Below are 72,089 nucleotides of genomic sequence, written 5' to 3' on the forward strand. Positions count from 1 at the left end.
AATAAAACAAATCATAATATAAGACATTTAATAATATAATCAAACATACATAAACTTCCCTATACTGTGCCATTTTTCATTAGTTACATTTCAAAGCATAATTATCAATTTTTTGTGCAACCAAATAGTAATATTGAAGTACATAACAGATTATAAGACTTAGCTTAAGGAACAAAAGTCGTCAGTCTAACCCCAAGGGATTGGCTGACATTTAAAAAGATTTATTTCTTCCTTTTGTTACTAGGTTCAAACTTTGTGATCACCTATCATAATAATTATGATTTACTTCGTCCTTTGGTTTGTAAGGTGTTTAATGAAACTCGGGGATTAGTTAAGGTGCATGCAAGCTTGTCTCGACACCCTGGTTACTAAAAAAGAAAAAGAAAAGTCGTTAGTTTAATAATTTCTGTGGTCCAGGTCCAGACTTGGGAGTGGTTGTGACTTATCACAGTAAGTTTTAATTATATTAGTCGATTGTCAACTTTCATGGTTAGATTTTATAGAACGAGAAGAAAAAGAATTATTCTAACTTGATGCTCTGTATCGTTCCATATGAACAAATATAATATTTAAATTTCCAGTGGCAACAACTGCACAATTATAATCAGATTGGTTTGTTTTCACCTATGAACCTCTAACAACTTTGTCATTCTTTCAATGAAGGAATACTTTAACAGAATAATTTCCACTAAACTATTGTAATAGCCCACTTGAGGTACGTATTTAAGATTTGCTGTATAGTTAAAAGTTTACTGTTTCAGTTTCAACTGAGTTTGTATGTGAGTTGGTTGAATGGTTGCCTTGATTGGTTGAATTTTGGTGAAGTTGGAAATCCAATCTTCGCCGGGGTGAAGAAGAATCTTCGCCGGCGAGGAGGAGCTGCGCACCACGGGTAGGTTCTGCCCTGTTTCGCCGGAGCGACGGAAAGTTCTTCGCCGCGGCGACGAGCCTAATACAAAGTTTCTTGAGTTTTCTAGAGAATTCTTCTTTTGGGGCACAATGACCATTCTACCCCTAATTAGTAGGAAAAGTGGGGAGTAAAATTGAAAGGAAATTTAGTAGAGATTGTGTTTGGATGGGGTGTCTTTGTAAAGAATCAAAGGATATAGATGGAATTTCTAAGGAAGGGCAAGGGCAAAATGGGAAATGATGCTTATAATATGAGCTAAAAAGGGTTAGTGTAGAGAAACCCTTTAGTCCATCATTCCATCGCCTCTTCCATTTGCCTAAGTTCTCTCATTTTCTCCACCAATCTTCCAAGATTCTAAGGGAATTAAGAGGGGTTTTGAGTAGAGATTTCATCTAAAGCATCCTAAGGTAGGATTCATGCTTTAGATGTGAGTTTTCTTATAATTATAGTGAAGTCTTATTGGTTGGTTTGTTCTTTTTGTGGTTTTGAGTTGTAGAGAGGAGGCAAGACACAAAGGAAAGGAAAAGTGCTAAAGAAGTCATCTTTGACAAGGTAAGTAAATCCAACCCAAGTTAGGGTTCACGCAATCAAATGCATATGTATGCTTAGTTTATGAACTTGAGATGATTGTTGAGAATGATATTATTGATGAGTTGATGGCTTTTGATGAGAAGATTTGAACCATGAGAAGTAGAAATGAAGTTGTGGTAACCAAGTGAAGTTGGTTACATTAGAAAGAATTTAAGTAGAATATTTGAAGTGTTTCTTTGGCCATGTTTAGATTATTGTGGAGTAGTTTTGCTCCATTAATGGATGGTTAAAGAAAGAAGTAAAGAGGTATCAAAATTAGAATGTAAAGTATGCATGCATTATGTTTGATGAAATGCCTAAGTGAAATCTATCCTGTCACTGCCGTGACTTTCTAAGTGAATTTTGGGAATCTTAAGAATTGAACTGGGCTGAGACCAAAACATAGAAGTTATAGCCCTGTTTCAAAGCTTTGAAACGAGACCAAAAATGTAGCAATCCGAGGTGTATAACGCAAGTTATGGTCTTTTTAGTGTGACCTATGCAGAATGACTGTTTTGAGAAAATCTTGTAGTTGGCATTTCATTAGCGCATTAGGGAGCATGAGCTAGCTCTACACCTTTGTTTATACACTTGAGAAGTAGCTTGAGATTTAGTAAAGAATGTGAGTATAAGTTCTTTAAGAGTTAAGAGAAAGAGAATAGAGTAGGTTGTGCGATGGGGAACCCGTGAATAATGGGTAGAGTATTCCCGCATGTATGCCGCATTGAGAGAGCGGCATGAGTATCAGATAGAGAAGTGGTGTAGCCCGTGAGAGGGCATGCGGATGAGGGCTATACCCGAGTACCCGAGAGAGAGATTATATACTCACATGGCCAAGGGTTCCGAATCCATGCATAACCGAGTCCGATCGGCTAGAATGAGTAGAGGTCACGTAGAGTGGGCGCGAGTCCCGGCCTTGCCCCCGGTAAGATGGGGTCGTGACTTACTAAAGAGAGGTAATAGAAAAGAGTTCTAAGAGAAAGAGAAATAGAGAGAAGTACCAAAGAGAAATTGAATGAGAAGTTGTAAGGAAAGAATTAGAGAGAGAGAGTTACGGGGATAGATGAGTAGAGGATTTACTTACTGAGCATTATTTTAGTGCTCACCCCGTTGTTTTCCTATGTTTTGCAGGATCCAGGTGAGGACACAGTCGGATGGACGTCGACACGCGAGGGGAAGCGGTTACATTGTTCACCATGTTTTAATATCTTTTGTACACATTATAAGTTTGTGTAAAAATGTATATGTTTGTAAAGAATATATATATATATATTTAATAAAAAGAAAAATTTTGGGCCCAATTTCTTTATATTATTTTATATGTATTTCATTATGAGTATTTGAGTAGTAGTGGCTATTACAACTATATTTTAATTAAAGGTATTATGTTTATGTTAATGTCAATTTTTGAGATATGCATATCTCTCTATGGACAAACGTTCCCATTTATGAATATTTTCCAAGGTTTTCCTGCTTGACGGCTATTATTTTTTTATAAGTTTTGTTCAAGCATGATTAATATTGGTATATAATTTGAGGTCAGGGTGAGGAGTTGGGCATGGCAAAGAGGTAAAAAATTAAGGGTGAGGAGTTGGGCATGGCAAAGAGGTAAAAAATTAAGGGTTCGTTCGTTACCACCCACTACAATTCACTCTGAAGTGTGGATGCTCACCTCAAATAGATCGCTTGAATTACAATCCAACAGACTACAAACTGAGAAAGAGAAGAAATTTTTTTCGAGGTAATTATTAGTAGATACAAAGATTTGAAAAATGGGTTAGGTATGGAAATTAAAAGGCAGGCACATAAAATAAACCCTGAAAGCCACCAATATCAAAGTTTTATGAGATTTGAAAAATCATGGGTGCGTTTGGTTTATTATTTTGGATAGGATTTTGAGAATAATATTAGGTAGTTGAATAGGGGAGTATCACGAGGTAAAATTTAAAAATTTCTAAAAAACCCCCTAGGTTTGCTAATTTTATTAAACACCCCAATATATAAAAATTGTGTAAAATGACAAAAACACCCCCACCACCCGCAGTGCCAGATTCCGGCTACCACCGCCAAAATCTGACCGAAAATTGTGTTATGACACAGACCGGTCGGATCTGTGTCGTAACGCGTCGATATGACATTTTCTGGCCAGATCTACGGCTAGATACGACTGTCGATTGCCGCAAAGGTCCATCTTTGGCCGTCAGCTTTGACCGTCAACGACGACCATTTCTTTGGCCTTTTCCGGCCAGATCCACCAACGGCTTACACCACGACCGAAAATGGCTGGTTATTCACCGATCTGACCTTTTTCAGCCATATCCACTGTGGATCTGGCCGGAAAAGGCCAGATCGGTGAATAACCAGCCATTTCCGGTCGTGGTGTAAGCCGTTGTTGTAAATTCCGGCTACCACCGATAGTGGTTCCCGGAATCTGGTAAGTATGGGTGGGTGGGGGTGTTTTTCCTAATTTTTAAACTTTTTTCTGGGGGTATTTAATGAAATTAATAAACTTAAGGGGTCTAAAAATAATGAAAAAATACACTAATATCTCTCAAATAATGTCCCAAGCAATATTTGGGGAATAAGATTTTGAATCGATCCTTTGATTAGGTCAAACTAACAGTCTTTTATTCAAGGCACTAAATCTATCCTACCAGAGATAATTAACAAATATTAAACATAATTACTTGTACATTATGCACATTAGGGATTAAGCATGACCTCAGCAGTATGTTAATGATGATAAAAAACCTCAGGCTAGGTTAGGAGAGTATCTTGATCCATGAAAGTAACGAAAAGTTGTGTGCCGAAAGAAAAGTGAAAGTTTAAATATTTTAATTTTTTTTGGGGACCCGAATACCCCCTTGCGCATATCTCAACTAATTCTCGAGACCCTAAAGTGAACAATCAGATAAATATTCTCAATTACCACCCCTATTAGTGTCTGTGAGGACTTGAACTCAAGAACTTATGGTGGACCTTTTTGTCTTTTTGCCACTAAGCTACCCAGTAGTGGTTAATTATTTAAAAAAAAAATGATATAGTTAATAATTATCAGGATGAAATGAAGGGTAGATGAATCTCCAATCTATCCTGAAAAAAGTGCAGATATGTTTATCTCTTACATCCGATAGTTTTTCATTTAAAAAAATATCTAATTGAATAACATTATATATGTGTTTGTGAATATCAATCTCTTAGCATTTTCCATTTTTTTTTTTTTTTAATACCAATCAGAAAATAAGAATAGATATGTCTCAGCAGATGTTAAATAACCAACAAATAGACACAATGAAGTGTCTAGAATTTCTGTCGACAAATGAAATAAAACGTACTGTAATGTAAACTTCAGTCACTATTTCTAGATCATGTATTTGGTGAAATTCAGTCAATAAAATTTTAAGAAAATAAGAATAGGATTAGCAGCCAAGTGAAGTGAGATATGATTTTTCAAAGAGGACCAGTTCCAAACATTAAAAAATGTTTCTGATTTATGCAAAACGAAGAAAAAGTTATTACTTTAATTAACCCACTCATTTAATAATTGTATTAGGTTCAGGGCCGGCCCAAGGGGTTGGGCCCCCCCAAAAAATGCCCCAAAAATTGACCAAAAATTATTTTAAGATTTTTTTTTTAAATAGATTTACAAAAATATCATTGGTTCTAAAAAAGTTTATAATTTTTTATCCAAATCGGTCCAAAGGGTCCCAAAAAAGCCGAAACTGCTCAAATTCATTATAATTTTTTTACATAAATTTACAAAAAAACCATGTTCCATATTTTCCATTCATACCCATAAATTAATTAAACTAGTTATTTAAATGTCTAAAATTTCAAAACACCCATTCAATCCCTAAAATGATGAAAACATTACATTTCCACCCTTCTACACTGCCCCAAAGTAACTCTTGTCTACGGTCACACAAATGTTCTTATATGATTATGTTGTTAAAGAATGACTCAAGAAGTAGACATTAGAATCACTAACCAATAAATACTCGGCAAGTCTTCACAAGTAGGGAAACAATCGAAGACCCGTTCAACCGGATTTCATCTATAATTAGAGTAGATTCCCATGCAGCATTTCTCATCCCCCACCAAGCAATAATATTTGAAGAATATAGAGAAAGATAGAGTCCAATCATCAAAATGAAAGGTTTCCTTCAAGCTTTTGTTTTCTTAGCTTTGGCTTCTTCATTTGCCTCTGCTTTTGACCCCAGTCCACTTCAGGACTTCTGTGTTGCCGTCGATGATCCCTTGAGCGGTGGTATGCACTCAATGCTAGCTCTTTCTATACATTCCTTTAAGATTCTTTCAAAATTTTACTTTTGTTTTCATGAATGCTCATTGGTATAACTTACAACCAACATTAATTAATTTGATTGTTCGATGCAGTGTTTGTGAATGGGAAGTTTTGCAAGGACCCCAAGCTCGCCAAAGCAGAGGATTTCTCCTTTTCAGTTATAAAGCCTGGAGACACAAACAATGCAGTTGGTTCAAATGTCACCACTGTAAATGTAGATCAAATTCCAGGATTTAACACTCTTGGCATTTCAGCAGTCCGTATTGACTATGCACCTTATGGCCAAAACGCACCTCACACTCACCCTCGTGCCACTGAGATTCTTGTTGTCCTAGAGGGTACTCTACTTGTTGGTTTCGTCACTTCCAATCCAAATAGCACACTTATCAGCAAAGTTCTTAACAAGGGTGACATTTTTGTGTTTCCCATTGGTCTCATTCATTTCCAATTCAATATCGGAAAAACAAATGCTCTTGCCTTTGCTGGTTTGAGCAGCCAGAACCCTGGTGTCATTACTATTGCCAACGCGGTATTTGGATCAAATCCTCCCATTGAACCAAATTTTCTGGCTAAGGCCTTCATGTTGGACGTGAACGTGGTGAAAGATCTTCAGAAAAAGTTCTAGGTTGCCAATTTGAAATAGCTTTCCCAATGCAGTGAAACAATTGAAGTTAATTTGAATAATTAATATTAGCCTATCCGATTTTTATACGTGTACTGTCTGAAATGCTTCATGTAATAAATTGAGGTTGCATATTTTCATGTATGTACCTCCAGCACCATGTCTGTTTCTATTTATGGATATAATATAGCAGTTTGCTTTCTATATTTCTCTTCTCTCTCACGGACATTTATAAAACAAAAATATTTTTCATTTGCAAAATTTTCAACGTTGAAAATTTTCTAACATAAAAGTAAATATGATTGATTAATTAATTAACCTCAGAATCTGCTTATTTTTGTTTGAAACTTTTCTGAAACTGTATCGATCCAGATATTGTCAATGCATGTTATTTATCATCAACATGAGTGCAATTATATATACCATTTTATACAATCTCTATGTAGCCAATATATTAAACTCTTTTATTATCACGTGCTTCTTATTTATTAAGTTGATTATTAATTTTAGTTTCACTCTTTAATTTGTTAATTTTTTTGGACATGTAAATTTATATATCAAACTTTGCAAATACTTCATAATATTATATCAATAATGTTACATATGCATGTCTGAATGTGTTGCTATCATTGGTTGCTTCTTTATTATTTATTAATTAACATATATACAATAGTTAGTTTATGGTTTATTAATTAATTTCACCTAAAATGAGGGCAAAAGGAATAAACAATCTCTCTCTATATGTTTGATATATATGTATAGACAATTAACATTAGATATATACTTAGAGTGGATCAACCACGTTATTAATTTAAGGACTTCTTCAACAAACAATTGTTCTGAATTGAAAGGAATTTTGCTAAAATTATTTAAGGACTTCTTGATTACTTTTAATAAGTTTCCAGTTTGTTTTGTTGATGTGGCATTAAGTTTCGATAACATATTGTTAAATATTGAAGTCTGCGACGTCGTTTAAGCCAAGTAAAAACGCTATCGCTTTTGCCTATTAGTCCAAGTTAAATCACAGCCATAAAATTAAAGAGGATCCAACGGCTCCAACTCAATCAGTGGTCAATGGTATAAAAGGGAACCTTTTTCACGCATTTGGAACAGTTCGCGTATTAGGTTTTTCCTCATTTTCTCTGTAAATGCGATTGTAACCTAGGTTAGGTTTGATATTCATTCTGGTTCTTCTCTATGTGAATCTGTCTAGAGTCTTATTTTGAGGGCTGGGTGTTCCTTAAAGGGTATAGGGTACTCTAGTGGTTGTTGAGATTTGTCGGATAAAGAGAAGTGGATGAGTGTGTGATTGTGTAGTTGACAGAGAGGGAGAGTTGTTTGTAATCTGTATTTTTGGAAGTGATTAATCATAGTGCAGCGAGCTCCATATTCTGGAGCTCAATGTGGATGTAACTTGTTCTATATTGAACAAGTGAACCACGGTAGATTGTGTGTTGTGTGATTTCTTGTTCTTGCTTGATTTGATCTCTGATTGATGTGTTGATTTGAGTAGTTAGGATCAGTTTACAACAGTGGTATCAGAGCCTTCACTTTAGGGTTTAGAAATTCTTGAAATCGAGTCAATTGGGCAAAGTCACAAAATTAGGGTTTTGTCAAAATTGGGGGTTTTTGATTTAGGGAATTTCTTGATCTATAGGGTCATAAATCTTGAATCCTTAGGCGAGAATCTTGAACATCAGAAGTCGTTTCTTGTCTCAAAAGGTCAAACCAAGAAAGCTAGTCAAGATAAAGGAATAGAACATTAGGGTTTGTTGCTGGACAAAATGATGAACACTACCACGCGTGTAGAAATATCCCAGTAAGATGGGAAGATGGATTTTAATACGTGGAAGAAGAAGATGAAGGCCCTGTTATCCCACAATAAGGTGGGAATAGCACTAGAGAAAGATGCAACCAAATGGTCTGAGGAAAAGGTGAAATAGAAAGCAGAGATAGACGAAGAAGCATACAATTTGATTATCATGAATTTATCAGATAGTGTACTACGAAAGGTGGATGGTCTGAACACACCGATAGAGCTCTGGGTAAACTCGAAACTTTATATGCTTTATAGTCTGCTCCTAATTCAGCATTTTTGAAAGGTGCTATGTTTTCTTACAAAATGGATGTCTCTAGGTCATTAGAAGAAAACCTAGATGAATTTCTTAAAATGACACTATTGTTAAAAGGAACTGATCAGAAATTAGGGGATTCGAGTCTTGCAATGATTTTATTAAATTCGTTACCTGATGAATACTTAGTAGTGAAAAATGCATTGCAGTATACTAGAACAGTCCCTAGTGTTGATCTGATAATAGCTGGTTTAAAATCCAGAGAACTTGAGTTGAAGATACAAAAAAGAAATGGGAATAATCTTTTTGTAAAAGGCAAACAAGAAACTAGACACTTCGGTAAAGAGACTGGAAAAACTGTTCAACAAAACTTAGGGCCAAACAATAGGAAGAAAGGGAAAGCCTACAATAATAAACCTAGATCAGAGACAAGAAAGTGCTTTCGCTACAGCAAACCTGGACACATAAAAAAGAATTGTTATGATTGGATTAGAAAGCAAAAATAGACCAGTATTGAAAGCAACATAGCATCCTCTAGTAATAGCATTGAAATTATTAAAGCCCTTACTGTGTCTAGTTCTGAAATTGCTAATGAATGGGTACTAGACTTAGGGTGTTCTTTCCATATGAGTCCTAACAAAACCTGGTTTCAGAATCTAACAAATGGTGAACCTAAAACTGTGTTTATGGGCAACAATCACTCATGTAGGGTCCAAGGTGTTGGTAATATCACCATTAGACTTAAAAGTGGCAAACTCATAATGTTAACCAAAGTAAGGTATATACCAGAGCTTAAGCATAACCTGATATCATTAGGCACAGTAGATGAAGCTGGTTGTAGCTATAGGGCTCAAAATGGCTGCATTACTATCTACAAAAATAATCAAATTCTATTTGAAGTTGTTAAAAGGAATGGTTTGTACATATTGTGTGGGCAATATCATCAATTGAATGTTAACTCTGCTTTTATATCTACTAACATTTCAACTGTAGAAAAATGGCACCTGAGGATGGGCCATATAGGCCAAACTAGTATGAGCTATCTCAAACAGCAGGGGTCTTTGGTAATGACAATGTGTCAAACTTAGGTTTTTGTGAAACTTGTGTCATAGGCAAACAACACAGGCTGAGTTTCCCAAAAGGAACTCACCTGTTTGTGGGTTGTTTGGAATACCTTCATGCTGGCCTTTGGGGTCCTGAAAGAAACAAAACACATGGGGGGAATAGTTATTTTCTAGCTATAGTGGATGATTTCAGTAGGAAGGTGTGGATTTACCTACTTAGATCCAAGGATGAGGCACTAAGTAAGTTTAAGGGTTGGAAGACTTTAGTAGAAAACCAACTGGAGAAAAACGTGAAAGCACTCATAACTGACAATGGGTTGGAGTTCCGTAACACTGAGTTTGATACATACTATAGAGACCAGGGAATTGTGAGACATAGGACAGTTAGGAGGACACCTCAGCAAAGTGGAATTACTGAGAGGATGAATAGGATAATGTTAGAGAAGGTCAAGTGCCTTCTATTCACTGCTGGGCTACCTAAGTCCTTTTGGGGGTAGGCTTTAACCACTGCTACCTATTTAGTAAATAGGACTCCCTCTAGTGCAACTGGTTTCATATGTCCTGAAGAAAGATGGTCAGAAAGAAAACCACCTATTAACCATTTAAGAGTATTTGGATGTGCTGCTTATGCACATACCACAGATGGGAATTAGAACCAAGGTCCCTAAGATGTGTATTTTTAGGATATCAAGAAGGGACAAAGGGATATAGGCTGTGGGAGAGAGAGGCTTCAAGGATTAAGGTCATTATCAGTAGAGATGTTGTATTTAATGAGTGTGTGTTTCATTGTAGGGTTACTAACACTAATGCAGGTACCTCAAGCCACCAAGTGGAGAATCCATGGCAGATCGAAAGTACTCAATTTGAGGTGTAGTCAACCAACCAACAGGAACCTGAAATCAACACTGATGGACCAGAATTTGAACCAGTGCATACTACCATTGACACTAAACATGATGGTAAAGATGAGAATGAGGAGAACAATGAGAATGCCCAACAAGAGGACCTGGCCCAATACCAACTTGCTAGGGATAGAACAAGGAGGGAGATAAGACCGCCTCTAAGGTTCAGCTATGCTGACCTTATCTACACAACACTACTTGCTGGTGTAGAGATACAAAGGACAGAGCCTGAGTCCTATGAAGATGCCATAAAATCAAAGGATAGTAAAAAATGGCTCACTGCCATGAATGAGACTCTCTAAGGCAGAACAAGACTTGGACTCTGGTTCCAAAACCCAAAGACACAAAGCCAGTGGAATGCAAGTGGTTATACAAGCTGAAGGAGGGCATCAACAAAACTAACCCACCAAGGTATAAGGCCAGATTAGTGGCCAAAGGCTACACTCAGAGGGCAGGTATAGACTTCACTGAATTTTTCCCCCTGTTGTTAAATTCAAAACTATAAGGTTGATGTTATCTCTAGTAGCTCATCATGATTTAGAGTTAGAGAAGTTAGATGTAAAAACTGCATTTTTGCATGGGGAATTAGAAGAACAGAAATATATGCGTCAGCCCATGGGATTTAAGGATAAACAGTTCCCTAATCATGCATGTCTACTGCATAAATCATTGTATTGACTCAAACAATCACCTAGGCAATGGTACAAGAGGTTTGACTCATTCATAGGAGGGATAGGCTTTACTAGAAGTGAGCATGATAACTGTTTTTATTTTGCGCTTGTGGATACAAATCCTGTATATCTGTTACTATACGTTGATGACATGCTTTTAATTAGTAAGTTCAAGGCACATATTGATGAGTTGAAGGGAAAATTACATGCTGAATTTGAAATAAAGGATTTAGGCTGTGCAAAGAAAATATTAGGAATGCTAATAGAAAGAAACTGAAAAACTTGCAGTCTAAAACTCCACCAGATGTCCTATCTGCAGAAACTAGTGTTTAGATTTGGAATGAATAACTCTAAATATGCCTCAATGCCACTAGCTAGCCATTTCATCCTTAGTAAAGCCCAAAAACAGAATCTGAAAGATTAAAAATGGAATCCATACCCTATGCAAATGCTATTGGCTCTATTATGTATTCCATGATTAGTACAAGACCTGATTTATCATACTCAATATCACTATTAAGTAGGTTTATGTCAAATCCTGGATGTGAACATTGGAATGCTTTAAAATGGCTTCTTAGATACATTAAAAGCACTGTGCATGTTGGTTTAAATTTCTGTAAAAGAAACTCCTCGCTTGATCTAGTTGGGTATGTAGACTCGGATTTTGCAGGTGATAGAGACTCTCGGAAGTCTACAACAACATACCATTTTACCTTAGGAGGTAATTGTTCCCAATTACAGCCACTGGTAGCACTGTCTACAACTGAAGCAGAATATGTGGCTATAACCGATGCATTCAAAGAAGTAATATGGCTTCAAGGGTTCCTGAAAGAGGCCAAGCTACTGGATGGAACTGTGACTGTCTATTCAGGCAGTCAGAGTGCTATTCATTTAGTAAAGAATCCCGTGTACCATGAGAGGACCAAACATGTAGATGTTCGGTATCATTTTGTGAGGGATATGATCTCAAAAGGAGGGGTGAAATTGATGAAAATCCCAACTGAAAACAACCCTGCAGACATGGGAACCAAGGTTGTAACACTTGCAAAGTTCAAGCATTGCTTGAACTTATTGCATGTGGAATAACTAAATTAGAGCCAAGAAGGAATATGGAAATGCTTGCTGCACAACAAGAGAACATTGCTGGAAAGACATCCACAGACTTCAAGGTGGAGATTGTTAAATATTGAAGTCTACGATGTCATTTAAGCCAAGTAAAAACGTTATTGTTTTTGCCTATTAGTCCAATTTAAATCACAGCCATCAAATTAAAGAGGATCCAACAGCTCCAGCTCAATCAGTGGTCAACGGTATAAAAGGGAACCTTTTCACGCATTTGGGAACAGTTCACGTATTAGGTTTTTCATACTTTTCTCTATAAATGCGATTGTAACCTGGGTTAGGGTTTGATATTCATTCTGGTTCTTCTCTGTGTGAATCTATCTAGAGTCTTATTTTGAGGGCTGGGTGTTCCTTAAAGGGTATAGGGTACTCTAGTGGTTGTTGAGATTTGTGGGATAAAGAGAAGTGGATGAGTGTGTGATTGTGTAGTTGACAGAGAGGGAGAGTTGTTTGTAATCTGTATGTTTGGAAGTGATTAATCATAGTGCAGCGAGCTCCATATTCTGGAGCTTAACGTGGATGTAACTTTTTATATATTGAACAAGCGAACCACAGTAGATTGTGTGTTGTGTGATTTCTTATTCTTGCTTGATTTGATGTATGATTGATGTGTTGATTTGAGTAGTTAGGATCAGTTTACAACACATATTTTAAGCATGCTTGATTTAAATGTTGAATTACCTTAAATAAGAGCAAGATTAAGTAGAATTATCTTAAAAGGCTTGTTAAGTGAATCTAAACCCACGTTGCTTTTTTATTTTTATTTTTTTTTGGTTATGTAATAACTTGATCAACGAAATTTTTTTTTTTTTGTTGCTTTTTTGTATTAGAGAAAAATTTCTCAGTAAAATCAAATATATGGCATGTGATATTATGCTAAAACTCTCAGTAGTCCTTAATTTTAGTGTTATTACATATTTAGGAGAAAGGAGAAGAACACACTCCAAAAAGCGACAAAAATTAGGTAAAATTTTTATCTTAATTTATTTATTGAGAGAAATTAACTATATAGGATGACCAGAAATGACCGTCGACTAAAATTTAATCTTGATTAAACGTACTAACCCCTTTTCTTAAATATATATATCTAAGGATATCTCAGTTGACTAGGACTTTGAATTTTATTGGAAATTTGTGAACAATGACATCAATTCATTCGTTAAATTTTAACTAAATTAAATGATGATAACCATGTTTCAACAAAATTTCTATAAATCTCTCTCAATTAACAAATATTCAGGAAATTTTTTTTTTTGTTTTTTTGTTTTTTGGCATTTACACATTGTGGGTTAGTTCACTCAAAGATTACTAAATTAAAAGTGATCACTTCAGTTGCGGAAGAGGGACTCAGGCGGCATGAGATGGTGGGGGTTGTAAGGGCAGGGGAGAAAGTACTCATTTTGGGACTTTGAAGGGGGAAAATTGGAATTTTGAAGGGCTTGGTGAGAGAGAGAGATGAGGGTTTTGAGAGGGGAGAGCGTTGTTGAGAGATCAGGTGGGTTTGAAATTGGGGTTAAATTAGGGATAGGCTCAGGGTTTAATGGAGGTGTTGAAGAAGGGTTCATGAGTTTTCTGTGTTTCAGGCACTAGAGTGACAGTAGCTCTGTCTCAGTTGTTGAAAGTAGCATTGTAAGAGAAGGCAAAGAAAATCGTTTTTCTAGGATAGGCGAATTACTTTTAAACCCAAGGCATCACAAAAATTACAATTTACCCCTCATTTTCGGAAACATTCAACATCACCCCATTTTCAAACTTGGTAGTTAGCTGATATCAAACTTTGCTAAAATAAGGTTAAGGAGGAAATGGGAAATTATATTTCTCTGAATTAAAGTACCCCACAAGAATTTATAAATAGTCAACTAACACCCTAGCTTCTGATGCAAGAAAATACATTACTGCATCACCACCTTGCGGAGAAGTGCATTGTGGGTGGCAGTTGATCAGCTGGGTTGCGAGGGCTGTAGGTAGCAAGTGAGGTGGCGTTAGGTGGATTTTTTTTTTTAAACTTTTAATTTTTAATTTTTGTACGACTTCAATGGTTCTATATTCAATAACAAATTAGGGATAAAATAGTCTTTTACACTGATTTAGTACATATTGTTAACTCTAGGTTTGATGGTGTTAGGGTAGGAGGTGTTTGAATACTTTTTGAAACTTATGGGGGTAACGAAAATGATATAGTTTGGGGTGGTTAATGAATTTTTCCCTTTAACAAGCATGTTGATGACCGCTAACTTTTGAATATTCTGAATTCCTGAGTAGAATAGACAAAATTTTTTTTTTTCTTTAAATGACGATGTTCATACTAGTTTATGTAAGATTTAATTAATTCTTCAAGATCCTAAAACTATTGGTTGAGTAAGAGTTTCAATAACCATCCCTATTAACACCACAAGATTGGTATAGATTCTAAATTAAAAACAATAAACAAATACATCTTTTAAGCTAAAAGAAACTATAATTAAAAAAATAAACATCAGGTTAATTAAACCTGAAGGATCAATTTCTTAATTAGACTCATCTGAAGGATCAATTTCTTAATTACTTAAGTTATGTACTGCGTCTACATGCAGTGATTTTCACTTTCGTAAAGAAAATAAACAAAAATAAATAAATAAATTCTTTGCAATTGTAAATGTTAAATTTTTTAAGCTTATCTAAATCTTTGTTTGTTAATGTCAATTGTGATAAGCATCAGGCCACAATGTTTCAATTCATCCTATTAATCATTAATTAGTAGAATTCCACATCAAGAACAACAATGCATTAATTATTCAACCAATTAATTTAAAAGATGTGTTTAATTATAGTATTAATCCAATTTGTTGATATTTTTGTCAAACTTATGTTATGGTGACACATTTTGCCAAGTGGCATTTTCTCTTTGTTGTCTTGTCTATCAAGCTTATTTTGATTCATGATATTCTCGTGTTACCTACCTTTACATGTGTCACAATTTCCTTAAGTGGTCTTAAAATGTTGTAACACTTTGTTTGTGGTCCTGTAAGAAAGAGAAAAGATATGTTTGTATTCCAACAAAAAATTGGAATTCTTTTTGTCCTCCACGTGTTCAGCTATGTCAGGCTTATGCCTTTTACATTTTCATTTTATGTATGTTCAAAGTGGCTGTGTGCTTGCACACTTATGTTAGTTATATGCATGTTTCATTTCGCATTTTACATTGTTGTTCGCATGTCTGGCTCATTTTTTATAAGTTGCGTTTTTATCCTTAACAGCTAAGATATTTTCTTTTGCATCTTTTGTGCTATCATTTGGACCACTTACAGGTGTCTCAATATCCTTTACTGGTCTAGGGAAAATCAGCCTTTTTCCTCTTTTGGTTGTGGTCCTAAACTAAAGCTGAAAACATTTATATTTTTGGACCAACACATGTCAGCCTTTGTCTGCTGACTTGGCCAGAATTGGAGTGCATGAATTTGGGTTTATCTTCTCCATTCTTTGACTTTGTTTGGCTAACCTTTATGTTTGTTTTAGCTTTGTGCTCTGAAACTTTCAGAAAGTTTATTCCTTAAAGATTCCCCATATGTTATTGTGCCCAACACTTATCATCCTTCATCTTTGTTGAGCTAAAAGGAAGTTCATCTTCTTCCTTGTTTGTTTTTCTTTTTGAACCTGAATATCTATTTCATTGGTGCTCTGAACTTTTCAAAGAGTTGTTCTTGGTTAGGTTCTTGTATATGGGTTTGTGCCAAAAGCTTTCTTGTTTACCCTCATTATTGAATGGCAGTTGGAACGTGGTTCCTTTGCTGATGCTAGAGCGTGTCTTCAGCAGCTGAAGCCTAGGTGGAGCTGAAGCATTTTCCAGGAGTGAACCTGGTGTGAAGAGATCCGTGGTGCAACAAGACATTAAAGATTCAAAGGGTGGTGTTAAGTGTAACTAGAACAGGGAGTTCTCTTTGCTATAGCTAAAATCAACTTTGAACTATATCTTGTAATGTTTATTGATTAGTGGATTTTTTTCGATCTGGAAGAGGTCCCATGGATATAGGCTAAAAATGGATGTAGGCTAAATGTGGATTTAGCCGAATCATGTATATGCTGGTGTGCTTTACATTTACAACTTGATTATTATTGATTTGTTGTAAACCTAACTGCGTTAACACAACTTGGTAAATCATCCTGCTGCATCTTTAAAAATAGGTACCTAAATGTTAAATAGAGTTCACCAACTCTAACACAATTTCTTGCTTTCTATTCTTAAGATGAACCTCGATTATTTGAGTCAAATTATAAATCAACTTGTGGTGTTTTAGTGTATTTTTAGACAATGTTTTTTTTTTTTTTTTTTTTTAAAGACCGAGGATGTCCTGGCCAGGTTGCGCACACCTCAACTAATTCCTCGAGACCCTGGAACCTTGAAACTATTGACCGGGTAAGAAGCTTCAAAGGCCACCCCTATATTAGAGGCCATGGGACTTGAACTTCTAATCCTCCAAGAACCTAGAACTACCGACCGGATAAAAACTTTAGTGGCAACCCCTATATCAGGGGTCATAGAGACTCGAACTCGGTAGATCATGTTAGATTCTCCTCTTACTCTTTTATCATTAAGGAGACTCAAACTTGGGAGATTATGTTAGACTCTGATTTACTCTTTTTATCATCAGACCATCTAGTGAAGCTTTCAATATATATATCTTAAAAATAAACATAATTTGGCTTATTCATATTCAAAGGTTTAGTAATTAAAATGATGCGTGAATATTATTTAATTAATGATAATTTAAATTCATTCCTAGTACAACATTTATTTATTAAGTACATTGATCATGTTGTTATCCAGATATATATCGAGAACAAAAACCAGTGTGAACTCGTTTAAGAATTATAGATCATATTGATGATTTAGTCAAATTTAAGGTAAACACACGATAGCTGCCTAAGGAAATATTGAGAAGACCATGTCCGTACAGTAAAAAATGAGTTGATGTAAGCAATGAAGACAAAATTTTACATCAATTGAAAATGTAAAATATATCAAGAACAATTCAAAAGATTTCTTCTATAAATACAGTAGCTTGTCTTGCAGCATTTCTCACTTCTTACCAAGCATAATATTTACTTAGAGCTTGAATCAAAATGAAAGGTTTTCTTCAAGCTTTCGTTATCTTAGCTTTGGCTTCCTCATTTGCCTTTGCTTTTGACCCCAGCCCTCTTTAGGACTTCTGTGTAGCCATCGGTGAGCAAAGAACGCTAGTATTTACTCCCTTCTTTTTCTGTATATTAAGTTAAGCTAGGGAATAACTCTTGTCCTGTATGTAGCTGTTGATGAAAAGGGATGAGAATGCAAAGAAGCTGAGTAGCAGGAGCAAACTGAATTTTGACAAAAATGATGTCGATTTGTCAAAGTTCAGACACCTTTATTTCATCTTCACAAAAGTGAAATTGTTTGTGTAGTTTTCGTTTATCTGAAAACTGTATAAAAGGGAAAGTTTTCCCTTTTTGTAATTACTTCAAAAGAATTGAATAGAAGCAAAACTTAATCTCTCTTGTTTTTGTTTCGTGTTCTTTGAACCCTTACCATTGTTTAACATGGTATCAGAGCCAATGACTCACGTTGGTGGTTACAAATCCTAGCTTCTCCCAATCTCAAATAATTAGTAGTAGAAATGGCGACAGAGTTCCAAACTCATACAACTTCAATTCTAGCTTCCAGCTTGCAAGTCATTAACCTTAAGTTGACAAGGAACAACTACAGATTTTGGAGTTCATAGGTGCTATTTACAGTCAGCTCACACGAGCTAGAAGATCATCTACTAGGTAGGATTCCTTGTCCTTCACCAATTATTCTGTGTGATTCTGAAATTGAAACTGATCCAAGTAAAATTAGCACTGAAATGAAAGCTAATAATGACAATATAAGTGAAAAGTTGAATCCAGCGTATGTAATTTGGAAAAGGACAGATAAATCCTTAGTGAGCTGGTTGTTAGCTTCGATTTCTGAAGAAATGTTTAGCTATGTATCCAAATGTCGTTTTTCCACTGAAATTTGGCTAGAACTAGAAAATGAGTTCTTAACAGACTCTAAAGCTAGGGCTCTCCATCTTAAGAATCTTCTTCAAACTACTCATAAAGGAAATATGAATATTGGTGATTATGTCAAAAAGAAGAAAGAGATTGCATAAAGTTTGTCTGCTAGTGGGATAGTTGTGTCTGATGGAGATTTGTTATAGTATGTACTTGATGGTTTAGGGCCTGAGTATGCTCCTTGATAATTCTATTTTACCCTATGATTTTGCATTGAATTTTGATAGGATTTAGGATACTTTTCATACAATTTGGGCCATAATTGCTACCTAATTCTATTAATTTTTCTTTGCAGGCCTAAACGATGATTTTGAGCATAAATGACAGTTTTTAGCGTAAATTGCATAACTTGGGCTTGGAAACTCAGAATGATCTGAATTTAGAAGCTTTGGAAATCTAAGAAGCAGAGCTACAACTTTCATCTTTTGGGTTTTTCCTAGTTCTGACTGGACAAGGGTGAAAACTTGGCCTGAAATCGTGAATAGTACGTTAGAAACTGAAGAAAAATGTCTTTGGACGTGCTTCAGTATTTCTGCCATAACTTGAGTTGTAAACCTCGGATTGTGCTGATTCTTGAACGAGTAGAAAGATAATTTAAAGGAATGAAATTCATATGTTTAACATTGTTCCAGATTCAGACTATTACATGCTCAAATTTGGCCTGAAAAATTCTTACTGTGGCAAGGAAAAAGCTTTGCCACGGTGAAACTGCGTCAGATGTGAAAAATAAAACGGCACATTTTGGCTTGCTAAGACTTGATCCTTAAGTGAAAGAGATATAAATTAGCATGAAAAGGAAAGAAAAAGGGTCTTGGTTCGTCATTTGGAAGGCAGCTCTTGGAAGGAGAAGATTATTGAAGATTTGAGCTTCATATTAGAGAAGATTTATCCATCTTTTGCTTGTTTTTCAATGATGAATCTTGATTCAGTTTGTTTTTGAGTGTGAATTGAGTTGTTTAGTTAGGCTTGATGTAAACTTGATACAATGATTCAAATTTATATGAATTGATTTACTTTGAGTTTTAATTTCATGATTGAGTGTTTATCTCTTTGCTTAATGACTTTTGGATGCTTGATCACCATTCAAATGTGTGTTGTTCACAATGAGACTGAGAAGTGATTTGTGATTGTGCCTCTTGGGATAAATACCGTAGATTAAGCAAACGCTAGAGATAGGTTTAGCGATCTATGAAATCTAGATAGAATTCCATAAAGCTTAAAAGACTTTGAACTATTAATCTTCATTTTGTTGGGTACAGAAGCTTAATAGGGATAAGTAGGAAAATATAGCCTGAGAAGGTATATTTTACAACTTAGGGAATTCGATTTTCAATCAAGGAATTAGAACTTGGGTAATAGATTCTATGATTTGGGTTAGCGTATCTAGGTGAAATCAACACCCTAGCATTATTTTTTTAGCATTGTTTAATTAGCTAAGTTGTTGGGTTTTGCTTTAATTTCATTATCATTCATTTATATTTTGTTAATTTATATTTAGCTTGTTAATTTTCCATCAATCCAATTTATTGTTGCTTCAATTAGGACTTAAACTAGAGAAATCGGTAATTAGTAACACTATCCTCGTCGGAACGATACTCTACTTATCACTTTATTACTTTTTGCGACTAGTGCACTTGCTACACATTGCATGTTGTAAAATCAATGCATCAATCCTGCAGTGGTTACCCTCACTTCTAAGTTAGAATCCAAAATTGATAATGTCACCTTACAAGAAGCTTAGTTCCTATTACAGAAGTATGAAATAAGGCTTGACAAATTTAATTCAGTCGACCTATATAGTAGCTTAATTAATCTTGCTGCTGCTTGTAGTTCTGGATGTTTTAACAATCCTAGTATGTCTAGCCAGTCTGGTCAGAGCAATAACAAAAAGAATAACCAACCCAGCAATGTTGTACCTTCACTGATCTCCCTTCGCAACCCTCACTGTCCACAAACATATACAACTCCTTCCTTTTATCAAACACCATCTCCTCGACATTTTACTAAACCAGCACCTCAAAATTACACTACACCTCAGCCCTTCCCAACTTACCATAACACTGGTGGTTTTCCCTGTCGACCTGGTGGCCCTATACCTTATGGAAGAGGAAGAGGTAGAGGATATGGCAGAGGTAGACTTATATGCCAAGTGTGTAACAAAGCTGGTCATTCAACTATTCATTGCTACCACCGATTTAATTTCTCATACACTAGTGCTCTGCCATCCCCTAGAAACACACCTTAAGGTGCCTATGCTAAACAATACACTTATTCAATTGGTCTTCATCATTTTTCACATGGTGTATCCCAAGCTCATATGACAAATGTTCTTTACCAGCCCCTACCAATTTACAGTCATCATCAACAAAACTCCAATGCTCAGACTAGCCCTAGTCTGTCATCCAATGCCACCTTTGATGTTCCCAGTCAATAGCCAACAGGTTCCAACCAAGCTAATTTTGTGTCCACTGGTCATGGACAAATGAGCCAACCTGGTCACACTCTTACTATTGGCTATTCTACTTCTGGGCATGTTGGTGGAACTCATAACAACTCAGGGATATCTCACAACTAGCAAATACACTTAACAGCCATAGCTACAGCCTTTACCCCTACTGATCCCACATAGTACATGGACTCAGGAGCCATGGATCATGTCACATCAGATCTGCATCAACTGAACATTTGCAAGAAGTATGAAGGTGAGGAGCAACTTCAAGTCGATAGTGGTGAGTATCTCTCAATTTCACATACTGGTCATTCTATCTTTCCTACTTTACATTCCAAATGTTTACATCTTAGAAATATCTTATGTGTCCTTAAAATCACAAAAAATTTGCTTAGCATATCTAGGTTTACAAAAGATAACAATGTTGTTGTGGAATTTGATGATACTTATTGTGTTGTCAAGGACAATTCTACATGGGCAACTTTACTACAAGGGGGCCTTAAAGGAGGTCTCTATAAGTTGAATATTCCTTATTCTCCATAGCCTTTGCCTGATTATACAGCTCATTACACACCCTATTCACCAGAACACTTGCATATGACTTCACAACCTTCGAATTCAAGTCTAAGTCAGTCTATTTCTTTTTCTGCTAATAAGTTAGATTTTACTAAGAATTATGCATGTTCAGTTGAGTTGACTCATTCTACTAATGAACAGTGTACTCAAATTACTATGAATAATATCACTGTTTGTGATAATGTTGTCAATTCTGAATGTGATATACATGGCCATACTATTTCTGCTCACTCTGATAATTGTTATAACAATTCTCCTATTTGTGAAAATGTTGTTGCTATGTCTGAAACTAACTTGTAGTGTACTCAAATCCTTAGGAATAATATCTATGTTTGTGATAATGTTGTTGCCAATTCTGAAAGTGATATACATGCTCCTGTTTGTGATAATGTTGTTGCTAGTTCTGACACTTGTGACACCAGCAAACTTGCTGAAACATATAGCTATAGTAATGCCAATGACTGTATCAATCCTGATGCTTGCAAGGCTGTTTGCTTGACTACTAAGAAAGGCACTAACCATTGCATGCTTTAGCATAAGAGGTTAGGACATCCTAGTCTCCCTGTTTTACAAAAAATTCGTGTCAAAATTAAAAGCCCCCTAGGTACTTCCCCTGCACCTTTATTCTATGATGCCTGCCAATTACGAAAACTCCATCAAAATAGCTTTCCTTTATCTCAATCTCATTCCTTAGCACCTCTTGAACTTGTTCACAGTGATGTGTGGGGTCCTGCCCCAGTTCCTTCTCTTGAGGGATTTAAGTATTATGTTAAGTTTTTGGATGATTTTAGTCAGTTCACCTGGCTTTTTCCTCTCAAAACTAAAGCTGAAGTTAAATATATTTTTATCAAGTTCCACCACCTTGTTGAAAGACATTTTGGAACAAAATTGAAATGTCTTCAGCCAGACCAAGGTGGTGAATACAAAGCCCTTGTTCCTTATCTTCATGAAACTGGTATTCAATACAGGCACTCTTGTGCCTATGTTCACCAGCAAAATGGTCGTAGTGAGAGGAAGCATAGACACATAGTAGAGACAGACCTTACCCTCCTTGCACATGCCTATATGCCACTGACCTATTGGTGGCTTGCTTTTGAAACAACAGCCTATTTAGTTAATAAACTACCTACTGTAGTCCTTAATAATGATACATCATATCACACACTGTTCAGCAAAGAACCTGATTATGATTGCTTAAAAACATTTGGCTGTGCTTTTTTCCCTTATCTTTGAAATTACAGCAGTCACAAGTTTGATTTTCATCTACTAAATGCGTATTTGTAGGATGTAACTTATTGCATAAGGGGTATAAGTGTTTAAGGAATGATGGTAAACTTTTTGTTACTTCTAGTGTGAAATTCAATGAGGATGAGTTTCCTTTTTTATTTGGTGATTTTATTTAGTCTAAGGTTCTGTCATTGTCTGATAATTCACAGCTCGATTCCGTTAATCCCTTACCTACTTACACCCATTTATTCACCTCCATTCCTACACACCCTTCAGCACATTCCTCAGTTGATTCTGATCTTTTAATTTCTATGCCAAGTTCAACTGACCCTGACACTCCAGTAGTAATTAGCCCTTGTGATAAGACTGCTCCTTGCAATGCAATAATTTCTGATAATAACACAACAACAAAGTGTCTATCTCCAATGTCTACTAAATCTGATCTTCCAACACTTAATACAGCCAACACCCGATTAGCCACCACCACTTCAAACACACTTCCACATACAAACACACAACCTCATCATATAATAACTCCAAACACTTCACAGTCCCTACACACAACTCCAAACATCCAGCTTTCAAACACAAGTTTAATTACACACACACAGCCCCATCATATAGCTACTCCTGTACAGTCCCTAGACATAGCCCCAAACACTTCACAGTCCCTTCACACAGCTCCAAATACACAGCTCTTCAACACAAAATCAAAGGTTGTCAACACTTTACCTACACCTTTACACTGTCTTGATCTTGCTGTACAAAATTTGCCCATCATTACATCTTCAGATGCTCTACCCACTTGCTTAATTGAGGTTGATCTTACATCAACAAAGTTCTCTGATGTTCCTGTATCTGGTGTTCATGTTCCTGCCTCTTCTGGTTCCAACATCCATCCCATGATAACAAGAGCAAAATCAGTTGCAAATGCTCTCCCTCATCAAGTCTACCTTACAACAAGTCCAAATGTAGTTGAATATTAACCCTTTATAGTAGCTGAAGCTTTTGTCAGTTTTGTCTGGACAACAGCTATGCAAGTTGAATTTGATGCACTTGTGCATAACAACACCTGGTCACTTGTCCCTTCCATACCTGATATGAACATTGTAGGGAACAAGTGGGTGTTTAGAACCAAATATAATGCAGATGGCACATTACAAAAGTATAAAGCAAGATTGGTAGCTAAGGGTTTTCAACAAACACCCGATCTAGATTATTTTGAGACTTTTAGTCCAGTGATTAAACCATCTACCATTCGAATTATACTTACCTTGGCAGTAACCAATTCTTGGGATGTTCAACAAGTTGATGTGAACAATGCATTCCTAAATGGAGCCTTGAATAAAAAAGTGTATACGGCACAACCTCTTGGATTTGTATCAACTGCTCATCCATCTTTTGTTTGCAAATTACACAAAGCTCTATATGGATTAAAATAGGCTCCTAGAGCCTGGTTTGATAAGCTTAAAGCTACTCTTCAAGCAAAAGGGTTCAAAAACTCCATTTCGAACTCTAGCCTATTAATTCTACATCATCCCTCTGGTCTAATCTATGTCCTGATATATGTTGATGATATCCTCATCATAGATCAGATTCTAGCTATATTTCCCACGTGATGACAGAATTGAATGAGCAGTTTGCTTTGAAGATTCTTGGTTCCTTGAAATATTTCCTGGGGCTGGAAGCCAACAGAGGGTCTACTGGAATACACCTTAAACATACCTAATATGCCTTAGATTTGTTAGAAAAAACCAAAATGATGGAAGCCAATCCCTGATCCACACCAATGGCTGTTGGTACAAAACTATTTGCTGGTGATAGTCCCTTATTTGACCAACCAAGTCTCTATAAAAGCACCATAGGGGCACTGTAGTATTTGACCCTTACAAGACCAGATATTAGCTTCCCTGTCAATCGGCTAAGTCAATTTTTACAAGCACCTACTGATCTATAGTGGCAGGCCTGCAAAAGAGTGCTTCGGTATATCAAAGGTACTCTATTCTATGGGCTTCAGTTTAAACCAGCGAGCACTCTTCATGTTAAGTGCTATACTGACGCTGACTGGGGTAGTAACCTAGACGATAGACGGTCAACTAGTGGTTATTGTGTCTACCTTGGTCCAAATTTGATTCAGTGGAGCTCCAAGAAACAAAAGGTAGTGGCTCTCTCCTCCACTGAAGCTGAATATAGAGCATTAGCTCACACTGCCATTGAAGTGGCATGACTTCAGAGTATGTTCTCTGAGTTAGGGATTACACTTCCTCACACTCCAATTATTTGGTGTGACAATGTTAGTGCAGGTGCTTTGGTTGCCAATCTGTGTTTCATGCATGAACGAAACATATTGAGATTGACGCACACCATATACGAGAGCAAGTACTAGATAAAAATATCAGTGTTCATTATGTGCCTTCCAAATTACAAATAGCCGATCTGTTGACCAAACCACTATCTGCTGCTTAGTTTGCTGAGTTAAGACAAAAGCTAAGTGTTGTTGAATCTGCTTCTTCAGATGCATAGTCCAAAACTGCAAAAAAAAAATTATTATCTGCCACTTATTGCTCATTCTGGTATGACAACAGTTCAACTGGTATGTGAGTTGATTGTTGGTTGGGTGTTTGATCAGTTCAGAGTTCTTTAGTCTGCTGCTTGTTGCCACTTGCTACTTATCTTGGTATTCAGTCAGTTCAATCACTATATAAGCTGATTTGATTGGTTGCTGGAATAGTTTAGAAGTTTTTTGAGGTATTCAGTCAGTTCAATTACTATATATGCTGATTTTATTGGTTGCTGGATCAGTTCAGAAGTTTTTGAGCTCAGAAGTTTTTGAGTTCAGGGTAACAGTTGATTTGGTGCTACTAGATTAGTTCAGGATCAGCTTGGATCAGTTCAGGGTCAGCTCATTTGTCCTTTTTTTTTTTTTTTTTTTTTTTTTGAATTACTGCATCAATTGATTTGTTGCTACTGGATTAGTCCAGGATCAGCTCAGAATTTTTTCTATATCAGTTGATTAGTTGCTACTGGATCAGCCCAGGGTCAGTTCAAAGCTTTGATTATTCAAAACTTTGATTAATTCCTACTTCAGTAATTTTTGATCAGAATACAATCAGCTTACAGTCATACAGAATGCAGCCTTTTTTTTTTTTTTTTTTTTTTTTAATATGGGTTATATTGTAGTCTAGATTGCTGATGCAAATGTGGTTCAGTTGGTTTGTGGTTCAGCTTCCAGTCATAATTTGCTCATATGCTAAGTAATCAAATGTTGCAGACTTGGGCTATAAACTGTTGCTCAACTATTTTGACAGCAATGTTCTAAAGCTTCCCAGTTTGGTTTGAAGGGAAGTGTTGATAAAAAGGGATGAGAATGCAAAGAAGCTGAGTAGCAGGAGCAAACTGAACTGAACTTTGACAAAAGTGATGTCGTTTTGTCAAAGTTCAGACACCTTTATTTCATTTTTACAAAAGCGAAATTGTTTGTGTAGTTTTCGTTTATCTGAAAACTGTTTAAAAGGGAAAGTTTTCCCTTTTTGTAATTACTTCAAAAGAATTGAATAGAAGCAAAACTTAATCTCTCTTGTTTTTGTTTCGTGTTCTCTGAACCCTTACCATTGTTTAACAGTAACTAGGCATTAATTCTTACTGATTTGATTGTTTGATGCAGTGTTTGTGAATTGGAAGTTTTGCAAGGACCCCCATGCTCTCCAATGCCGAGGATTTCTTCTTTTCAGTTAAAAATCCTGGAAACACAAATAATCCAGTTGGTTCAAATGTCACTTCTGTAAATGTAGAGCAAATTCCAGGACTCAACACTCTTGGCATGTCAGCAGTCCGTATTGACTATGCACCTTATGGCCAAAACGCACCTCACACTCACCCTCGTGCAACTGAGATTCTTGTTGTCCTGGAGGGTACTCTTCTTGTTGGTTTCGTCACTTCCAATCCGAGCAACACACTGATCAGCAAAGTTCTCAACAAGGGTGATGTTTTTGTGTTTACCATTGGTCTTATTCACTTCCAATTCAATATCGGGAAAACAAATGCAGTTGCCATTGCTGGTTTAAGCAGCCAAAACCCTGGTGTGATTACCGTTGCAGATGCAGTATTTGGATCAAAGCCTGCCATTAACCCTGATTTCCTTGCAAAAGCCTTCCAGTTGGACGTAAAAGTGGTGAAAGATCTCCAGGCTAAGTTCTGAATGGATTGTTACTAGAGAATATGATGTCAAAATGCTGTGAAGTAGCAACTTAGTAGTTGATTATTTGAATAATGCATGTCTGCAAAATTCTTGCTAAATTGTTGTAATAAAGAGGTTGCATATATGTGTACTGTGTACCGATATGTGCACCCATCATATTCCTTGGTTAATGATATAAAATTGCAGTTAATTTTTTCCTTTTAACTCTCTTGTTCTTCACAATTGATTTTAAGCCAATTACTTATTAATAATCAACATATAAACATATCATTTAGTTATTTTTTTTTTTTACTAAAGTGAATAGAAGCATAATATTTATGTTGGACACATTTTATGCACATGTGGTTGAAAACTCTATATTTTTGTCTCATTCCAACATATTTGACCCATTTGAACCCTTCAAATGATTTTGTTTTCAGCAAACTGATCCGGCAAATAGATGAAGACAGATTTAAAAATTTCGGATAATCAAACCTAAAAGAATGAATCCAGTCCTCATATCCCTCTTCCCTAGACAAAATTCAGTTTTGAATTCATGTATAGAATGAATCATGTAAATTAAAATTACGAAACTTACGTATATATTTTATATTACATTAGAAACTTAGATAGATGAACTACGATTTACCAGATTTAATGTTATTTTTCATCTATCAATCTTGTGACAATCTTCAACAGATATCTCTCTCTCCGTTTTTTTTTTTTTTTTTGTTCGTGCAGGCTACAGCTCCTATAACAAACCAATTTACTAAATTTTTATAATCAAGCAATCTCCAATTCTCCACCTATCATACTTTCTGATTCAGTAGGAGACCAAAGACTTCTGTTTCTCTTTTTCTACATATGGTCCAACTATGGAGACGGCTGGAGTTGGTATTTATACTGTTTTATATAAAAATCAATCATGGCAATTAGTTATTATTTTATCTGTTGATTGTCAACTTTCATGTTGTATTATTTATTGGTTTCTTCATGTTTCGATATTGTTATTAATTTAAAATATAGTTAAGCTTATTGGTTATATTTATTTAATAGATAGAATATATTATCAAGGCAAATTACAGGGATCACAAAAGAATCATTCTTTTGAAGCTTTGTATTTTTTATATGCAACGGACTTATATTTTTTATATGCAATGGACAAATTAGAAACTTAGATGGATCAACTACATTAATTAACAATATTCCATTTGATGTCATTTTCACTTCACCGATCAAAACTTGCCGCATCAATCTTTTGAAACTTCATCCTTTAAACAATCGAATGGATTGACCACTTTTTAAACTAAACTTAATTGCATTCTTTGAATGAATGAAAATCAATATCTAGAACGGTCAATCAAATGATATGAAACCTCTTGTTTCTCATTTTGATAAATTTCTGGAAAACCATACGTCACGACCCTAGACAATTGTGCGGACCACAAACGGTGACGGTTGGCTCTAAGTAAGCTTGAATATATACTATTTTCATTAGAGGACTTATGGTGTATATCATTATTCATAATTTCACACTTAAATCCATAAGAAATATTCCCAAAAAAGGATTTATAAACACTTGAAAGTTGTAAAATAACACACACACACACACACACATATATATATTTTCATGACCCTAGTGTCCAGATTAGCTTGCGCACACCTCGGCTACCTCTTAGGACTTATTGAATGCCTTATAAACCCAATATTTCAAAGTAAGTCACGAATGTGATAAGTGACCTTAAGGTTTAAACCCAAGAAGTTAATGAAACGAGCAAACCTTTTTGACAAGTAGATCGACCCCTTGTAGCTTAACAAACCTATATATTACGGCGGCTGATTGCTGACAAATTAAACTAATTCTCACCAGAGGTAACGTAGACTTGTGTGTATGTCTTGCTTTATGTATTGGGCCAGGCAAAGACGGGAGTAGGTGTGATCTTTTACATAACGTCAATGGTAATTAATAGTAGTTCATTTTCAGGATTTATTGTCAATGGAGCTAGCTATATAGTTTCTCTTCTAGATTTAAGATTATCTTGTTAATTAATGTCAATTTATGATACTTAATTCCTTTGAATAGACTTAATATATACAGTAAAACCTCTTTATAATCATAATGATGGGATCAACTAATTTTATTACTACGAGGAGGTTATAACTTAATAGAGGTGTAGTTACAAAAATTATTATTTTGATTTCTTATTTTATAAGTCATGTTTGAATAATACAATATTAGGATTTCAATTCATATATATTTTAGTAGTATTATGATTTCAATTCAGCACTTCAATTATCTACTTTTGAAACGGATAGAAGATTGTGTCTTGAAACCAGCAAAGATAAGTGTCATTGATTGAACTGTAAATATAATTAAGTATGATCAATTGATGTGAAGCCACAGACAATTGTCAATGGTTTTAAGCACTACAAAATTAGGATCCCCGATGTCAATGAATTACAAGTTACAAATGAAGTGGATGAGGAGAATAAAAGAGTCATTTCAGATTTGAGTGATCAGATTTGACAACTTCACTACACTAATTGAATAGGTATTAATTTATTCCTCGATCACCAAATGAGTAACAAATCGTGTATATTTTAATTGAAGAAGAAATCATTGCCGCAATTAGACAAGAAGAGAAAGAAAATAATCCTAAGGATGATAGTACGGAAATATAAAAAGTTTCATGCCATAAAACTCTAAACATGCTTGAGAAGCTAAAAAATTTTGGTTTCAACAAGAAGGTGTTGATGCTAGCAAGTTATTACGTACTCGCAAGTTAAAATATATAATAACAACTTTAAAACATAAATCATTATCCTAAACAACTTTAGATAAGTATTTTATTTATTCTTAAACCTTTAATATAACATAAAATATGTTTTTTGTAATATACAGATAATTATTATTATGTGGAGACAACTTTCCTTAAGACAGAAATTAGAAAAATTATAACTTATTACAATGTAAAGTTTATTCTTATTTATAATTATCTCAAATTAGGATTAAATTTTTTTATGACTATGTAGTGTTTATTTCTATATAGAACATCATTATAGAGAGGATTTACTATATATATATACACACACACACATACACATTCATATTTTCTTATTCCTACGAGACAGCTTTCATTAGGGAGTTTGACAAAATGAAGATACACATATACAAATAGGGTTCAAGAGTCTGCAGACCGACCACTGTTAACCTTAGACATTGTGATTAGTCACCTAATTTTTTAATTTCTTGACAACCATTACATATTTAAACAATTCCTTTTATTAAATCACTTTAAGGATCCTACAACCTAAACAAATAATTTTTTTTTTTTTTTTTCAAGATTCTGGAGAACAAAGAATTGGAGATTCGATTATATGTGGAAATGATATTAGCCGGCACAAAAATGAAATTAAGAAGGTTTAGGTCAGCAAATGTACATTTTTTCGTACTTCCTTTTATTAGCTTCCCAAACGATTCGATTCCTTATGTTACTGAAATTTAGTACGCAGTATTGGGAATTAGATTATGTGTGATTTAAGAATCTAATCTTGCTCTAATTAATTTCTAGCTGATCATAAAGATGATACATATTTTTTTGTCTTATTTTTGAGCAAATACATTAATCTTGTTATATTATCTTGAGATGACTAGATTTCCATGAAGGCTCTGAGTAACTTGATCATGCATGTTGGACGATACAGTCAATGAAATTTAAGAAAATCTACACTAGCAGCCCTGTGAGATACGAAAGCGGACCTCTTCTATACATTTAAATTTTACCAGCAACCTAGTGATGTAAGCAATGAAGAAAAAAAATTTACTTTGACAATTTGATTTGGTTGTTAAAGACTTAATCTTGATGGAAATTAAAAATAGATAACCATTGATGACTTGGTAAGTCTTCATCATCTTCTTCCAGTAGGGGAAATAATGAAGACTAGTTCAATGAATTTTATCTATAAATACACTAACTTGCCTTGCAACATATCTCACCTTCACTACTAAAGCAATAATACTTGAAGAATAGAGAGACTTAACCTACTCATCAAGATGAAAAGTTTCCTTTTGGCTTTTGTTCTCTTGGCTTTGGCTTCCTCGTTGGCCTCTGCTTTTGATCCCAGTCCTCTTCAGGATTTCTGTGTAGCCGTTGATGACCCTCTGCACGGTGGTACGTTTTAAGTTTCTGTCACAATTTCTATTTTTATATTTTTGAATGTACATTAGAAGCGCACATGCAAACACACTCACTGTATACATCCTTTCTATGGCTAGGCATGTATTCGATATTAATTCAATTCTTTCATGTTTTCAGTGTTTGTGAATGGGAAGTTCTGCAAGGACCCCAAGCTTGCCAAAGCAGATGATTTTTCCTTTTCAGTTAAAAAGCCTGGAAACACAAATAACGCAGTTGGTTCAAATGTCTCTGCCGTAAATGTACAACAAATTCCAGGACTTAACACTCTTGGCATATCTGCAGTCCGCATTGACTATGCTCCTTATGGCCAAAACGCACCTCACACTCACCCTCGTGCCACTGAGATTCTTGTAGTCCTGGAGGGTACTCTTCTTGTTGGTTTCGTTACTTCCAATCCAAACAACACACTTATCAGCAAAGTTCTTAACAAGGGTGATGTGTTTGTGTTTCCCATTGGTCTCATTCACTTCCAATTCAATATTGGAAAAACAAAAGCGATTGCTTTTGCTGGTTTAAGCAGCCAGAACCCTGGTGTAATTACCATTGCAAATGCAGTATTTGGATCAGATCCTGCCATTGATCCTGGTTTTCTCGCTAAAGCTTTCCAGTTGGACAAGAAAGTGGTGAAAGATCTCCAGAATAAGTTCTGGATGGATAGCAACTAGAGAAACATATTGTCAAAACCAGTGAAATATGTTTCCTAGTTCTACCTAGATGTTTTCATTAATTTATCTTACAATTGATGTAATAAAGAGAGGCTACATCCATGTTATGTATACCTCGAGTGTTTTTTTTTTTTTTAAGTTTATGATATACTTAATGTTACATTTTGTTAGCTTACTCTTCCACCAGACTCTCCCTCCATCTCCAAAATAATACAAAATTTCAATGTGTAAACTTATGGGAATAAAAAATACATAAACTGCAAGTCATTGGAATGTTTTAAGTAGGTATTAAACTTTAGAAAATGATTGGAATGTTTTAAGTAGGTATTAAACTTTAGAAAATGATATCTTGGATAAGTAGTTACTTCCATTTAAACGATACATCACGTATTTTTAACACATTTGGCAAAGTCAAATGCTTTTCGGCGTTAATATTAACATCGCTATAAATCATAAATTTGTCTCTCTCCCTTAGTTTATATAATTTCTTTTTACCTTTTGCCTACTAAATTCTTCCTGGCATGGTCAAGATTTGAAGAAAAAAAGTTTGAATCCCATATTTTACATCCTAAATAATGTAACACTGTTTTTTTAGAAATATAATTATGAATACATGATCATCTCACCTCTATGCTCATATAAATACGTTGTGATACATAACATTATTTTATTGTAATTAATGATATTTTTTAACTTTGGTTCCGAAGAACCCAGTCATCAGAACAGTTAGCAAGTGAGAGGTTGAGAGAGAGTGAAAGCAAAAACGAAGTAGATTCGAGAAGAAGAATGGAAAAAGTTCTTCATTTCACTACTGAAACTTTGTTGTTTACAAGCTTATATACAAGAGGGGTAAAATAGGACTTCCACAACTAAATATGTTGACAAGTCAACATAATCAAATATCCTAATATCCTAGCATCTCCCCTTCATCAAAACTTCTATAACTTGTTGCCACTCCAGTAGTCAACGTATCAATATCCTAACATCTCCCCTTGATCAAAACCTCTATACATCTTCCTTTTCGTAGTGAAGACCATTGCCACATTCTGTCACTTGAAATTGACAAATAATCTGAACTGCAAAAAAAAATTAAATATAAATGTAACGCATTTCTCATCATTTAGATAATAATCAATTTAATTAAAATAAAGAAAAAAAAAAAAAAAAAAAAAAAAAAAAAAAAAAAACCAACTAACAGCAACTGAAATGTAATAGCAGAGGTCAACTGGAATGCACCAGCAAATGGCAACCGACATGCACCAGCAGAGATCAACCAAATATATATTAATCTGCTGAAGTTGTTGAAACACTAGAACCACTTAATCCTTTGATAGTGAATTTTTCCTGAAGTATTTCAAACTTGGAAGTTGAAAGTGCTTTAGTAAATATGTCTGCCTTTTGATACTCAGTTGGATCATATTGCACCTTAAGTTTATTGGCTGTAACGTATTCTTGGATGTAGTGAGCATCTAGCTCAATGTGCTTGGTCCTGCCATGGAAGACAGTATTAGAAGCAAGTGAACTAGCACCCTGGTTGTCACACTAGATGACAGGAATCTTAGGCAAGTGAAGACCAATTTCTAAAAAAAGACTCAAAACCAGGCCACTTCAGTTGCACCTTGGGCTGGGCCGCCTCTATGGAGGAAAGAGCCACCACTTTTTGCTTTCTTGAAGTCCATTGAATCAGGTTAGATCCAAGAAAAACACAACAGCCACTAGTTGATCTTCTGTCTATGATATTATTTGCCCAATCAGCATCTGTATAACAAGCCAAGTTAAGTTTGTTGCTAGCATTGAATTGAAGGCCAAAATTGGAGGTGCCTTTGAGATATCTAAGCAGCCTCTTACATGCTTGTCAATGCAACTGAGTTGGAGCTTTAAGGAATTGGCTAAGTTTGTTCACAGAGTAAGAGATATCAAGTTTGGATAGTGTCAAATACTGCAAGGCACCAATTGTACTCCTATATAGGGCTAGAGTATTAAAACTTTCACTGTCTTTAAGAGTGAGTTGAGTTCCCACAACCATGGGAGTAGTGCAGGGCTTGCAATCCATCCTTTTTGTTTTAACTAGCAAATCTTTAATGTATTTTTCTTGGCTCATATGAAGACTTTTCTCATTCCTTGTCACCTCAAAACCAAGGAAATATTTGAGGGAGCCTAAGACTTTTAAAGCAAACTAATTGTTAAGATCATTAATTGTTTGATGAACTAGGCTGGAGTCATTCCCTGTTAGCAATATATCATCTACATAAACAAAAACATACATCATTCTGCCTTGATTTTGATACACAAAGAGACTAGGATCTGCTAGGGAGTGTACAAAGCCCCAACCAAGAAATGTCTGTTTAAGTTTACCAAACTAGGCCCTAGGAGCCTGTTTAAGACCATAAAACACTTTGGTTAATTGACAAATATGATGTGGATGTTCAGTACTCACAAAACCTTCAGGCTAAACCATATATACTGTTTCACTATGGTCCCCATTCAAAAAGGCATTATTAATATCAACTTGCTGAATATCCCATCCAAAACTTATTGCCCAACTCATAATTACTCGAATATTTGGAGACTTGATTACAGGACTGCATGTTTCTAGATAATCTACCTCAGGAGTCTACTGATATCCTTTTGCAACTAACCTGGCCCTAAACCTCCGAATAGACCTATTTGGATTAGTTTTAACTTTGAAAACCCACTTGCAACCTACTGGATGCATCTCGGAAGTGACTGGGACAAGTTTCCAAGTATGATTAGACATTAATGCATCATATTCAGCTTGCATAGTAGCCTTCCAGGATGGATGAGAGAGTGCTTCTGACACAGTGATTGGTTCCTTAGTGTTAAGGGATAAGGAAGATAGTAAGGCAATGTTATGAGCTTTGGCTTTGGCTCTAGTTATCATAGGGTGACTGTTTTTTTTTTTGTGTCAGGAGGTAATGGTGCTGCTAAGGGTTAATCTACAAGTTGAGTGTTTGTAGTTGTGTTAGGAGGAAGAGGTGCTACTAAAGGCAAATCTACAGTGAGTGGGACAGTGTGATATGAGTTATTGGAAGCAATGGTCACAGATTTAGTAATTGAATTTGGTGACACAGTTTGGACTAGAAGATATCGAGGTAGGGAAAGACTTATTTGGTTTGGTCGGAGACAAAAGTGGGCTGGAAAATGTCATGATTGATGTTTCCAATTGAACTTGTGCAATAGGACTATGTGAGATGGAGGATGCAAGGGAAAAGTTAAGAAAAGAGTCCAATGTTGTAGAGGGAACATGCCAAATTGAGGTAGTAGAGGAAGATAAATCTAAATCAGGACTAAAAGATGTAGTGGGTGAAATTGAAGTAGAACTGACAGAACTATGAAATAATCTGACTCATCCAACTTGACACTTTAACAAATGTAGACATGGCCAAAAGAAGCTAAGCACTTATACCTTTTGTGATGTAGCTTATTGTTAGAGTCATGAAAATGACTCTATTTTGGTGATAAAAATACCCCATGTGCGATTAAATTGAAGTATATTGAGACAATTACAGAATTTATGAATTTATTCACGAAAATCGCTTCCTAATATTTTTCTTATGAATTTAACGTGTTTTGGATGATTTTGGAAAGGATATGAGTTGATATTAGGTTGTGGTTTATGGATTAGGGGTGACTTTGCCTCATTTATGCTGTTTGGGGGTAAACTATCATATTTACAAGGGTTGATTTTGTCAATTTTCAATCGTGCAGGGACCAAAGTGATATTTTGCAGGTTGTCTATGAAATGAAAACGAAAGGTTGGGTACAAGGGAGGTGTTGTTCATCCATTTTCCGGCGACGCTTCATCTTCCTTTCCAGCAACCTCCGGTGACGGTTCGGCTTCCTCGTGGCCAGATCATCGTCATCTCCATCGTCTCGGATCACCACCGTGAGAACCATCATCGCCGCTGCGACGTTTCATCTTCCACCACCGTGACTCTTCGCATTCCAGGCTAGATTTCGCCATTTTCTGGCAACGTTTGGGCTCCCTAAAGGTTGATCTCCCTTCCCCATGGCCGGATCTACACATCCCAAGCTTCAACCGCCGCAAAAACCGTCGCAAAAACTACCAAAATCTGCCATCTAGCCACCGCGACTCTTCATCTTCCAGCCCAGATCTTGCTCATTTCCGGCGACTTTTCACCTCCCCATGATCTGATCTAAACTCCCCATCACCAAAGCTTTCCATCGGTACCTTCGGATCCCATTTCTGCCACCATTTTCTGGAAGATCCGTCAGAAAATTAACATTTTCTAGCGAGTGTGATTGTTCGTATTTCGGGCTGTTCGTTGGTCGTTTTTGCCCCTTCTTCACATCATATCGCTGTCGGTTACTTCCTCTCCGCCATGATCAGCTTTGTTTCCACCGTTTTAGCCTCTGTCATTACCACTATGAGCGGCTAAGTTCTCGGTTGTCTGTTACGGCATAGGCGAGATCGAGATTGACTCCAGGACTCTGCTCATTAGCTCTCGACTAGTTGGATGAGCCCGATTATAGGACATTTGGTAGTATTGTGCTTCAGAATTATATTTGTTTTCGTTTCATGTTTGATTTCGATACTTTAATATGATTTGAGCATAACTTGTGATGAATATTGTTGTCCATTATGATTTAATGTTTTCATAGAAATTGCTGAATGATAAACGTTGGTTTGAAATAATTAAATGATGAATATTGCTTTTCATTACTTTGCATCGATTGTAATTGAGTTATGTTCGGATTTAATTTAATTTCTACTGTTGTTGTGTTTATTGTGAAGTTGGTTGATTGGAATATACGTGTTGACAAATTGTATTTGTTAATCACGTACCAACTAGTGGTATTGCCTTGTAGCGTTTATTGGCGTTCAATGATAGTCTTTAACCAATCGAACTTGAGTGATCGGGTGAGACAAGATAGATTATACCTATAGTGCCGGGAAGACATTTCATTGATTTACCTTGCCTTGCAGGTTTAGGGGATCGTAGAGGGTGGAGGAGAATTGTGTGAGTCGGTCTCGTGTCAAACCAAAACCGTAACGGCAACATTTTTATTATAAAGTCTTTATTAGTTTTAATTTCATGTTTTATTATTTGCATTTAGTTTGTTTAGTTTCATTAATCAATTGCCAATTTCATTTCCGCTACTCAAAATACATTAGGTTGTTAGTCTTATGCTTGTGGATTCGACCCTGCTTACCGCTAACTATGGTATTTAGGTTTAATTTTGTGGTCGTGATGACCAGTTTGACAAAATTTTGGCGCCGTTGCCGGGGAGCAACGTGCTTTTGACTTTGTGTGTTTGGGTAGTCATTAGTTTTTATTCTAGGTTTACTTTAGTCTTTGTTTTTGTTTGTGTTATTTTCTTTGTAGTGATTACTTTGTTTGAGTGAATTGTTTAATTTTTGTGTTCCGTTTTGTTTGTCTATTTGCATTGTTAGTTAATTATTTTCTTTTTAGGTTGTTTGCGTAATTTCATTTTTTTTCTTTCCTTTATTTTATTTTCATTGGAATAGTTTCATTTGTGTTTGTTTTTGTTTTGCAGGAAAATTGCAATTGGGAAAACGCTTCAGCGTGTCATGAGCATTAAAGATCTTGCACGACCCAATTGTGAAATTCTCTTAACCTTTGATTTTTTTTATTCCTAGGATTTAATTTTTGTTCTTAGTATTAAATTCTTTTAGGTTGCATTGATAAATTTAGTTTTGATTAAACATAATTGTTGTGTGAAATTTTGTTGGGTATAGTTTCATTAGATTTTAGATTTGTTTTAGTTTTGTTTCGTGTGCTTAGTAAAATTTGTTTCTTAGATTTTGCATTGAGTTAATTTTCTTTGAGATTGTTGTTGCGTTGCTTGTTGAGCCTTTTGTGTGTTTGGTTGGTGAATGCAAACTAGAAGGTCTTGTAACGAAGAGTTATTACCTTTGAATCTTGAAATTGAACGCACTTGTAAGAGGAATAGAAAACAAGCACGTAGGATGGCTGACCAGGATGAACCCGCACATGTGCCCCTTAGCCAACATTTCGCACCCACCACCTACACTTCACCCTCATGTATTCGTATCCCCAATGTCCAGACACAACACTATGAGATCAAAACTAGTGTCATCCAATTGTTGCCAATTTATTATGGGAATTTAAATGAGGAGCCATACAAGCACTTAGATGAATTTTTAGAGGTTTGCTCCATAGGTAGACTTCAACATGTGAATGAAGATGTCGTGCTCTTAATTTTGTTCCCATTTTCACTTAAGGATCGAGCCAAACAGTGGCTCAGTTCTTTGGCAGCAGGGTCCATTATCTCTTGGACCTAAATGCAACAAGGATTCCTAAAAAAGTATTATCGAATTGGTAAAACCAATAGCATAAGACAAGCCATTACTAGTTTTGCTCAACTTGATGGCGAGGAATTTTATGAGAGTTGGGCACGTTTGAAGGAAATGCTTAGGAAGTGTCCCCATCACGCAGTCCCTAGGTGGCAATTAGTTCGTAGTTTCTATGATAGACTAACCGAGAGGCATAGGAATATGGTAGACACCTCTTGTGGAGGAACATTGATGCACAAGGACAAGAATAAGTTATGGCAACTCTTCGAGACCTTAAGTGAAAATTCAATGCACCACATTTCTGCGTCTAGAATGCCTATCTCAGGGCAGCCATCCAAGAAGGGTGGCGTGTATGAGGTGTCACGGTTAGATGGCATTAGTTCCAAGCTAGAGGTGTTGGCCCACTAATTTGACCAGTTTGTATCTATACAAGGGCAACCCTCTACACAATCATCTCAGAAGGCGAACCAAGATGTTTTTGCCATGCACTCCACTCTTGACCATCCGGTTGAGGAACCTGCCCCTGACTCTTTTGAGGAGCAAGTGCAAGTTGCACAAGGCTTCCAGAGAAAGAACGATCTGTACTCGAACACGCACAATCCTGGGTGGCATAACCACCCTAATTTTTCATGGAAGCCACAACCACCTCAGAATGTCCCCAATAATATGTCATACAAGAACAATCCTTCCAATCAGTAAGGCAATTATAGGGAGCAACCTTCAATCCAACCTATGTTCCCACCTCCCGTTCAGCAGCCCACTCCAGTGTCTAGTTCACTAGAATCAATGATGGCTCAAATGCCCCAAACCATGCTGGAACAAAAAACCGACATGAATGCTAGGTTCTAGGATTTAGAGCAGAATACCCAACTTTTACATTCCCATTCCCATTCCCAATCCATTAGTAAGTTAGAGACCCAGATTGGTCAAATAGCTGAAGCAGTCAATAGGAGGGAACAAGGCCAATTGCCTAGTCAAGTCATAGGTAACTCTAGTGGTTCTTCTCAGTAGAGAGGGTTTTCTGAACAAGCTAAGGCCGTGATGACTCTCTGGAGCGGTTAAGAGCTAATTAGGCTTGAGAGGGAAGTAAAACTCCAGGGTAGAGAAGAGGAAAGTCTATGTAGGGATCAAGCCAAAGAGAGTGAGAGTGAGCCACTTGTAGAGTCAAGTGTTCAGAGACCAGGTAAGGAAAAAGTTGGGGAGAATGAACCATCCCCTGCATCGTACATACTGAGAGCACCCTTTCCTCAGTGCTTAAAGCCCCCAAATGTTCCCACTACTAGGAAAAGCGCTAAGATGGAGGAAAAGATTGAGTTGTTTAAACAAGTGCAGATTAACATTCCACTCTTAGATGCCATTAAGCAAGTACCTACTTATGCCAAATTCCTCAAAGACTTGTGCACGCAAAAGAGGAAAATGAATCTCACACACCTAAGACTGTACATTTACCAGAAAATGTAAGTGCAGTTGTCTCAAACCGTATTCCCCCGAAGTTAAAGGATCCTGGAGCTCCTATTATTTCTTGTGTGATAGGTAATGTCAGATTGATAGAGCACTCTTAGACTTAGGGCCGAGCGTGAACTTATTACCCACTTCCGTGTATGAACAGTTTAACTTAGGTGAGCTCAAGTCGACTGAAGTCATACTACAGTTAGCTGACCGATCGGTCAAAATGCCTAGGGGCCTAATTGAGGATGTGTTAGTTAAGGTTGAGGAACTATATTTTTCGGTGGATTTTCTTGTCTTAGAGATGGAGTATACAAGTAGTGGAAGTATGCCACCGATCATTTTAGGGAGACCTTTTCTAGCAATGGTAAATGCGTGCATTAACTGTAGATCAGGAGAGATAGAAGTGTCTTTTGGGAATAGGAAACTGAGACTTAATGTGTTTAATGCTGGTTTAGGACCGATGCGTGAGACGATAACGAGTGTTTCATGGTTGATACTATTGATAGTCTAGTGGAGGCTCACGCCCCACAGATGTTATGTGATGATGCAATTTACACTCTTATGAATCCATTTGTTGAGGAGATATCTAGCTTGAGTGTAGTGTCTGAGATTAAGGAGGTTAGTGCGTATATAGCTAGGTCGCCCACTCTAGAGCGTCGACCTTGGAACATCAAGTATGAACCCTTACCAACTTTGTCTAAGACGACACAACCGAGGTCAATTGAGTCTTCGCCAGTCTTAGAGTTTAAGGCTTTGCCTAATACTTTAAAGTATGTTTTCCTAAGACCCAATAAGACCTTACCCGTGATCATTGTCGCCAACTTAGATAGCGAGCAAGAGGAGAGATTAGTGGCGGTCTTGACAACACATAAGGAATCAATCGGTTGGTTGGTAGCCGATTTGTGAGGGATTAGCCCTTCTTTGTGCATGCATCGCATATTTTGTGAGGAGAATGTTAAACCGGTCTATGAAGCTCAAAGAAGGTTAAACCCGAACATGAAGGAGGTGGTGAAGAAAGAAGTGATCAAATGGCTTGATGCGGGTATCATCTACCCTATAACCGATAGCCAATGGATGAGTCCAACCCATGTTATAACTAAGAAGAGTGGCCTCATCGTTGTTGAAAATAAAAAAGGTGAGCGAATTCCTACCTATACTCCCACAGGATGGAGAGTTTGCATTGACTATAGGAAGCTCAACCTAGCCACTAGGAAAGATCATTTCCCGCTCCCATTTATTGACCAAATCCTAGAAAAACTTGTAGGGCAAGCTTTCTATTGTTTTCTGGATGGCTATTCTGGATATAACCAAGTACCAGTTGCCCCCAAAGACCAGGAAAAGACCACGTTCACATGTCCTTTTGGTACGTTTTCCTTTCGTCATATGCCCTTTGGGTTATGCAATGCACCGACAACGTTTCAAAGGTGCATGTTATCGATATTTTCTGACATGGTGGGTCAATTCCTTGAAGTCTTCATGGATGATTTTTCTGTGTTTGCTGCCTCTTTTGATGATTGTCTTGAAAAACTTGAGTTGGTGTTGAAACGCTGTAAAGAGACAAATCTTGTTCTTAGTTGGGAAAAGAGTCATTTCATGGTTCAAGAGGGAATTGTCTTAGGTCATTTAGTTTCCAAGGAGGGGATAGCAGTGGATAAGGCAAAGGTAGAGTTGATTTCTCAACTATCACCGCCTTCGTCAGTCAAACAAATTAGATATTTCCTAGGCCATGCAAGATTTTATAGGCGTTTCATCCTGAATTTTAGCAAGATCTCCAAGCCTTTGTGTGATTTGCTTACTAAAGATGTGCCATTTGTTTTTTTATGACTCTTGTATGATTGCCTTTACCATTTTGAAGGAAGCGTTGACCACAGCACCCATCATGCAACCTCTTGATTGGAACCTAACTTTTGAAGTGTTGTGTGATGCATTGGACTATGCCATTGGTGCAGTCCTTGGCCAACGGGAGAATAAAAAGCCCGTTGTAATCTATTATGCAAGCAAGACCCTCTCCAATGCTCAATGTAATTACACCACTACGGAGAAAGAGTTGCTTGCAGTAGTGTTTTCCCTTGATAAGTTCCGGTCTTATCTTCTTGGGTCTAGGATAGTTGTCTTTACAGACCATGTTGCAGTTAGGTATTTGTTAGCCAAGAAAGACACTAAGCCTAGACTAATTCGATGGATTTTGTTGTTGTAAGAGTTTGATCTAGAAATCAAAGATAAAAAGGGTAGCGATAATGTGGTCGTTGACCACTTGTCTAGACTCTTTACAGAGTATGTCCCTAGTCAATGTTTGAATGAATCTTTCCCAGATGAGCAACTGTTTGCGATATCCTAATCCAAAGCACCTTGGTATGCCCATATAGTCAATTACTTGGCCGTTGGACAATTACCATTAGGGTGGACCAAAACTTAGAAAGATCATTTCTTTGCAACCATCAAGCATTATTTTTGGGAAGGCCTAGACCTTTTCAGGGTGTGTGCAAACCAAATAGGTAGGAGATGTGTTCCCGACCACAAGTGTAGTAGTGTACTTGCATTTTGTCATTCTTATGCTTGTGGTGGTCATTATAGTGGCAAGAGGACTGCGTTAAAGGTCCTCTAGTGTGGTTTCTATTGGCCCTCTCCTTTTTGTGATGCATTCTTTTATCGTCGTGCTTGTACTTAATGTCAAAAAGTAGGGAATACTAGTAGACGAGATATGATGCCCCTGAATCCTATTTTGATTGTGGAAGTGTTTGATGTGTGGGGTATTGATTTTATGGGTCCATTTCCCTCATCTTTTGGCTTTAAATATATCTTTCTTGTAGTCGATTATGTGTCTAAATGGGTATAAACCATTGCCACTAGAACCAATGATCATAGGGTGGTCGTCAACTTTGTTCAATCGCACATCTTTAGCCATTTCGGTCATCCCCGCGCCATTATCAGTGATGGTGGCTCACATTTCACCAATAGGCACTTTGGTCACTATTGAAAAAGTACTCAATCACCCATCGAGTTGCCACACCTTATGACCCTCAAACTAGTGGACAATTGGAACGTGCTAATAGGGAAATTAAGACTATCTTAGAGAAAATGGTACGGCCCGATCGTAAGGATTGGTCAATGTGTCTGAATGATGCACTTTGGGCCTATCGAACTGCATATCGTACCCCTATTGGCATGTCCCCTTATCGGTTAGTTTTTGGGAAAACATGTCATTTACTTGTAGAACTTGAACATAGAGCATATTGGGCCACAAGGAAATTCAATTTTGATATGACCACGGCCAGTGACCATAGGAAACTCCAACTTTTGGAGTTAGATGAGCTAAGACACGAAGCTTATGAGAACTCTTGTATCTCTAAAGAGAAGACTAAAGCTTTTCACGGTAAACACATTGTTAGGAAGTCATTCTCTCCTAATCAAAAAGTGTGGCTCTTTAACTCTAAGCTTCGCCTCTTTCCGGGGAAGCTTCGGTCACGATGGTATGACCCTTTTATTTTTCTTAATGTTTTCCCTCACGAAGCTGTTGAAATCCGAAACCCAAAAACGGGACAAGTTTTTAAGGTGAATGGCCAAAGACTTAAACTTTATGCTGATGGCATTAATGATGGAGAGGTGATTGAGGAGTGTTCTTTCTTAAAACCACATTAGCCATTTTAGTGCACTGAGTCTGGCTGAAGACTTTAAACTTAGCGCTTGTGGGAGGCAACCCACCTTTGTAAATATGTTTTTACTGCTTTTATGTTTTTGTTATTTTTCTCTTCGCAGGATTGTCATGTTTGGAAACTCATTAACTAGTCCAAGGCTAAGCTTATGCATGCTCCACAAACTCTGTTGATGACAGCCCCACCATTGTTCCTCAGGTTGTATCTCTCCACCTTATATGCTATTATTGTTAGATTTCTTGTTTCTCAAATATGTTGGACGATTTTAATGTTATTGATCATATTGCCATTTGAGATCATTTGATGCTAAGTTGGGGAGGATATTTGTAGTTGTGGGTCATTGAGGACAATGACATTTTAAGTTGGGGAGTGTTGATTTGATTTTATATTTTTGTGAAGTGTTGTTGATGATGCTTTTGTGGAGATTGTGATAGCTTTGTGAAGTGTTGTTGATGATTTTATTTTTGTGAAGTGTTGTTAATGATGCTTTTGTGGAAATTGTGATATTTTTGTGAAGTGTTGTTGATGATGCTTTTGTGGAAATTGTATGTTGAATGGATTGTGCTTAAATTTTTGTGGCATGATGATGTTTTTTGTTGAAAATATGTTGAATCTTACTCTTTTAAGTCCAAAAGTGGTTAAAGTGAACTAAAGTGAGTTATTTTTAAAATTTTCATGAATTCATGCATAATCACCCTTTTTGAAGCAATTGAGATGCTAGTTGAAAGGTTTTGTGAGGTTTTTGAAAATTGTTTGTTGCAACATGGTCTTAAACATTGCACTATTGGTTCTATTTTGTGCTAGGTTTGTCCATAATTGTGGTTAGACATCGTTTTGTGTAAATGTCATATGTTTTAGTGTTTATGCAAGTCTCCCACACACTTTACATGCCCATGGAGCAAAGTTTCATTTATTATCTTGCGTGTGTTAAAAGTGCTTAAATGTTGCTTGATGATTTGGTTTTGATTTGTAGCCTAGTTGACTCGAGTGAGTACGCCCGAGGGGTGTTCTACACCTAATCCCCTAAAGCTATCTAGCTTGGGAGTGGTTGGCCTAAAACTCGTTACATGGGTCTTCTAGAAAGCTTAAGAAGTCATTACATAGATCATAAGCTTTATAAAAAAAAAATAAAATAAAAGAAATAAAGAAATAAAGTCTTGACTTGCAGCCTAGTTGGTTCGAGTGAGTAAGTTCGAGGAGTGTTCTACACTTAGTGCCCTATAGCCACCTAGTTTGGGAGTCATTGACCTAAAGCCCATTACACGGACCTTCTAGAAAGCTTAAGAAGTTAAGACAAGAAAAAAAAAAATACAAACAAGTGATGAATGAAAAGAAATAATATGTCAAAATCTTGTGTGGAAAATGAGCATTATGTTGCATGTACATAAGTTGGGGAGTTTTGCATGACATTTTAACATTGTGATATGAATATGAAATGTGTGTTTGAGAAGCTTTACTGGAGATAGGCAAATCTTGATGGAAACTTTAGTTCTTTATTTAAGATTGTGTTATTTACTTATTATGTTCAAATTTTTCACTTTACCTTTTGATGAATGTCTTGTTTGTTAATGAATATGGTTGTGTATGGTTTGGTGAGAATGTTGAAAGAGTTTTTTTAACTTTACTCGAGGACGAGCAAATAGTAAGTTGGGGAGTGTGTTAGAGTTATGAAAGTGACTCTATTTTGGCGATAAAAATACCCCATGTGTGATTAAATTGAAATATATTGAGACAATTAAAGAATTTATGAATTTATTCACGAAAATCACTTCCTAATATTTTTCTTATGAATTTAACGTGTTTGGAATGATTTTGGAAAGGATATGAGTTGATATTAGGTTGTGGTTTATGGATTAGGGGTGATTTTGTCTCATTTATGTTGTTTAGGGGGTAAACTATCATATTTACAAGGGTTGATTTTGTCAATTTTCAATCATGCAGGGACCAAAGTGATATTTTACAGGTCATCTATAAAATGAAAATGAAAGGTCGCGTACAAGGGAGGTGCTGTTCATCCATTTTCTGGCGAGACTTCATCTTCCTTTCCGGTGACCTCCGGCGATGGTTCGGCTTCCTCGTGCACAGATCATCATCATCTCCATCGTCCCGGATCACCACCGTGAGAACTATCACTGCTGCCGCGACGTTTCATCTTCCACCACCGTGACTCTTCGCATTCCAGGCCAGATTTTGCCGTTTTTCAACGATGTTTGGGCTCCTTGAAGGTTGATCTCCCTTCCCCACGGCTGGATCTACACATCCCAAGCTTCAGCCGCCGCAAAAACCGCCAGAATCAGCCATCTAGCCACCGCGACTCTTCATCTTCCAGCCCAAATCTTGCTCATTTCCGGTGACTTTTCACCTCCCCAAGACCTGATCTGAACTCCCCATCATAAGAGCTTTCCATCGGTACCTTCGGATCCCATTTCCGCCACCATTTTCAGGAAGACTCGTCGGAAAATTAACGTTTTCTGGCGAGTGCGGCTATTCGTATTCCGGGCTTTCTGTTGGTTGTTTTCGCCCCTTCTTCGCATCATATCGTTGTTAGTTACTTCCTCTCCGCCATGATCAGCTTCGTTTCCACCGTTTCAGCCTCCATCATCACCACTATGAGCGGCTAACTTCCCGGTTGTCTGTTACGGCATAGGCAAGATCGAGATTGACTCCACGACTTTGCTCATTAGCTCTCGACTAGTTGGATGAGCCCGATTATAGGACATTTGGTAGTATTGTGCTTCGGATTATATTTTTTTTCGTTTCATGTTTGATTTCGATACTTTAATATGATTTGAGCATAACTTGTGATGAATATTGTTGTCCATTATGATTTAATGTTTTCATAGAACTTGCTGAATGATAAACATTGGTTTGAAATAATTAAATGATGAATATTGCTTTTCGTTACTTCGCATCGATTGTAATTGAGTTGTGTTCGGATTTAATTTAATTTCTACTGTTGTTGCGTTTATTGTGAAGTTGGTTGATTGGAATATACGTGTTGACAAATTTTATTTGTTAATATCATACCAATGAGTGGTATTGCCTTGTAGCGTTTATCGGCGTTCAATGATAGTCTTTAACCAATCGAACTTGAGTGATCGGGTGAGACAGGATCGATTATACCTAGAGTGTCAAGAAGCCATTTCATTGATTTACCTTGCCTTGTAGGTTTAGGGGATCGTAGAGGGTGGAGGAGAATTGCGTGAGTCGGTCTTGTGTCTAACCAAAATCGTAACGGCAACATTTTTATTATAAAGTCTTTATTAGTTTTAATTTCACATTTTATTGTTTGCATTTAGTTTGTTTAGTTTCATTAATCAATTGCCAATTTCATTTCTGCTACTCAAAATACATTAGGTTGTTAGTCTTGCTCCCTGTGGATTCGACCCTGCTTACCTCTAACTACGGTATTTATGTTTAATTTTGTGGCTGTGACGACCGGTTTGACACTTATAAGCAACAAAAGTGCATTTTTCAGTGTGAAAGTTAAATTTATAGGCATTATAAGGTCTAAGAAAAGGGTAAACTGCACATCCAAGGATCCTGATGGTAGAATAGTCAGGGACAGTTTTGAATAACCTTTGGAAAGGGGGCAAATTGTTCAAGACAGGTGTAGAAAGTCTATTTGTGAGATAGGCAGCTGTTTGAAAGGCAAACCACCAAAATTTAAGAGGCATGCTGGCCTGAGCCAGGAGTGTTAACCTTTGTTAAACAAGTTGTCTGTGTTTCCTTTCTACCTTTCCATTTTGTTGATGAGTGTGTAGGCAAGGGTGTCAAAAGAGAATACCATGATCTTTAAAATAGGATACTAGGCTCCTATATTCACCCCTCAATTAGTTTGGACACATTTCAAGGAGTTGTCAAATTTTTTCTCAACTAATTTGTGAAGTTTGGTAAAAATAGTGTAAGTTTTAGATTTGGTTTTTAAAGGAAAATCCAAGTAAATCTGGTGTGATCGTCCAAAAATTGGATATAATACTTAAATCTTTCGAGTGAGGGGATAGGAGAAGGTGCCCAAAGATCTGAATATATGAGTTCAAGAGGTTTGGAAGCTTGAAAGGTGGATTTAGGATAAACAGATTTGTGCAAATTGCCAAATTGACAGGCTTGGCAAAAATGATATCATGTTTGTTATGAAAGGGAATTTCCAGGTGTTTAAGAATATTTGTGAGCACTACTACATTGGGATGTCCTAGCTGTTTTTGCCATCCCATAATGTCAGTTTTTTGGATAGGAAAAGATTTAAATTCATTAGGTTCAGTTAACTTAGATTTCACACCAATTGAGGGCTATAAAACAATAGTTTTTTTTGATAATAGGCACTACATCAGCAGACGATAAAAGACTAGATACAAAGGGATCAATACATTTAGTACCATGTTGATCCTTATTAGAATGAAAAACAGTAGTAAATTTATTTGAAAATAAAGGAAACAAGTGAGATATATGCGATAATGGACTAGAATTCTTATGACTAGAGTGAAGAAATAAGGCAGAATTGTTATTGTGTGATTGGAAATTGAGAGAAGGAAGCTTAGCAATAGCTGAAGTAGAATTGGAGTAGGTTGGAACTTGAAGTTAGTACAAACCAGCCTTAAGAATTCCTTGAAGAAGGGTGGCTTTGGATATTTCGTCCTTGATAACACAATGATCATAAAAAAATTCAACCAGGATATCATTATCATGAGTTAACTTTGAAACACTAAGCAAGTTTTTGGTAATATTTTGTACAAATAAAACATGTCTAAGATGTAGTATCCTATGTGCACAAAATAACACTACAAAACTAGTATGTGAAATTGAAAGAAGCTCACCATTTCCAACCTGAAGTTGCTCACTTCCCGAGTAGTTTGAGCTTGTTATGAGTTGAGAAAAATCAGAGGTAACATGGTCTGTAGTGCCAGAGTCCATGTACCATGCAACATCTTGAACTATAAAGGGTGTTGCTATGTAGTTAATTGTTGTAAGAGTTTGATTATGTGCCTGAGATTGAGTTACAAAAGCTTGGTTAGACACATTGGAAGGACCAGCATTCAACTGAGTAACATTATTTCTAGGAGAAGGTCCAGAAGCTATTGAGAATGGAGGTTGTAAGGCATTCTAAAATTGCATTGAAGGGCCTAAGTTAGAATTTTGTAAATAGTGTGGAGGAGGAACAAGAGAATGAGAGTAAAATCTGCCAGAATCAGGATTAGGTGACCTTGAAAAACCAACTGCACTGAAGTTGTTTCTTATTAAAGATTGATTCCTCGTGAAATTGATATCAAAGCGATGATAGCAATTCAAGGTTAGATGGTCTGTTTTCCCACAAACTTGACAAACAAATATGTTTCTCCCTCCTCCACGACCTCTTCCTTTGCCACCAGAATATCCTCCAGAGAACTGTGGTGTGAAGAATTGATTCTGAGAAGTGAAGATAGGTGGATGTTGACTTGAGGAAGGGTAAGCGTTATTAAAATTCAAGGGTTGTGAAGTAGGAGATGAGCTAGGATGAAATTGTATCGGTTGATCATGCTATGGCTTCTTTGTATCACTATCCATGGAGAGACTAGCAACATTAGTTGAGCTACTATGAAATTCAATGTGAACTATGGAATTCATCATAGTATTAGCCTTTTCCAACCTAAGTTCTAGCTTCTGTAAAACGATTTGAGATTTTTGTACAGATATAGGGTCAATTTTAGATTCAAGCCTAGTGGCTATATTCACCGCTGCTGCATTGTACGCAGAGTCTAACCCATCCAGTATATAGTTTAATAGCTTTTCATCAGTAATGATAACACCACTAGCAGATAACATTTCAACATAACTCTTCATTTTTAGTAAATAATCATGTATACTCAAACTATTTTTCTTTGTATTTTGCAATAGACTCTTAACATGAAGTGTCTTAGCTCTTGATTCAGTAAGGAATTCTTTTTCCAAAGTTAACTAGATATCGGTTGCAAATTGGCATTTAGAGATAATAGAAAACATAGATTCCAATATTGAGGATAACAACCAACTCACTAGTAGCTTATCAGTTTTCTTCCATAATGAATATTTTGGAAGGCCAGATCTCGTTGAGAGCATCTACAGCCAGATTGGCCAGATTCAGCCGGTAGTGCACCATCCTACCAGATTCCAGTCATTTTCCAGTGGTGGTGGCCAGAATCTGGTAAATGTGGATTATTGGGGTGTTTTTGTAATTTAAAAAAAATATTTAGGGGTATTTAATTAAATTATCAAATTTAAGGGGTTTAAAAAAAGTTGAATAATATTGGGAGTAGTATTCCCAAAAATCTGAGTTTTTGGGTATTTTACTGTTTAACTTTTTTGGGAATACTAAAAGTAGTATTCCCAAAACTGAAACAAACGCAGCCTATGTATTTAAAAACTTTCTAATTAATACAAAATATCATAGTTGGTGGACAGTGGTGCCAATACTCTTCACTGCTCGACGTCCATACGACCGCTACTCCTATTTCCTGCAAAACAGAGAAGAACAACGGGGTGAGCACAACAATGCTCAGTAAGTAAATCCTCTACTACCTGTCCCCGCAATTCGCCCTTTGGTTCTTTCCTTACTCTACCGTTCTTCTATTTCTAATTCTCACTGTTTTTCTCTTTCTTTTTAATACTTTTATTCTCCTTTAACTCTGTTCTGCTCTTTTTATTCTTTCTTTCTCTTTATTCTCATTCTTCTCTTATTCTTACTCACCATGAAGGAAAATCATGGTTCTCTCTTGTTCTCATCATACTTACCATGAAGGAAAAATCATGTTTCTCTCTCTTATTCTCGTCATACTCTCACTAACCATGGAAGAAATCATGGTGCATGCATGTATGAGATGTACATGCAACTAATGCAAAAGAATTGCATGTTTCTTTCTTCTACTCTATTCTTACTAGCTCAAATTCTCTCATTCTATCTCATTCTTTCTTAAGCTTTCTCAAGCTTTCTCATTCTTTAATTCTCTACTATCTCATTCTCATTTCCATTTCTCTTTCTCATAATTCTTTTCTGTTAACTCTCTTTAGTAGTCACGACCTCATCTTACCGGAGGCATGGCCGGGACTCGCTCCCGCTCTACGTGACTTCTCCTCATTCTAGCCGATCGGACTTGGTTATGCATGGATTCGGAACCTTTGGCCATGTGAGTGTATAATCTCTCTCTCGGGTACTCGGGTATAGCCCTCATCCACATGCACTCTCATGGGCTACACCACTTCTCTTTCTCATACTCATACCGCTTTCTTAGTGCGGCGTACATGCGGGAATACTCTACCCATTACTCACGGGTTCCCCATCGCATAACCTACTCTATGCTCTTTTCTCTCTCTTATTCTTTCTCATGTTTGCTCATCTCTTTCTCACGCTAGTACTCATACTCAAGCTAGTACTCATAATATAACTTAACTCTTAGCTTTTCTCATCTCTGTTCTTTCTATTTCTGTTCTTTCTCATTCTTACTCATTGGAATGTCACGACCTCATCTGACCAGAGGCACGGCTGGGCGCTACCACTCTACGTGACTTCCGTTCATTTCTCTACCGATCGGATTTAGTCATGCATGGATTCGGAACCTTTGGCCATGTGAGTGTATTCTCTCTCTCTCTGAATGTCACAGCCCTATCTTACCGGAGGCACGGCTGGAACCTCATGTTCCACTCTACGTGACGGTCACGGCCTCATCTTACCGGAGGCACGGCTGGGGATCACAAAGCACCCACTCTCGTGACTCTACTCATCACTCACAGGTTCCCCATCGCACAGCTTACTCTATTCTCTTCTTTAGCACTTTTCTCTCTTTTATTCGCTATTGCTCAATCTCTCTTTCTCTTTACTATCAGAGTGTTCTCATTCTCTTTACTCTTAAGAGTTGCTATTCTCAACATTCTCTACTCTTTCTCACTCAAACTATTACTCATAGTATAGCTTATACTCAAAATTCTCTACTCTTAAGCTAGTACTCATAAGGTAGCTCATACTCAACATTCTCTATCCTTTCTCAAGCTACTTCTCAATGCACAATTAATTCATATGAATGGTTCATACTCATTAATACACTTTTGAAATGCCAAATGCAATGTTGCTCCAAAATCGTCATTCTGCATAGGTCACACTAAAAAGGGCATAACTTGCGTTATACACATCGGATTGCTACGGTTTTGGTCTCGTTTCAAAGCTTAGAGACAGGGCTATAACTCCTATGTTTTGATCTCAGCCTAGTTGAATCCGTAAAATGCCCAAAAATCACTTAGAAAGTCACGGCTGTGACAGGGCAGATTTCACTTAGGCATTTCATCAAACAACTCATGTGCATACCAAAGCTCTACTTATATATAACTCTACTCTTCTCTTTAATCATCCAAAATGGGAGAAAAACTCCCTCATATAGACATAATTCCTGCCAAGGAAAACACTCCCCAAAAATATTCATACACAACTCCTCCAACTTCAACTCAATTTCACTCTCTCATCACACATCAAAAACACTTCTCATAAAGGAAATATCCCACAAACATAACATAAATACTCTTCTCAACTCAATTCCTCAACAAATAGACATACATCTCTACTCAATTTCTCACAAGCATCATATATACATGCATAAATAAATCTCTACTTAAGAATTTCTTAAGCTTTAGCTTGAGTTGGATTTACTCACCTCATACTTGAGTGGTCTCCACTAAAGCTCTCTACTCTTGTTGGATCATAACTTTCCCTTATTTCCTAAGCATAAACTTAGTAAGAACTTAACCCTTACATAATTAAAACTCATCTCTAGAGTAGGGATTCTTACCTCTTCTTGCTTAGGATCACTTCTTTGTCAAATTCCAACTCAAAACTCTCAAAAATCCCTTGGAAGATTAAGTGAGGAATTAAGAGAAAATGGGAGATGAAGAGGCGGTGGAAATGGGTGAAATGAATGGGTTTTGAGAACTCAACCCTTATTAGCTCATATAATATACACTCTTTCCCATTTTGCCCTTACTCTTTCTTGAAATTTCCACCTTTATCCTTTAATTCTTTACAAACTCACCCCTATTTTACACTATTCTCCATGAAATTTCCTTGCATTTTACTCCCCACTTTTCCTGCTAATTAGGGGTAGAATGGTCATTTTACCCCTATGGAGAATTCTCTAGAAACCTCAAGAACTTTTCTGCCGTCTCGTCACTGCAGCGAAGAACTTCTGTCGCCCCGGCGAAACAATCCAGAACCAACACCGCCAACACAAAACCAAAGTTGGTGCGGCGAAGCTTCTCCTTCGCCCCGGCGAAGACTGCAACTCCAAAATCTGCCAAGTCTTGATCAATTCCATGGTACACACTCAACCAAACCCAATACATAAACTCAACCAAAGGCCAACCAAATAACATCAACAATACAACCTCATTTAGGGGCAATTCAGTAACCCTTTAGGCCATACCATAAATAATGGCTATGATCTCAAGCGGGGCGTTACATGTCATTATAATGTTCATTATTATTTAATATGGTCTTTTATTAAAAATGCTCCTACTATTTTTCTTAAGTCACTAGCCCTCACTATTAACTCGGGAAAGCCCGTTGGCTTTCCTAGTGGACTGAGATCCCATCTAACCCATTTCAAACCTTCACTTTGGCGAAAAAGCCAAAATGGGTTGATTAGGTAGGCCAACAAACTTAATCCACACCAGTTGATAGCTCTCATTATCAACCTCAAATGTGAAGCAAGCTAACAAGCCAATCACACAATCTAACGGCCTAGCCATCATCCTTCAGTGTGATTCTCAGTATCAGTAGAGAAAACACTACATGTCGCCACGTACACATAACAAGTGTACTTCTCTACTATGCCTATGACGTGCTTAGCAACTTTTGCTTTGGCGAACAAGCAAAACACATCATTTTAAGTCAACCCATCGCCATTAAGAAAAACTCCAATGAGCTTTAACCTTCCACTAGTAGAAGTGTACCCTTCGCTTTGGCGAACAAGGTTCCGACGAACAATGGTTTGATTAAACCCATGGTGATGGAAGGCTTACGTAAATAATACACTTTAATTGTTTATTTTACGTCTCACCAATTTTATTATCTATGTTAGAATGACATCATTTGGCATGTTATTAAACATTTAACCTTAGCATGCATTCTAAGCAAAAATATAAACGTGCCAATACATGGGCCAACTAAAATCGATTTCGTCAAGCCTAGAGGAATCAGTGGGTCACTTAAGGATCATGTAAAAAATATCTCGAGTCTTAAAGTATGATCGCTTTGTCCTTGCTTCGTCTTCAAGTACATTACAAAATACATCAAACTAAATTTACAGTGAAATTAAACTTAAACTAATTTTACATCAACAAATTTAGAAACCTCGAGTTACATTCAAGGGGAATGAGATGAGAAGAGAATGTACATCGAGAAGGGGGAGAAAGGCAGGGCGCATAGGCCCTATTTAAAATTTACAATCATACATACCAAAAAATACTTTAAAACATTCACTATAGGTCTAAAGCTCATGTACCGGGCACCATGTAATATTCAAACAAGTACATTGCATACATTCAAAAATAAACATTTTGAATTGGGTGGGTGAAATTATTGATTACCTTCTAATAATTTTTCAGATTTACATTTTGGTTCAAAAGTCTAAAAACTGTTCACTTAGGCCCCTATGCACTCGAAAGTATACTCGCTGCGGCGATGGGATATATCGTCATAGTATGCACTGATTATCGTCACATACATGCATAAGTACAATTGCCACGGTGAGCGTTGTTTTCATTCAGCTCACATATTAGACTGCGATTGCCGCGGCGATGGGTTATATCGTCGTGGCGAGCGCTGATTTTTCAATCAGTGTGTACACCTAACAATCACCACGGTGATGGGTTATATCACCGCGACGAGCGTGCACTGATCTGCAACAGATTAGTTCAACCAGCCGCATAGAATGCAAAACGGATTTTGCAATCAATCTTAACATCCGATCTCAACAAAAATCCATGTCATATTATACCAATCTTGTAGATCATCAACAAATTAAAATTTATCAAGTGTATTAAGTCAATTGATTACTCAGAACATGCCATCAACACATAATTTATACAGATTTAACAAAATAACATGTTATCAAACACAGATTAAACTGTTGGAGTAGGTGCCCTACAGCCAATCAATTAGTGTGGACTTGACTCTTTGTAATAATGTTGATTAATCAATAAAAGGCATTATCTACTATATCATATAAATCATAGTTGCATGTATTGATATAAGTCTTTGGGATGGTAGAACCGTGATGAGGGTATCAAGTGTTTCAAATCTTGATAGTGAGAACCATATGAGCACATATGGTGGCCATTCAAGAAATGTCCGTAGCCTTAGTATTTTTCTGACCAAGGACACAAATAATACGGTAAGACTATCATACTTTTGAACAACCCTATCGAAAGGCAGTGACTGATCTCACTTGTTAAGGTTGTTTGTCGACAACCTGGTGTAACACATGGGTGCTTACTGTAGGCAAGTTCACTGGACTCACCATTAGAGGATTGCATATAGATGGTAACCCCAGTGTCTATGGAGCAAATCCTCTAACGAATGGTGGTGCATGTGATACTTAGATTTGAGATCACCAGAGAGCCTTGTGCACCGATTGGTGTAGTTTGACACTAGCCCAATGTAGTTCTATTTAGAGCTATCAATACAGTAGTAATTGGCTGCATCGAGGAGTGTATTAAGACTATGGTGCATCAACAGAGGATTCATTACTCCCGGGTACAGGAGAAGTTATCTCATGGCACAATTCAGTTAATGACAATGACAATAAATCTATGATCATAATGGGATTGAGTTATTGCTACATCTAATTTATTATTCTTGTCATTGCTGGTCTAGTAATTGAATATAAATATATCGAGGATAACTGAGGTTGACACTATTTCTATGCCTAAGTCTCGATGAGATAACAGATGATGAAAGGATTTGATTGCACGGTAACCATATCATTGACGGGTAGCTATTTCGCTGAATCCGAATCTATCGGGTGGCTATGATGCCTTACTAGGGGCCAATCTTGGTCTGTCTGCTGTGAGATGATTGATTGGTGTCAATCGCGATACTACTCACTGTCAGTATGATGAGGAGCCTACGGGTCATACACTAAGGAGACAGTTTAAGGGTGGTTAACTATGGAAGGGTATTTTCGTCTTTTGGACGGAAGGGTATATTGGTAATTTTGCTGTGTAATTAAATTTACTGAGGTTGTAGCCTATATCCAATTTTATTGGAATAATTTAGCAAAATTACGAGTTAAATTATTGAAGTTAATAGTTAATTAAATAATTAAATAAGGACCTATGTGTGATTCCACCTAAGTTTAGGGGTGGAATTGATATTTAGCTTTTCTATATAAAGAAAAGCAAAATAGGTTTTCACAAGGAATTTCATTATTCAGTTGTGGGAGATTTTGAGAGGGAATTTTTCTCTCTTCTCTTCTTCACTTCATCCTTCCAAACCTTGAATCCTTAAAGTCAAGGATTGGTTCTAGCAAAAACCAATCTCTAGTCTCTGTTCTACTACCTTCGTGTGGACAATGTGAGTTTGATCCTACACTTGGATCGGTAGCGAGATCGTGTCCAGAGATATTGGCAGAGCCTCTAAACGTTGGTTTGATCTGATCCTTGATTGGTTTTTGTGTTATTTCAATTTAAGCATGCAATATATATATATATATATATATATATATGAATATATAATAATAATATATATATGTCAGACCCTGATCTTGGGTTCATCAAAGTAATCGATGGGAAAGTTTTTGTTTTTCGCTGCGTTTACCCTATCGATTTACTTACATAAACTATATAATCTTGTATTCCAGGCTCTGATACCATTGTTAGGAATCGATCTACCCAACACAGCGGAAAAACAAAAATTAAATGATAAATCGATTCCTTTAAAACCCAAAATCAGGGTACAGATTATATAGTTAACACGTTAAAACAAAATTCTGCAGAAAATATAAACAATCCATTCAAGGATCATAGATCTTATGCACGTTTGGAGGCTCCTTCACTTTGTCTTTGATTTGGATTCACTGCCGATTAATTCAAAGTAAAATTGAATGAACAGTGATCCACATGAAGATAATATGAAGAACCAAAGAGCGATTCGTTAGATCCTCTTTGGCTTCAAGAAACAACTTGAATCAAAGAAAAATCTTTTATTCAAGATCAAGGGAGAGTGTAGAGAGAGAGAGCTGCCTTTTTTTCAATGAATGAACAAAATGAATTCATTTTTTCCTTCAATACACATGCACTTATATAGTGCATGTGTCAAAACCCTAATCCTTTTAGGAATAGGATTGGGCTCCATCCCAAATTAACCCATGTGTCCAAACACTCTTTTTGGTATTTTGTTTTAATTAATTATTATTATAATTAAAATCAATTAATATATTTATAAAATATATTAACATTTAATTAATAATAATTCATTTAAAATGCGTAAATATATTTATGTATAATCTCACTAGTTTAATTTTAATATTAAATTAAATCTAGGCAACAACCTCATCAAATTTAATTGCACTATGAGATTACGAAAATATCCTTGCATCATAAAAGACAAAAATACCCCTTGAACAAAACGATTCTTAAATTATCTTCTATGTATGTGACCCATAGACTCCTCATCATACTGGCAATGAGTATCGCGATTAACACCAATTAATCTTCTCACTACACACATACCAAGATAGGCTCCTAGCAAGGTATCGTGGCCACTCGATAGATTCAGATTCAGCGAAATAGCTACCCATCAACGATATGGTTACCGTGCAATCAAATCATTTCATCATCTGTTATCTCAGGTACAGAAATAGTGTCAACCTCAGTGACTCTTTATATGTTTGTATTCAGTTACTAGACCAATGACTGGAATAATATATTGGATTGAGCAACAACTCAATCCCACTGTGGCCACAACTTTAGAGTCATTTCCATTTATTGAATTGTGCAATGAGACAACTTCTCCCGTACCCGGGAGTAATGAATCCTTTATCGATCCATCATAATCTCGATACACTCTTTGATGCAATCAATCACTACCGTATTGACAACAACTGCGTTGGCCTAGTTTCAAAATACATCAATCGGTGCACAAGGCGCTCTGGTGATCTCAAGTCTAAGGATCACATGCACCATCATTCGTTAGAGGATTTGTTCCATAGACACTGGGGTTACCATTTATATGGAATCCTCTGGTGGGTCAGTCTAGTGAACTTGCCTATAGTAAACACCATATGTTGCACTAGGTTGTTGGCAAACAACCTTGACAAGTGAGATCAGTCATTGCTTTTCGACAGGGTCGTTCAACACTATGATAGCCTTACAGTATTAGCTATGCCATCAGTCAGAATGATATTAGGGCTACGGACATTTCTAAAATGACCACTATATGTGATCACAGGGTTCTCACTATCAAGATTTGAAATACTTGATACCCTCGTTATGGTTCTACCATCCTAAGGATATATATTAATACATACAATATGATTTACACGATATAAAATAAAATGCCTTTAATTAATCAATAAACATTATTACAAAGAGTCAATTCTACAATAATTAATTGGCTCTTGGGCACCTACTCTAACATATTCTACACAAATGATTTTTTTTTTTTTTTCAAGATTATGGAGATCCAAGAATTGGGGATCCGATTACATGTGGAAATTGGATTAGCCGACACAAAAAAGAAATTATGAAGGTTTAGAGACACAATCCAACTGAATTTCATGATTGGTCAGCAAATTAATGTACAATTTTTCGTACTTCCTTTTATTATTAGCTTCCGTTAACGATTCTATTCTTTATGTTACTGAAATTCAGTACGCAGTATTGGGAATTAGATTATGTCTGATTTAAGAATTTAATCTTGCTCTAATTAATTTCTAGCAGATCATAAAGACGATACATTTTTTTTGTCTTATTTTTGAGCAAATACACGAGTCTTGTTATATTTTTGAGCAAATCTGTGTGACTCCATTCACTGTTTTCTTGATCATGCATGTTGGACGATTCAGTCAATGAAATTTATGAACACCAGCAGCCCAGTGAGATACGAAAGCGGAACTCTTCTATACATTTAAATGCAGTGATGTAAGCAAGGAAGAAAAAAAATTTCTTTGACAATTTGATTTGGTTGTTAAAGACCTGCTCTTGATGTAAATTAAAAATAGATGGCCATTGAAGACTTGGTAAGTCTTCGTCCTCTTCTTCGAGTAGGGGAACTAATGAAGACTAGTTCAATGAATTTTATCTGTAAATACACTAACTTGCCTTGCAACATATCTCACCTTCACTACTAAAGCAATAATACTTGAAGAATAGAGAGACTTAACCCACTCATCAAGATGAAAAGTTTCCTTTTGGCTTTTGTTCTATTGGCTTTGGCTTCCTCATTGGCCTCTGCTTTTGATCCCAGTCCTCTTCAGGACTTCTGTGTAGCCGTTGATGACCCCCTGCATGGTGGTATGTTTTAAGTTTCTGTCAAAATTTCTATTTTTATATTTTTGAATGTACATTAGCAGCACACATGCACACTCTCTCTCTGTATACATCCTTTCTATGGCTAGGCATGTATTCGATATTATTCAATTCTTTCATATTTTCAGTGTTTGTGAATGGGAAGTTCTGCAAGGACCCCAAGCTTGCCAAAGCTGGGGATTTCTACTTTTCAGTTAAGATGCCTGGAGACACAAACAATCCAGTTGGTTCAAATGTTAGCGCTGTGAATGTCGATCAAATTCCAGGACTTAACACACTTGGCATTTCAGCTGCCCGTATTGACTTTGCTCCTTATGGCCAAAACCCACCTCACACTCACCCTCGTGCCACTGAGATTCTTGTAGTCCTGGAGGGTACTCTTCTTGTTGGTTTCGTTACTTCCAATCCAAACAACACACTTGTCAGCAAAGTTCTTAACAAGGGTGATGTGTTTGTGTTTCCCATTGGTCTCATTCACTTCCAATTCAATATTGGGAAAACAAATGCTGTTGCTTTTGCTGGTTTAAGCAGCCAGAATCCTGGTGTAATTACCATTGCAAATGCAGTATTTGGATCAGATCCTGCCATTGATCCTGGTTTTCTCGCTAAAGCTTTCCAGTTGGACAAGAAAGTGGTGGAAGATCTCCAGAAAAAGTCCTGGATGGATAGCAATTAGAGAAACATATTTTCAAATCCAGTGAAATATGTTTCCTACTTCTAGCTAAATGTTTTCATTAATTTATTTTACAAGTTACAATTGATGATGTAATAAAGATAGGCTTCATACATGTTATATATACCTCGAGTGTGTTTTGTTTCTTTTGTTTTTTTTTTTAGTTATGTTACCTTTTCTTGCCTTACTCTTCCATTGGACTCGATCCCTCCATCACCAAAATAATACAAAATTTCAATGTGTAAACTTATGGGAATAAAAAATACATAAACTACAACTCATTGGAATGTTTTAATTACGTGGGTATTAAACTTTAGAAGATGATATCTTGGATAAGTACGTACTATCATTTAAACGATACATCACGTATTAAAGAATTGATTACTTGTTCATATTTTATAACTTGTTTTTAACACATTTGGCAAAGTCAAATGCTTTTCGGCGTTAATTAAAACATTGCTATAAATCATAAAAAAATGAACTTTTTGGATAATCCAATCTAAAAAAGGCAATTAAATTGACTTCATCCTAATTGTAATTGACCCTTGTTAATCAATTGTAAAATGCTCAGCCAGTATAATATCCCTAGGATGCCTAACTTTTATAAAACTGACAACTCCCTCTCCCTCCGCCGTTAAATTTACACGCTTTGTTTATTTATATGTTAAATAAACAAAACGTGTAAGCCAATTTGAGGTATTTTCTAAATCAAGAGGCAGTCAATTATAATAATGTTTATTTGATTTTCAGCTGTTCCTATCCGAGAAGGTCTCTTTGATATTTGCATTATTTTGCCTTGCTTAATAAGTCAGACTAGATTAAGAACAGCCTCGATTTTCTATTAACTTGTAGTCCATGTAAGACAAAGTCATTTGTTGCCATTTGTCATGCAATTGCTGCCTCCCCCTAGTCTCATCCTTTTTATTTTATTTTATTTATTTATTTATTTTAATCATTAATAAAATTTTAATATCTTGCATGACATCGAGATTAAAAAAGAAAAAGAAAACGGCTGCCTTATTTGATCCATATAAAAATTGACTCTCATGCTTTAACGAAAGTAATGGCAGATATTGAAGAAAAATATCAAACAAATAAACATAGATGGATTAATGGTAACCTTTAATTCAATGAACATGTGAAAAGTTTGATAGGAATATTGCATGGGCTAAAAAACATGTTGGACCTTGTCAGTCCCAATAACGAAATAAACAATTTACGGGACCCACACTTAAATCCATCTTGTGGATTGACTATCCAATGAGATGTCCTATATTGTAAGAAGATTCATTCTATAGGTTGGCCCATTCTACAGATTGGTCCACACCACGAGTCAGCCCTCTCCACGAGCTCGGCTACTTTATGAATTGGATCACTCTATGATCAAGGTCACCCTACAAACTGGGACAACTTATGCTTTGGGTCTCTCCACGAGTTAGGCCTTTCTATAAGTTAAGATAAATCAAGCTCTAGCCCATTAGCCCATATTCATTCCAAAACAGGACTCAGAGTTTTGCTTACTTCCTAGTTCATCCAAGATCTAATCTTACATGAACTAGTATTTCTACTTATACATGGATTACATTATCAGTTTCCTATTTACTCAAATTTGGATTACATTATCAGTTTCCTATTTACTCAAATTCCTATTATGAGAACGCCTAGTTTTACAAAGACTCAAGATTCCTTGACTCACTATATAAACAAAGGTCAACCCTCTCATTATTAATTCACATACAACCCCTCTTTAGCTCCTACATTCTTGCTCTCAAGAAAAGTCATCTTTCCCGCCATAAAAGTTTAGTTCCGACTAACTATACATCCCGTAGTTGACATAAGGTCGTGCTCCAGCCACTTTATGCTGATAGTCTTGCCCTAGCAAACATTCCCGCTCTCAACCTCAATTATATATTCCCTTCAACTATGTTGGCTTAAGCGTCGAAGTGCCTAAGACAGACACCACACCAGTGTCATCTAAGCCTTCAAGTTCGCTTTCTTTATCCTTGTAGGTCTACATGATTGTTAGTGGCCTCGTCCTCATGGGATCATTCTATTCATGTCAATCGTAGATTTTACCATCTACAACTACTATTTAAAATTCTAATTACTTAGGTCATGAGACATTTTTTTTTTTTTTTCATTTCAATCTCATTGTAATTTAAAGACTTGTTTGATATGTAATGCAAATATGCTAATTTCTTTCTCATTAAAGAAAAAAAAGTAATGAATTCAAAAATTACAGTCATGAGTTTTCACGCAAAAAAATTAACAATCAATAATTTTTATATTTTATGTTATGCCGGAAAAAGTAGGGTTGACATGGAGCCTCGTCAGTAAAGGATGGTCAGAGTTCAGAAGGGTTCTGCGTTGTCCAGGTGTGGCCACGTCATGCTTAGCGCAAGTGGCATGGCTCATGTCAGTGCAATAGGTGAGTGTCAGGCCAACAAGCGACTGAAGATCGCCCACATGTCAAAGCCGTGCTTTAATCAAGGAAATCCCTTGGGCAGGTGATCAATGGGATGCAAAGAAAGAATTTGCATGGCACCTACCCACTTGCAGCTTTCATAATCATTACCTTGAACTTTCCCACTATAAATAGAGGACTTCCCTCTCATTTGAGGGGATTAGCTAATTTTACGCTAAAATAGCTATCTCTCTCTCTCTCTCTAAACTGTAACTCAGCTCGCTGAATGCAACCTGATCACTCTCTCTTATTAATACAATAACAGTGGACGTGGATTCGCTTGCGAGCATCCGAACCACTTTAAATATTGCTCTTCACCTTTTATTTGATTCAATCCCCTTATATCACATGTGACTTCTAGGTCATTTTAGCATTTTACATGTGCGAGTAGTTGGTATCAAAATCAAGCATCAATAGTTTGGCACCAGAAGGAGGGTTTGATTTAGTACCTACTCTTCATCAGAAAAATCTCTGACTAATCGGCCCCACAACAGCAAATGGCTCACTGTTTTGAATCAGAGCGAACCAATCATGGCAATGAAGATATCCCCCAGATCCAGGAGGAACTTCTCTTGAAATGCCGCTAGTCTAACAGAATACCACGGGGGATATTCCTTTAAGCTTGCGGCTTGACCCAGGCATCATGAGTTACCTAGAGAGGTTTAATAATACTCTTCAAACGGTCTGCCAAAGGCTAGGCGAATTGGATCGGGTCATTCCACCCGAATCCAAAAAGGCGGTGCCACCGCAAAAAACGCATGCAAGTCGCGTGAAAGCCCGAAAAAGGGCAAAAGCCCATACCGTGCGCACTGCAGTGCATTAGAGAAAGGGAAAGCAAGTGGTGCACGGTGGACTCAAGGACTCCGAGGGACTAGCGAACACCGATCGCACCACGGGTATAATACCCGTGGTATTGCAACTCGACGACATGTCGCAACATGAGCCGTCCTGCGCCACATTGATGCGTTGTTACTACAACATGCAAAAATAGCAAGTGCACTAGTCGCACAAAGTAATAAAGTGCTGAGTGAGTATCGTTCCCACGAGGATTGGTTGCTAAGCACTAATTTTCCTAAGTGTTTTTTTTCAAGTTGGAGCAATCAAATTTGTTTGGATTAATGGGATAGAATTAAACTAAAACTAAAACAAAATATGCCAAGTATTAGAAACTAAATTATGAAAGCAAGGATTAAAAACAAGGGTAATATCAATTTAAACAAACGGGTAGGGTTTTGACTTCATTCGGACTCTATGGATGAATTCTACGAACTATGTTAATTCCACACTCACATGCACAAATTGTAAGTCAAATTCTCTAAGTTGTTAAACACACCTTCTCAGGCTATGAATTCCTACTTTTCCCTATTAAACTTCCGCATCCAACAATTTGAAGAATAATAGATCCAAGTTCATTAAGCTAAAGGAATCCTAGATTGATTTCATTGATTCTCAAATCTATCTCTAGCATTTAATACTACAATGGTGATTACCTAAGAAGCTCAATATGATTCATTTCTCAATCTCGTCATATTCATCAAATAAATTCCATTAAAAATAGAATAACCACACAATCTATGCAATAGAATATGGAAATAGCAACCCTAACCCAAAATGGGTTAGTTCATAACTAAATCAAAACACACAGCAAGAAAAACAGTAAACAAAATGTTCAACATATTAAAATGCAGAGATCTCCCCTAGTTGAAGAATCCACCAGATTCTAGCTCAAATCTTCTTTCTAAAAATCAAATCTATCCAAAACTCAATGAGAATAGACGAAAACTGGACGACCCCGAACAAAAATGGTAAAGTTTTCCTTTTATACCTCGCCCAAAGACCTAAAACTTTCCTAAAATAAAACTGTGCGTTTTGGAAAAACTAAAATTAGCAGACTTCGCCGTGGCGAAGAAAGAATTTCGCCGCGGTGATGAGGTAAAAATTAATCTCGTGCTTAACAGTTTTCACTGCGGCAAAGAATAGACTTCACAACGGTGAACCTTCATGAAGAATTCTAAAATTACAGAATTGCCTTATGCTTGCTTCTTTGCTTGAATCTTTGATCTTCGATGCTCTTCCATGGGAGCAAGCTTCATAGTGCTTCACTCTGCTTCAGAACTCTCCTAACTTTTGAGATCCGCTTACTTCTGAGTCTAGAAACTCCAATTCGCTCATTGTTTGCTCAAAATGTCCATTTTGGCCTAAAACACAAAATGTAAGGAATTAAGTAGCAATTTAGGCATAAATGAACTAAGAAGTATCTAAAATCCGGCCTAAAAGCTTAAATAAAACAGTATAATCCTCAGATTATCAAATACCCCCAAACTAAAGACATGCTCGTCCCCGAGCATCAGGTACAAAACTCAAAGAAAGAAAACAATAAACAACCAAAACACAACACAATAAAACTGGAAATGAACAAACAAAAATTAGACTCAACTCAACATACGAATTGCCTAGAATTTATACAAGTCTCAAAGGTTGTTGAAAAATTATTACTAGAAAAATGTTCAACACTCCAAGAAGTTATAAGTTGCATTGACTATCTTTCTCTATTGGTCCCTCGAGTAGGTGATCCCCACTTCAATCCACCTTCCGACTTCCCAGATTATTTTATGCAGACATGCAAAGTTTATCAAATGGCGGCAGACTCCATAAGCCTAAATATCAAACTACTCTCCACTAATGAGGATTAGACATTGCTAATAATCAAAAGGTCTTTGCAAGCTTGTAACGTTAGGCTCGGGTAGTGGGCTCCAAAGGAAAGGAAAGGATAAACAAACAAGAGAACTTGGTTTCCTTAAAGCAAACACTAAGACTTAATCCAACTTCCACTTCTTTTCTCAGCGATCACTCAAAATGTCAACCATTTAACAACCTTCAACCATGAACAATTCTTATTTTTGCTATAGCAATGCAATTCTCGAAATAAAAATTAATTTTTTTTTTTTTTTTTTTTAAAATAACAACAATCTCAAATTGAGGTTAATTACCTGTCTTGTTCTTCTTGCCCTTCTCACAATCCCCAAACTATTCTTTTAGTTCATTCACACAACTCTTTTCTTTGTGTTTGCATTAGGTCCAAGATTCTCCTAAAGGGTATGATAAAGTGTTTAGGGTAATTGGATTGGACAATTTTTGGTTTGCAAGGAAAATAAAGCAATGATAATCTCATAAGGCTCAAATGGGTGGCTAGGGAAAGATTCATTCATGGGTCGGCTGGAAAGGCTCAAACGTTCCAAAAAATGCCTAAATCATTTCCTCAACAATGTCTATTCCTAGAATTTCACCTCAAGCATTTCTCTACTAGGTTCTAGAGTCCACCAACATTATCAAAACTTTACCTAACCACATAAAATGAATCTAAGTATGTCCAAATAAATGAAAATGGTGGTTGAACCACTCAACAAACCTCAATCCAAATTCAGTCAATCAACATAAACTTGAAGCAATGCTTAACATTTTTCAACAATAAAATCCCAACAACCCTATTCTCATCATCGATTTATACAATTCATCATTGGCATACACAACAAAACATGAAAATAAAATAAACACAAATAAAAAATTTGAAATTTTTCCTACCCCCAAACTAAAGATGACATTGTCCCTGATGTCACATTTTGCACAATTTAAATGATAGAAAAACAGAAATCTACAAAGGTATAAGATAGTTCCCTGATTAATCCGTGAAGTTGAAGTTCCGCTCAACAGCATGCACACTCGATCCTTGGCTTTTTCATCACCAAATTCTGAAAGACAATTGAAAAACTGTGGTGGCCACTGTGTTAGGAAAGTTCACTGACTAATGTGAAAATATTACAATCCTAATCTCGCCTTTTCACTACTAGGAAACTAAAACAAAATTTAACCAATCCAAAACAAAAAGCAAATTAGTTCAATGTTTGAAATGAAAATACAAAAACAACTAAAACTAAGAAAAATAAAATACAAGAACAAGTGCTCAAGTTCATTCTTCGGCCTCCTCGTCTCCCTCGGTGTCCTCCTCTTTTGAGTCGGAGCCTATCCATTCATCTGAATCCCAGTCAGGCCATTGGAATTCCGAAGTATCAATGTTGAGCTTGGTGAAGCAACTTTTCTACATGTCATACATCATCTGGGTCTGCTTTGCCAGCCAATCCTGACATTTTGCCATCTGTTTCATCTGACCCATCATCTGCTGCATCATTTCCTTCATAGTGGCAGTGGAATTGGATGATGTGGCAATGCCTTGTGTGGTTCTTTGTCATTTTGTCCCGGCGTTGGGTTGCTCACCAGCTGGATGTTTAAGATGCTTGTGATAATAGTCTGAGTCGAGAACTGGGATAGCATGGATAAGTGGCTCATCATCAGTGTTAGTGTATATTAGTGTATGCCCTAGAAACCATTCGTGTTGTCGGTTTCAGAGCATTTTGTCTTGTATCTATATATATCATAAATAATGGAAGAAAGAGTTCTTCAATTCATATATATAAATTGCTTCCTTTATTCAGTCATGCGTTTAAAATAAAGTATGTATATGAATTGTCCAGATGATTGATTTAATCGGTAAATGAATTATCGAAAAGGGTTCCCTACAGAAGCAATATAATTTGGGCAACTATATTGCACAGTAGGCATATCAAATGCTTCCGAAAGATATCATGAGTTGATATAAGTATGGATGATGATGATGATAGTCATGTCATGGGGGCATTGGTATGGATTAACGGTTGGTGAACTATTTTTCGAATGTGACCGAATAACGACAAGTCACTTGGAAAATCATGTAGTTAATGATTTATCGTTTGGTTATATCAGTGCACGATGTAGTCCTTTGACCTGAGACATTGTAGTCAGATCCGATATGGATGCGTATGGTTCATACGGTGTATAAGTACGAGACTAATCATGTTTCGTATAATAAAGCATATTTGGTCATACGTTGTTCATATGCGGAAACGAACGATGGTCAAGAGGGGATCCATTGACTCGAAAATATAGGATCGGGAGTACCGCTGACTCCATCCGGATTTGAGTTCCTAGAAGAACGTCGATAAATGTCAGAAAACAGAGTCTCTGGCCAGAGTCTATTATTAGTCATACAAACGCAAGTTTGTGATGACGAGTTCCGGACATATTGATTGACGATTCGGTAGAAGATCGAGTTTAGGATTCTGACGTTCCATGAATCCATGCTCGATCAGGATATCTCAATGGAGGGACTTTACCTGCATGGTACGTATGATCTGAAATGGGTTCGATGAAGTATTTCTTCATCGTGGTTTAGGGACTATGGCACATTGCTAGATGTTTACCATAGTCGTTGGGCCTCCGGACAGGTTTCCGGATTCATCCAGAACCGGCTCACGGCTAATCCACGGTGGACCTACATGGTCACACCAATAGCCTTGAGAAGTTAGAGAAGGATGAGAGAGAGAAATGATTATCCGAAGAGGGCTAGCACCTTCCGAGGGTAATAACGGGATTTCTATAGTAATAGTTACATAGAAAACAATTTGTGACATTTTAAGGGTTAAAATGGTCAAGCAATAATTAATTATATTTAATTATTATATCTTAAAGTGTTAAGATTAATGAGATGAACAAAAATAACCTTTTAATAGTTAAAGGGTAAAAAGGGTAAATTTATGGGTTGTTAATGTAAACTAGTTTAGTTTACATGGGCCCTTGAATAATATTGATTATTCAAAGGGTAGCATAATAAATTTGTGGGGTCCCTTTATAAAATAAGATTTTATTGGGCTTGGAAGTGAAAAATAAATAATTGCAAAATTGCCCAAGTATATATAAGTGCAAAAGGTTGCATTTTTGTTCATAACACACATTGTTCACTCAAAGCAAAACTAAAACTCTCTCTAAAAGCCACAACCACTCTCTAAACCTCTCAAGGTGGTGTTAAAGTGTGGAGGTCTCATCTTTTTGGGGCTAATCTTCATCAATCCAAAGCCAAGGAGAAGGTATAATCTCATTTCCATGCTTTGTTTAAAAACCGGTTTTTGAATCCATGCTTTCATTCTCCATCTCCACCACTCTTCATGCATGCTGATTCTTACAATCAGTTGCCTCGATTCCTGATCAAGTGCAAAACTCTGTAATGAGATGTGGGAAAAGGTAACTCCCTCGCCCTGGTTTGGCTGCATGCTGAATGTTGTTCAGGATGATTTGTTCCACATCCATTATCTTTCCTGTGGTAATAGAATAGAGCAATAATGCCTTCTCATAAGTCACCATACTATAGTGCATCTCCGACATCATCCTTGCACAAATAAAGTACTGCCACAACAAAGCTACTGGTGTCAAATTAGTTCACTTGATGCTCTTCCTGCCCTTTTTTGAAATCTCCCAAGTGGTATCCGGTTTTGTAATGACTGGAAGAATAATATCATCCTCAAACTGTCTGTCTAAAATCCTCATAATCATTACGGTCAATTTTAGGCAGGTTATAAAAATCGTTGATGACCTTCGCATTAAATGCCACATCTGTACCCCTCATAAACACAACACCAGATTCACACTCTGGGAGGTTGGCATAAAACTCTCGCACTATCGGCTCTACAGCCACATGTACAGGTTCACTCATAAACAATTCCCAATGTCTCCCTCGACTCCAAACCTTAGCCTGGCTCGCGGTCAATCCACGCTCAGGAATAAATCCTTTATCTTTCCTTTGGATTGCCCCTTCATATCGTTTCCGAGCCTTCTCATTCACAAATCGGTTGTCCACTTTTTTTCCTTTTCCTTTCCCCTTGGACAACATTTTGAGTAGTATTTTTTTCCCAAACTACCAATCAACTCAACAGTTCAATTCAATAATTCAACTCTAAGCACCCTACGACAACCACAATCAAATCTGCAGTAAAAACAACACTTCCAAAATTTGCACCTAGACCCCCAAAATTACTCTTCTTCCAACTCAACCAAACACTCCAAAATTCGAAACCCAAACTCCTCAACACCACACAATTCACAATCTACACTTCCTTAAAAAAAATCAAAGCACAAAAACACTAACAATCCACAACTCAATCAACAATCAAAATTTTCAGATCTGCAACTCTAAACTCGAAATTGCGCAATTACAAACTTAGGGAACTTGAAATCTTACCGAAACCAGGGAGTATTCACCACCAAATTAGCCAAAATCAGCCTGGATTGCGAAATCCCCAAATTCTTGAACCCATAATTTTCTTCAATTTTTCACAAAGATCTTCATTAGAACGAGTTGTTTTGGTGTTTAGAGAGGTTAAGGAGTGAGAAACTTTGCTGGGAAATCACTAGGAAGGATCTAGATCAAAGATGGAAAAGGTTTTCTCTCGGATGTGTTTGAAATGCATTGCGAAAAATGAAAAGTCGTGTGTGCGTATTTATAAAAAGCAGTTTTCGCCGCGGCGAAGTTCTTTAATTCAAAAACCCTAGGTTTTAAACCTAGTCGATGCCGCGGCGAAGACAAGTTCTTCACCACGGCTAAAAATTACAGAAGCTCATCTCGTCGGTGAAGAACAAGCTTCACCGCGGCGAATTTTCCATAGTGAATTTCACCTAACTTTCTTTGCCGTAGTGAAACCAAATTCTTTGCCCCGGTGGAAAAATACAGAGGCTCATTGCCTCAACGAAAAAATTCTTCGCCGCGACGAAGTTTGAAACTTTCCGACTTCCAATTTTTGCAAAATGTGCTTCGCTGCGGCGAATAAACTTCTTCGCCACGGCGAAAACTGGAAGAATTCCATTTTTCGCCTTGATTTGACAATTCACCTGAAACACCCAAAAACACACAAATTAGATTTCATCTAAAAATCATAAGAAAACTAAACAACTTCAAAATAATAAATAAACAACAACAAATGAAAACACTTGGGTTGCCTCCCAAGGAGCACTTGTTTATAGTCGAAAGCTCAACTTTCTCAAGTCTTCATATCGAAATGTCAAGCCAAAGGGGAATTGACTTGCAACTCATCGCTTTGTTGATATATGGCTTCAACCTCTGGCCATTAACCTTAAATGTGCCTTTTTCTTCATGTGACACCTCCACCGCTCCGAATGGGTAAACTCTTGTAACTATGAAGGGTCCGAACCATCTAAACCTAAGTTTTCCTGGGAAAAGCCTAAGTCTAGAATTAAACAACAACACTTTCTGACCCACTTCAAAGTTCTTCTTCCTGATATGCTTGTCATGCCACTTCTTGGTCTTTTCCTTGTACATCCTAGCATTCTCATAAGCTTCGTGACAGAACTCATCGAGTTCATTCAAAGTCAGCATCCTTTCTTCCCCAGCAGCTCGTAAATCCATGTTGATCTGCTTGACTGCCCAATAGGCCTTATGCTCGAGTTCTACCGGCAAATGACATGCCTTCCCATAGATCATCCTAAATGGAGACATACCAATCGGAGTCTTAAATGCAGTGCGGTAGGCCTATAATGCATCATCCAACTTCCGCGACCAATCCTTTCTTGATGCATTGACTGTCTTCTCTAAGATTCCCTTTAGTTCTCTGTTTGACAGTTCCACTTGTCTGCTAGTCTGTGGATGGTAGGGTGTAGCAACTCTATGTTTCACCCCATATTCCCCCAACAGTGCATCCAATTGTCTGTTGCAAAAATGCGATCCTCCATCACTAATGATTGGCTGTGGTACTCCAAACCTTGAGAAAATATTCTTTCTCACAAAATTAACCACCACCCGGGCATCATTGGATGGCAATGCAACTGCTTCCACCCATTTTGATACGTAGTCCACCGCTACCAAAATGTACATATTCTTGTGAGAATTTGGAAAAGGACCCATGAAGTCAATTCCGTATACCTTGAACAGCTCAACAACTAGGATATTGTTCAGTGGCATCTCATCTCGCTTCGAAATATTCCTACTTCGTTGACATTGGTAGCATTCCTGAACCATTCGGAAAGAATCTTTGAAAAGGGTTGGCCAGTAAAACCCAGATTGAAGAACCTTGGCTGTTGTCATAGCTCCTCCAAAATGGCCACCTACTTCCCTTTCGTGACAATGTCGTAGGATACTCTCCATTTCCTCTTCCGGAACACACCTACGTATCATCTGATCAACACAGTGTCTATAAAGAAATGGCTCTTCCTAGAAGTAGTACTTCAAATCTGAGAAAAACTTCCTTTTTTGTTGGAAGGTCATGCCGATGGGGAGCACTCTCGCTGACAAGTAGTTTGCAAAATCTGCATACCACTGTGCTTCCTCCACTCTCATCAATTTCTCATCCAGGAAAGTTTCTCTGATTTGGGTTTCTTCTTCATTTTCCTGAATTAGTTGTTCAATCCTTGACAAATGGTCTGCCACCACATTTTCCGACTCTTTCTTATCTCGTATCTCTAACTCAAACTCTTGTAGCAATAGGATCCGTCTTATCAGTCGAGGTTTCGCTTCTTGCTTTGCCAATAGGTGCTTGAGTGCTGAGTGGTCCGTGTAGACTATCACCTTGGCACCTAGGAAATATGAACGAAATTTATCAAAAGCAAAAACCATAGCCAACAATTCTTTTTCAGTGGTGGTGTAATTCAATTGTGCATCAGTGAGTGTTTTGCTAGCATAATGAATTACATGCAACACTTTGTTTTTCCTCTATCTTAACACTACTCCTAGTGCAAAATCACTAGCATCACACATCAATTCAAATGGTAGTCCCCAATCGAGAACTGTAATAATAGGTGCAGACACTGATAACTTTTTTAGAATTTGAAAGGCATGCATGCATTCATCATTAAAATCAAAAGCAACATCTTTAATCAATAAATTGCAAAGGGGTTTAGAGATCTTAGAAAAATCCTTGATGAACCGTCTATAAAACCCTGCATGCCCCAAGAAACTCGAACTACTTTAACATTGGAGGGTGGTGGCAGCTTCTCAATCACATCCGTCTTTGCTCGATCCACTTCTATTTCGTCCTTTGAAATTCTATGACCAAGCACTATTCCTTCTTGGACCATGAAGTGGCACTTCTCCCAATTGAGCACCAAGTTCGTCTCCTGACATCGCTGCAAAACAAAAGAGAGATTAGATAAGCAATTATCAAAGGACGAACCAAAAACAAAGAAGTCATCCATGAAGACTTCTATAAATCTCTCCACCATATCTCCAAAGTGTTAGTGTATATTAGTGTATGCCTTAGAAACCATTCATGTTGTCGGTTTCAGAGCATTTTGTCTTGTATCTATATATCATAAATAATAGAAGAAAGAGTTCTTCAATTCATATATATAAATTGCTTCCTTTATTCCGTCATGCATTTAAAATAAAGTATGTATATGAATTGTCCAGATGATTCATTTAATGGGTAAATGAATTATCAAAAAGGGTTCCTTATGGAAGCAATATAATTTGGGCAATTATATTGCGCAGTAGGCATATCGGATGCTTCCAAAAGATATCATGAGTTGACATAAGTATGGATGACGATGATAGTCA

At 36.8% G+C, this 72,089-nt stretch overlaps 5 protein-coding genes and 1 pseudogene across 5 annotated transcripts; all 6 read left to right on the top strand.

Annotated features, from left to right (window-relative positions):
• The first annotated feature begins 5,629 nt into the window (after positions 1-5,629).
• Positions 5,630-6,408, top strand: LOC116123352 (germin-like protein subfamily 1 member 17). The gene is made up of 2 exons (XM_031409139.1): positions 5,630-5,747; positions 5,876-6,408. The coding sequence occupies exons 1-2, from the start codon at positions 5,630-5,632 to the stop codon at positions 6,406-6,408; spliced, it is 651 nt and encodes a 216-aa protein (XP_031264999.1).
• A 5,132-nt stretch (positions 6,409-11,540) lies between these two features.
• Positions 11,541-12,200, top strand: LOC116123389 (secreted RxLR effector protein 161-like). The gene has a single exon (XM_031409163.1). The coding sequence runs from the start codon at positions 11,541-11,543 to the stop codon at positions 12,198-12,200; it is 660 nt and encodes a 219-aa protein (XP_031265023.1).
• A 5,136-nt stretch (positions 12,201-17,336) lies between these two features.
• On the top strand, positions 17,337-26,734 carry LOC116123390 (annotated as a pseudogene).
• A 3,988-nt stretch (positions 26,735-30,722) lies between these two features.
• Positions 30,723-31,752, top strand: LOC116123350 (germin-like protein subfamily 1 member 17). The gene is made up of 2 exons (XM_031409137.1): positions 30,723-30,885; positions 31,030-31,752. Exons 1-2 carry the CDS (start codon positions 30,768-30,770, stop codon positions 31,575-31,577), a joined length of 666 nt encoding a protein of 221 aa, XP_031264997.1. The 5' UTR covers positions 30,723-30,767; the 3' UTR covers positions 31,578-31,752.
• A 6,135-nt stretch (positions 31,753-37,887) lies between these two features.
• LOC116123391 lies at positions 37,888-42,987 on the top strand. Its single transcript, XM_031409164.1, is given in 5 exon segments — positions 37,888-38,292; positions 38,998-39,378; positions 40,297-41,169; positions 41,171-41,870; positions 42,350-42,987. Coding segments are annotated over 5 exon segments (2,997 nt in total).
• A 15,309-nt stretch (positions 42,988-58,296) lies between these two features.
• LOC116123417 (germin-like protein subfamily 1 member 17) lies at positions 58,297-59,341 on the top strand. The gene is made up of 2 exons (XM_031409188.1): positions 58,297-58,508; positions 58,652-59,341. The coding sequence occupies exons 1-2, from the start codon at positions 58,391-58,393 to the stop codon at positions 59,197-59,199; spliced, it is 666 nt and encodes a 221-aa protein (XP_031265048.1). The 5' UTR covers positions 58,297-58,390; the 3' UTR covers positions 59,200-59,341.
• Positions 59,342-72,089: the final 12,748 nt, after the last annotated feature.

The sequence above is a fragment of the Pistacia vera genome, unplaced genomic scaffold (genome assembly GCF_008641045.1).
Source record: "Pistacia vera cultivar Batoury unplaced genomic scaffold, PisVer_v2 Contig142, whole genome shotgun sequence".
Lineage (NCBI taxonomy): Eukaryota > Viridiplantae > Streptophyta > Magnoliopsida > Sapindales > Anacardiaceae > Pistacia > Pistacia vera.

Coding starts and splice junctions, on each gene's coding strand:
- LOC116123352 (XM_031409139.1), top strand. CDS start 5,630: ATGAAAGGTTTCCTTCAAGCTTTTGTTTTCTTAGCTTTGGCTTCTTCA. Junction 5,748..5,875: donor CGATGATCCCTTGAGCGGTG/GTATGCACTCAA, acceptor TGTTCGATGCAG/TGTTTGTGAATGGGAAGTTT.
- LOC116123417 (XM_031409188.1), top strand. CDS start 58,391: ATGAAAAGTTTCCTTTTGGCTTTTGTTCTATTGGCTTTGGCTTCCTCA. Junction 58,509..58,651: donor TGATGACCCCCTGCATGGTG/GTATGTTTTAAG, acceptor TCATATTTTCAG/TGTTTGTGAATGGGAAGTTC.
- LOC116123389 (XM_031409163.1), top strand. CDS start 11,541: ATGGAATCCATACCCTATGCAAATGCTATTGGCTCTATTATGTATTCC.
- LOC116123350 (XM_031409137.1), top strand. CDS start 30,768: ATGAAAAGTTTCCTTTTGGCTTTTGTTCTCTTGGCTTTGGCTTCCTCG. Junction 30,886..31,029: donor TGATGACCCTCTGCACGGTG/GTACGTTTTAAG, acceptor TCATGTTTTCAG/TGTTTGTGAATGGGAAGTTC.